Source organism: Leptonychotes weddellii, chromosome 13 (genome assembly GCF_054177405.1).
Source record: "Leptonychotes weddellii isolate Sample4059 chromosome 13, ASM5417740v2, whole genome shotgun sequence".
In the NCBI taxonomy this organism is placed as follows: domain Eukaryota; kingdom Metazoa; phylum Chordata; class Mammalia; order Carnivora; family Phocidae; genus Leptonychotes; species Leptonychotes weddellii.
The window spans coordinates 20,758,141-20,830,229 of NC_138381.1; positions in this window are offsets into that span (position 1 = coordinate 20,758,141).

Below are 72,089 nucleotides of genomic sequence, written 5' to 3' on the forward strand. Positions count from 1 at the left end.
TGTGAACCTCCATCAGGACATCTCTCAGAACAACAGAATAGACAGAAATTATGATTAAATTTTGGCCAGACTGCCAAAAGGTCTAGGATTACAGTAATTCTCAGAATCTCAGAAGTCCCTTGAAGCCATATAGGAGGCCTACAGGGATGGTATAGTCCTGGAAGGAAATGGATCATATCAGACAAGATCAAAACTTCTCTATGCCAAACCATATCTTATTTTTCTTCAAAATACAGTTAGATGAGAGCAGACAGTAAAACGATTATTGAATCAGTTTTCAAATGTGTTCTTCATGTCCATTGTCAGAAATTCTTGAACGAATACTTTATCATCCAGGAAGAGAGTTCTACTCATAAATCTTGGCCAAATGAAGTTTTTTATTCTTTCCCTTTCTGGAAAACATGCCTTTCTTCCTCCACACTAAAAACACAATTTTAACTTTTTTTATGATATTGGATATTGTTATCTTTTTCTGTAATGCTAGTATTGAATTCAGACATGAATCCTGCATATTTAATTTAAAGTTTCAATAAAATATGGCAATTTAAAACATAGCAAGCCAGTCATGGAGGCAACTACTGATATAAGTATATTAAAATAAAGATTACTTCCAAGGACAAAACTGGACTTCCTCTCAAGGAGATCCAGTTTCTGAAATCTGAGTAGGTTAAGAAAGAGTCATTTGGATTTCATTCTTTGTGTTTGAACTCATATTTAGACATGGACACCTGGGTTGGATTTCAACTATTGTGCCTTTTGGAATTTATTTTCTTTATTACTTGGGATAAAGAAACTCAGAGATAGGGTTTCTCTAAAGGAATAAGTGTGGCAAATGGAAGGGCAGATAATCTCAGATTGCCAGAGCCCTATAACGTTCCTTCATCCTTCCAGTAATCAATTTCTACCCCTTTTTTATTAATCTCTATGAGTAGATAGAATGAATTTAATGGCATTTTAAAAAAATTTCTCTATTTTACGTACATATGTATGTGTACAGTTTTAGTTAAATAGTCATATAGAGTTATATCCAACATCGTTCCATTGGTGGCTATCACACTAACTTCAATAACGTTAAGTATTGCTCAAAAATTTTTGTTATTCTTGAGGACGGACTTAAGCATCTACTTGAAAATCACACAATTAGCCCATATAAACCTAGTCCAGTCCAATATATTGCTTTTCAAACATGATTTTGGGCATGTATAATATTTAGTCCATATGCAAATGTCCCCAGTTGTTTCCAAAGTGTCTATTATGGCTATTTTTTCCCCTTTCTTCCTGCCTTTCATGCTATCTATGTTACTAAACCAAGATCCTATCAAGGTTAATACATTCCACTTGCTTTTTGTGGCCCTTTAATCACTTTTAATAGATTAAATAAAAACCCCCATTTTTTTTTTTCTAACACTCAGATTTATGAAGAATCCAGACCAGTTTTGGGGTTTTTTTAAAAAGGTATCTCACATTCTGGATTTGTATTTTTGGTTCTGATTTCTCTTAATTTGTTTCTCTACTGCCTTTCTTTTCTATAAACCCTACATTAGAACTAGAGGCCTGACTGAATTTGGGTTAATCACTGGAAAAATATGTCAGAGCAGATGTTTGCTACCTTACACGGGATAGCAGCATGTCTTAAAAGATCTTAGAAGATCAGCATAGCTTACCATTACTAATGCCAAATTGGATCCCTTGGTTAAAATAACAGTGACCAGATCTCCCTACGCCAAGAAAAATTTCCTCCCTCTGCAAATAGTAATTCATTCATTCATTCTTTGGCGCTACATGTAAATACTGTTTCCCAACTGATTTCACCTAATGGTTTCAACAAACATGTTTATCACCTGCCTGAACCAGTTATTACACTGGAATTTCCTAAATAGTCAAACTTTATAATTTTTATGTATACTGGCTAGCATTTATCTAAAAGAAGGTAGCTTTTGTTCCTCCATCTTTTGAGTATCACTATAGACTCAGAGGTTTTTACTCAAATGATAATTAATTACACTCATGCTTAAATTGCCCCAAATTTGGTAAGTACACGCTTAAGCAAGCTCTTGTGCTCTGCTGACAGATTTATATTCGTCTTTAAGTACTTTCTTAATTTTTGGCATACGCAGAGGTCCCAACTCACACTGTATTTCCCTGGAGATATGTGTGGTGGTTTTACAACATAGCACAAATTCTTCGATGTCTTCCCATCAAAAGATAAATTTGAGCTCCCTTCCCCTTGAATATGAGCTGGCCTTAATGACTCACTTCTAATAGACAGAATGAAACAGAAATCATGCTCCCAAGACTTGGTCATAAAAGAAAATACACAGTTAATTTCTTGGCTTTCTCTTTTTTGAGACCTATTCCTTGGGAGCCTTGAGCTAACACGTAAGAATTCTAGTTATCCTGAAGCCTCCAAGGTGCAGAGATGACATGGAGATCAAGAGATGTACAAGGATCCTCAGCTATTCTATCCCCCAGTTATTTGGGTCTTCCTAGCATCACTAGCCAGACATGTGAGTGAGCCTTCAAGTGATAATAGCATCTAGGCTACAAGCTTCCCGAGCCAACAGAGTGACTCAGAGATAAACTGCCCCTGCTGAGTTCTGCCTAAATTTTAGATTCATGAGCAATATTGATGCTGTTGTTTTGTAAGCCACTAAGTTTTGGGGTGGTTTATTGCACAGAAGTAGATAACTAGAACACCCTGAAATCAGTCAAATTTTCAAAGAGCTCTGTTTTTCTTTTAAGTGGGAACTGGTTTTAGAAGTAAGATTTCCATGCTGGTTCTCTCATTGCTACTGGATGGTTTTTGCTTTTAAGCTTTTTTCAGTGGACAGAGTAAAGGAAAATATATTTGAAAATTATGAGTTTGTATTTTATATTTCTAATTAAATTTACCACTAAAAGGAGTTTTAACTACTTTTATTTCATTATCACGTCTTTTGCCCTAAAAATCTTGGTTCATAATAACACTAGTATATTTATTTATTTGCTTCATCCTACAGTAATATAGCCTACTACTAAAAGTGCTATTAACATTAATAAAATATTACTATTCACATTACTACTACTAATAAACCTACTGAGTGAATTTAAGATTTCTATGCAATTCTTTTTGCTTGTTTTTAGCACATTCCCTCTGAACAATGTACAATCATGGTACGGGGTTCAAAAATCATTTTAACTCATTCTTTTCTCTGAGTGGCTATGTTATCAATTTGATACAACTTTAGGTTCATTAGTTACACTTTGGTTCAATTTTAGGGTTTGTTTTCCTTCTTGTTTAACTTTATTTTTAAATATATAAACTTTGCATGGTTTAAAAGCCAAAACTACATAAAATGGTAAACTCATCACCAGCCCTTCTACTCTATTTTCCATATTCCTTGAAGGTAAACATGCTCCTTTGTTTCTCATCTATCTTTCCTATAAATATGCCCTCTTATTTTTTTCTTTACTATAGAAATAATGATAATCTTGCCTTTTTCACTTAGCAAAATAACTTAGAATTAATTTTAAATCAGCTCCTGGAGCTCTTTACCATTCTTTTAAGGCTGTATGGTATTCAATTATATTTATCTACAGTCATTTAATCAACCAGTCCTTTTGATGGGCATTTAAGTTACCAATCCCATGCTATTACAAAAAACTTCACAATTAATAACTCTGTGCATGTTTTTGTGGTGGCTGTAATTGTTGTTGTTGTCCTGTTTTTGTAGAGATATATCTACAGTCTCAATTTCAAGAACTGGAATCTAGGGATCAGCTAAATACATAAAGCAAATATGAATAGACCTCAACAGAGAAATAGCAATACAGTAACAGTATGGGATTTTAATACCCCCACTTTCACCAATGGATAGACCATCCAGACAGGAAATAATAAAGGAAATAGTGGCCTTAAATGACAAGTTAGACCAGATGGACTTAACAGACATAAACAGAACATTGCATCCAAAAGCAACAGAACATGCATTCTTCTGAAGTGCATGTGGAACATTTTCCAGGGTAAATCATATGTTAGGCCATGAAATAAATCTTAATAAATATAAGAAGACTGAAATCATAGCAAGCATCTTTTCTGACCACACTGGTATGAAGCTAGAAATCAATTACAAGAAGAGAACTGGAAAATTCAGAAATATGTAGAGATTAAAAACAACCTACTGACCAACCAATGGGTCAAAGAAGAAATTAAAATAAAAAATACCATGAGACAAATGCAAATGAAAATACAATGTACTGAAACATAAGATACAGCAAAAGCAATTCTAAGAGGGATGTTCATAGCAATAAATGCCCAACCACATCAGGAAACAGAAAATCTCAAATAAACAACCTAACTTTATACCTCAAGGAACTAAAAATAGAAGAATAAACAAAGTCCAAAGTTAGTAGAATAAAGAAGATCAGAGCAAAGATAAATGAAATAGAGATTAAAAAACAACAGGTTAGAAAAACTAAGAGATGGATTTTTGAAAATTGACAAACTTTTAGCTAGACCCACCCTCCCCCCAAAAAAGAAGACTCAAAATCAGAAATGAAAGAGGGACATTACAACTGATACCACACAAATACAAAGGGTCATAACAGACTACTATGAACAATCATATACCAACAAATTTGAAATCCTAGAAGAAATGAATTCCCAGAAACATAACCTACCAAGTTCTATCTTGAAGAAATAAAAATCCTAAACATACGAATTATTAGTAATGAGATTGAATCAATAATAAAAAACCTCCCAGCAGAGGAGGGAGCTAAGACGACAGCATAACAGGAGGACCCTAGGACCATCTCATCCCTGGAACAGAACTAGATAACTATCATTCTGAATACTGAAGAAATCGACCTGAGGACTGACAGAACAAACTGCACAACTAGAAGGAGAGAAGAGGCCGCCTCAAGGAAGGTAGGAAGTGTGGAGATGTGGTTCGGGAAGAAACGGATTGTAGGTGCTGCAGAGGGGAGGGAGCCATGGTTGTAGAGAAAGCGGGGAGAGAGAGGAATGCACAAGAGATTGCACAAGGAGAACACTTCCCTAAAGCCATTGGCTGGGAAAATGAGAGAGGCTGATTTTCGTGAGTTTTTGCAATCAGTGGAGCTTGAAGGCTGGAGAGTTTTAAGGTCGGAGGGCTTGGCTGGGATACAGCCCTGAGAGTGCTGCCCTACTCCGGAAGAGAAGGCAGGCAAGCAACCTGGGGTGGGGGGCGGTGAGGGGGGGAGGCGGCACAATCTGAGGAACACCTAAGGGCCACAGGGGAGAGAAGGTGTGCTCTTCTTGGGGTGCATCTGTTGAGAGGTGGTGTTGGCAGAGATGCCTCTCCTGGGACAAAGGACCTGGTGGACACCATTTCCCTCCCCTGCCCCTCAGCAGAGACACAGACCCGCCTGCAAAGGGAAGTTTGCCCTGACGCTGGCTGCCTCCCCTGCCTGCTCCAAGTCCTGCGCCTCTGCACTCTTGTGTGACTGTCCTTCTCAGTCAAACCTATCTCAGTCCCAGCATAGTGAGACCCTCCCCCAGAGGACCAGCAAGCCCCTGCCCATCCCTAAAGTTTGTGGTTTTAAAAGACAGCAGACTTGGCTGGGCTAGAGTCCAAAGGGTACTACACTGCTCCAGGCAGGCAAGCAACCTAGACAGAGACAGCATGAAAACAGCAATCTGAAAAACACCTGGGATGCACGAAGGGAGTGCATCCCTGAGAGCAGCAAGCACAGCATGAGACCCCTCTCCAGGGACAAGGGAACTGGCTGGTGCTATTTCCCTCCCCTACCCCTCAGTATAAACCTGCTTCAGTAACCAGCATAGCAGTATTGGCTTCCAGACCTGCTTCCACCGAGTTCTGACCCCCTGCGCTCTGCCAGTACTGTCCTTCTCTGGCAGGTATGCTTCAGACCCAGGGCAGCAGGCCCTTCCTCTCAAGACCAGCAGAAGCCTGTGCACACATCACGTTTCCTGACCAGAGTGTTCTACAAGGCTTCAGTTCTAATGGAAGAATCATCAGGTCTCATTTAACAAGCAGACTATAGCACACCTAGTTAAAACTAGCCACATTCAGGCCAAGGTCCAAACACTGCCCACTGCAGGCAAGGAGAAACTCTGCACAGGACTGAGCTGACAGATAGAGCAGCCATACCAAACACAGCAGCAGAGTGCAGGAGCTCACACCAGACAACATTCCCTGAAGCACCAGGCCCTGGACACTATATGACCTCCTTCATAAAGCCATTACTCTCAGGAGCAGGAAACATAGTAGGCTCTTCTAATACACAGAAGATGACAGAGACTTAGACAAAATGCCAACATAGAGGAATTTATCCCAAATGAAGCAAGAAAAGTCACAGAGATCTAAACAGAGATAAGTAATATGCCTGATAGAGAATTTAAAGCAACAATCAAAAGGATACTCACTGGGCTTCAGAAAAGAACAGAAGACTTCAGAGTGGCCCTTACCAGAGATAAAAGAGTTATAAAAAGTGAAAAATGAAAAATGCAATAACTGAGATTTGAAACAGACTGGAGGCAATGACCACCAGGATGGAAGCAGCAGAGGAATGAATAAGTGATACAGAAGATAAAATAATGGAAAATGATGAAGCTGAACAAAAGAGAGAAAGAAGAATTACAGAATTACAGAACAGAAGAATAGACTTAGGGAACTCAGTGACTCCTTCAAATGTAATAATAATCATATCATAGGAGTCCCAGAAGAGAGTGAGAAAAGGGTCAGGAAATTTTTTTTCAGGAAATAATAGCTGAAAACTTCCCTAATCTGGTGAAGGAAACAGGTATCCAAATCCAGCAGGCACAGAGAACTCCCATCAAAATTGACAAAAGCAGGCCAACACCAAGACATATTATAATTAAATCTGAAAAATACAGTGATAAAAAAAAAAAATCCTAAAAGCAGCAAGACAAAAGAAGTCCCTAACTTACAAGAGAAGACCCATAAGGCTAGCTGCAGATCTCTCAACAAAAACTTGACAAGCCAGAAGAGAGTGTCATGATATATACAACATGCTGAATCTGCAGCCAAGAATCCTCTATCCAGCAAGGCTATCGTTCAGAATATGAGAAATAGAGTTTCCCAGACAAACAAAGTAAAGGAATTTGTGACCAGTAAAACAGCCCTGCAAGAAATTTTAAAAGGGACTCTTTGAATGGAAAGACCAAAAGTGACAAAGACAATCTCCAGAAACAAAACAAGTAATAAAATGTCAATACATACATATCTATCAATAATCACTCTGAATATAAATGGACTAAAAACTCCAATCAAAAGACATAAGGTGTCAAAATGGATAAAAAACAAAAACAAAAAACAAGACCCATCTATATATGCTGCCTACAAGAGACTCATTTTAGCCCTAAAGACACCTGCATATTGAAAATGAGGGAATGGAGAAACATTTATCATGCAAATGGATATCAAAAGAAAGCTATAGTAGCAATACTTCTATCAGACAAACTAGATTTTAAGCCGCAGACTGTAACAAGACATGAAGAAGGGCATCATATCATGATAAAGGGGACTTTCCAACAAGAAGAACTAACCACTGTAAATATTTATGCCAACATGGGAGTGAGCACCCAAATATAAAACAACTAATAACAAACATAAAGAAACTGGTAATAACACAATAATACTGGGTGACTTTAATACCCCACTTAGGACAATGGACAGATCATCTAAGCAGAAAATCAAGGAAACAATGGCTTTGAATGACATACTGGACCAGATGGACTTAATAGATATATTCAGAATATTTTATCCTAAAACAACAGAACACACATTCTTTTCAAGTACACATGGGACATTCTCCAGAACAGATCACATAGCAGTGCACAAAACAGGCCTCAACAAGTACAAAAAGATTAAGATCATACCATGCTTATTTTCTGACCACAACACTATGAAACTTGAAGTCAACCACATAAAAAAAATTTGGAAAGACCACAAATACTTGGAGGTTAAACCACATGCTACTAAAGAATGAATGGGTCAATCACGAAATCAAAGAAGACATAAAAAAATACATGGAAACAAATAAAAATGAAAACACAATGGTCCAAAACCTTTAGGATGTAGCAAAGGCAATCATAAGAGGGAAGTATATAGTACTACAGGCCTACCTCAAGAAGAAAAACTCTCAAATAAACAACCTAACCTTATACCTAAAGGAGCTAAAAAAAAAAAAAAAAGAATAAAGCCTAAAGCTAGCAGAAGAAGGGAAATAATAAAGATTAGAGCAGAAATAAATGATATAGAAACTAGGAAGACAATAGAACAGATCAATGAAACCAGAAGCTGGTTCTTTGAAAGAATTAATAAAATTGATAACCCTCTAGCCAGAATTATCAAAAAGAAAAGAGAAATGACCCAAATAAATAAAATCACAAATGAGGAGAAATAACAACCAACACCACAAAATACAAAGTTATAAGACAATATTATGAAAAATTAAATGCCAACAAATTGGACAATCTCAAGAAACAGATATTCCTAGAAACATAGAAACTACCAAAACTGAAACAGGATTAAATAGAAAACTTGAACAGACTGATAACCAGCAAAGAAACTGAATCAGTAATCAAAAATATCCCAACAAACAGAAGTCCAGGATCAGAAGCCTTCACAGGGGAATTCTACTAAACATTTAGAGAAGAGTTAATATGTATTCTTCTCAACTATTCCAAAAAAAATAGAAATAGAAGGAAAACTTCCCAATTCATTCTATAAGGCCAGCATTACCCTGATACCAAAACCAGACAAAGACTCCACTAAAAAAAGAGAACTACAGACCAATATCCCTGATGGACATGGATGCAAAAATTCTCAATAAATTACTAGCAAATCAAATCTAACAATACATTAAAAGAATCATTCACCACGATGAAGTGGGATTTATTCCTGAGATTCAAAGGTGGTTCAATATTCACAAATCAATCATCATGATATTCCACAATAAAAGAAAGGATAAAAACCATATGATTGGGCGCCTGGGTGGCTCAGTTGGTTAAGCAACTGCCTTCGGCTCAGGTCATGATCCTGGAGTCCCGGGATCGAGTCCCGCATCGGGGGTCCCTGCTCAGCAGGGAGTCTGCTTCTCCCTCTGCCCTCTTCCCTCTCGTGCTCTCTGTCTCTCATTCTCTCTCTCTCAAATAAATAAATAAAATCTTTAAAAAAAAAAAACAAACCATATGATCCTTTTAATAGATACAGACAAAGCATTTGACAAAGTACAACATCCATTCATGATAAAAAACCTCAACAGAGTAGGGTGAGAGGGAACATAACTCATCATCATAAAGGCCATATAGGAAAGACACACAGCTAGTATCACCCTCAATGGGGAAAAACAGAGAGCTTTTCCTCTATGGTCAGGAGCAAGACAAGGATGCCCACTCTCACCATTGTTATGTAACAGTACTAGAAGTCCTACTATCAGCAATCAGACAACAAAAAGAAAAGGTATCCAAATTGGCAAGGAAGAAGTCAAGCTTTCATTATTTGCAGATGATAGAATACTATATATAGAAAACTCAAAATAACCTACCAAAAAATTTCTGGAAGTGATACATGAATTCAGTAAAGTCTGGATACAAAATCCTTCCTCTTTCCTCCTCTTCCCTTACTCCCTCCTCCTCCCTTCTCCCTCCTTGATAGGGATTGCATTAAATGTGTAGATTGTTTGGGTAGTATAGATATTTTAACAATATTTGTTCTTCCAATCCATGGGCATGGAATGTTTTTCCATTTCTTTGTGTCATCTTCAATTTCTTTCATCATTGTTTTGTAGTTTTCAGCATGCAGATCTTTTACCTCTTTGGTCAGGTTTATTCCTTGGTATCTTACAGGTTTTGGTGCAATTGTAAATGGGATTGATTCCTTGATTTCTCTTTCTGCTGCTTCATTTTTGGTATATTGAAACACAACAGATTTCCGTACATTGATTCTTACATGCTTGACTAATCCTGGGTACATGGAGGAATGTGCCTTACTACACCCCTGCTGTAGAAGGTATAGAAGTATGGAAAATAAACCTCAGCACCTCGGGCTGTTTGCTTGGGGTTCCCTGTGCCTCGCTATACCGTCGTCTCTTTTTCTCAGTTCCTTCGCCACCCCAGGTCCCCGACTCTCAGAGGTCAACAGTTTTCTGCTAGTAGTTTTAGGTTTCATTTTTTTTTATGTTGTGATCTCTGATCCATTTGAAATTTGACATATCATGGACAGATCCAGCTTTATGTTTTTTTTTCCTAAATGGCTACCTAGTTGTCCTGGCACCATTTATGCAATGGCCAATATTTTCTCCAATTACATCTAACGCTATATTTATCATATGTCAAATTTCCATATGCACAGATTTCTCCTTCTGGACCCTGTACTCTATTCAATTGATTAATTTTTCTTATCATGGGTAAATTCACTACTTTACTATAGATAGTTTATTGTAATTTTTAATAAGTTTTTAATTTTAATTTCAGTACAGTTAACATGGTGTTATATTAGTTTCAGGTGTACAATATAATGAATCAACAAATTCTATACATCATTACTCAGTGCTCATCATAAGTGTACTTTTAATCCCCTTCACCTATTTCACCCAACCCCCCACCCACCTCCCTTCTGATAGGATTTAAATGAGTACACTCAGTTATTTTTTTTCCAACAAGAACATTTTTTACTTGAAGCATACTTCAGAATACATGGCTCTAAAAGATATATATAAAACATTCTATCCAAGAAAAACAGAAAACACATTTCCTTCAAGTACACACAGAAGAATCCCCTGGTTAAATCATATTAAAAGAGTAACAAATATTAAAAATTTAAGAAGACTAAAATCATTGGAAGTATATTTTCCAACCATGATGGAACAAAACTAAAGATCAACAGTAAAACGAACCTGGAAGATCTACATTGTAAATATTAAATATTTAATATGTAAATACTAAACAATACACTACTGTACAAGCAAAGGGCCAAATAAGGAATCAAACAGCAAATCAAAATATGTCTCAAAACAAAAGAAAAAAATACCCACAATATTCCAAAACCTATGGGATGCACCAAAAGTAGGCATTAGAGTGAAATTTATGCTACAAATTCTTGTATTAAGAAAAAAAGTTCAAATAAACAACATTACACAACAAGGAACTAGAAAAAGAAGAAACTTAGCTGAAATTTAGTAGAGGAAGGAAATAAGAAAATTCAGAAATCAAGACTAAACAACATAAAAAAATTGTCATTATTTTCTATGTTAAAAAATTAAACTGGCTATGCTTTAACTACATTAACTAAGAAAAAAAAGAAGGCTCAAAAACCAAAATGAGAAATGGAAGAGAAAACAATACAACAGAAACCACAGAAATGCAGAGTGTGATAACAGATTACTATAAATAATTGTATACTAACAAATCAGATAACTTGGGAGAAAAAAGAAATAGATAACTCCTAAAAATGCACAAGTTGCCAAGTTTGAATAATGAATCTTGAATCCAAGAAAGTAGGAAATCTTCTTAGACCAGTAACAACAATGGAAGTTGAATTTGGAATCAAACCTCCCAGCACAGAAAAGCCTAAGACCATTGGTTTCATGGTTGCAAACATTAATGCTGGAGTGGTGGGGGGTGGGAGGGTGGGGTGGCTGGGTTATAGACATTGGGGAGGGTATGTGTTATGGTGAGCGCTGTGAATTGTGTAAGACTGTTGAATCACAGACCTGTACTTCTGAAACAAATAATACATTATATGTTAAAAAAAAAAAAAAAGAAGAAGAAGAAGATAGCAGGAAGGGAAAAATGAAGGGGGAGGAAATCGGAGGGGGAAACGAACCATGAGAGACTATGGACTACTGAGAAACAAACTGAAGGTTCTAGAGGGGAGAGGGGTGGGAGGATGGGTTAGCCCGGTGATGGGTAAATGGAGCACTGGGTGTTTTACGCAAACAATGAATCATGGAACACTACATCAAAAACTAATGATGTAATGTATGGTGACTAACATAATAAAATAAAATAAAAAACGACGACAATCTTTTTTTGATAAAAATCTTACAAATAATGAAAATAGAGGGAACACATTCAAAATCATTCCATAAGGCCTGTACTACCCTAATACCCAGGATAAAAACAATACGAGAACAAACAGTCTAGTTTGTCGGATATAAGTATTGTTACTCAGACTTTCTTTTGACAACCATTTGCAGGATGTCTCTCCACCCCGTCACTTTCCATCCACGTGTGTCTTTACGTCTCAGTCTCTTGTAGGCAACATATAAATAGATTTTTTTTTTTTATCCACTCTGACACCCTACTGTATTTCTAACATCTACTGGAACTCATTTTTTCCCCCAGGGTTTTATTCCTAGCTATTGGGCATGTTTATTTTTCCACATGAACTTTAACTTGTCTGGAAAGAAAAAAAAAGTAGTGTTTTACTGAATTCATGCTAAATTTACATATTACCTTAAGGTAAATTTATATTTTTATGATCTTAAATCCTATTCAAGAACAAGAACTAAGTGTCCAAGTCTACTTTTATATGTATTTGAAGACACACAGCAAATATCATGTATATAATAAATAACAATGATAATAATAATAATAATAAGCAGTAAATTTTCAGATGCTTACATTGTGCCAAGCAGTGTCTTAAGTGCTTTACCTGTATTACTTTGTTTAAACCTCACAAAAATACTTCAGGCTTTGTGTTATCACCAGATTTTATCAATAAGAAAACTAATAATTATAGATTAAATAAGATTATGAATAAGGATAGATATGCAAACTGACAATTCATTTTTGAAGCCAAAATACCATTTTCATCAATCATATTGACAAATATAAAAAGTCTAATAATATACAGTATTGCCGAACCTATAAGAACCCTGGTAGTCTCACGTATTTTGGGGGAAGAGAGTATTAACTGTCGTAACCTTCTGTTAAATGCATATATGACTTACAAACTGGGAATTTCTGATAGGATTTTTCATATAGTATCACATGTATACAAATATGAAAGTATTTTTATCATTGTATTTTTCTAGGTGCAAAGGACTAGAACAATATAACTGTCCACAGTTAAATGAAGTAGGTTACATGCAGACAACGAGATACTTGATAGCCATTATTGAATATGAAGTCAATCCCAATGTACTGATTATGGAAAGATTGTTAAGACTTTAAAGGGATAAAGGTGAAGAATTGTGGGAATAGTCTTCTCTCATTTATCCTGTTAAAATAAGACAACGTGCTTGCATACACATGTGAAGTTTCTGGAAAGCAGAACAGAATTTTGTCTCTGAAGAAGGCACTGAAGGTCTGAGGTAAGAGACACATTTACTTTTCATCATGCAGTGATTTTTTTTTTTTTTGCCATATGCAAGTATTACTTTTGAGATTTTAAAAGAAAATATTAGAAACAGAGAGAGGAAAGTGGTAGGATTTAAAGCAAAACCAGCTTCTGGGACAAGCATCTAGCCCAATGTGGCTGTGTTGAAGGGAGAGCCGTGCTGTTTGCAATGTTGAAGTTCTAGGTGTTAAAGTTAGAGGATATACCCTCAGCACCTGAAATCCAGGGACTCTCTACTGCCCTCTGACTCTAGGAACAGTTCCCACCAGAAGTGGGAATCGGTTGAGAGGGTGACAAGCATCGTGTATGTTTGGTTTTAGATAGAGAAATCGGGTGCTGTGAGGCCAGCTTCAGAACTGACGGTGGCGATTAGAGTTGTGAGAGTACTGCTGATAAACTGAAGAAATGCTGGGGAGCTCGGGGCTTCTTTTGCAGACTGGGAAGCTTGCTTAGCAGGTGGGACTCCACCAGCTTTAGGCTCACTTGCAAAAGCTTTCCACCAAATGCAAAATCCACACAATACGCAGTTTTCAAACTACATCCCTAGAGACTAAGCTTGTTAAAATTCTTCTTCCCTAAACAAATATGTATTTGAAAAATGGGAAAATACTTATTTCAGTTATCTTTTTTGTGGCCCTAGGGACAACTCAGAGAGTCTCCTGTTAAACAAGGACCAACCTGAGGCACATATTAGCTGACGCTGGCAGGGGGTCAGTCCTGGGCCCTGTGCTGCTTAATGATGTCTTGTCCTCTGCTAAAGGACAGGCTCATGGGGTACAAATGGCACCAAGCAGTCAGGAAGGAAGCAGCATTTTGGACACAAGAACAGAATTCAAATTATGTTAGTAAACTGAAAAGGCGAAGAAGAAAAACAAACAGAAGGAGGGGGAGAAAAAGAAGTACTTAAGATGGGAAAAGGAGGGGCGCTTGGGTGGCTCAGTCAGTTAAGCATCCAACTCTTCGTTTCTGCTCAGGTCATGATCTCAGGGTCCTGAGATTGAGCCCTGCCTCGGGCTCTGCACTCAGGGCAGAGTCTGCTTGAGTTTTTCTCTCCCTCTCCCTCTGCCCACCCCCACCCACCTCTAAAATAATAAATCTAAAAAAAAAAAAAAGTGTGGAAAAGGATATAGTTGAAATCCAGGTGAAGAACTGCTCACAATTAAACCTGAGGGTCAGAGTAGGAAACAAGCCCTTGGTCAGGGTTTTGCCAGAAAACCCATGCTGTGAGTCACAGACAAAGGAAGAACATCATTCTTTTATATCAAGAGCTAGTCAGGCAACATTTTGAGCTCTCTTTTTATTTCTGGGTTCTAATGTCTGCCTGGAAGGATATTAAATAAATCAGACATGGTGATATGGCTGAGAAATAGGACCTAAATGGAACTATAGGAGCAGCAAATATGTACATAGATTTCTAAGAAGCATTATGTGAGTGGCTTCAGGAAGGGTGCCTTAACCTCATAGTAGCTGAAAAGTCTACAAGGAAGGTTCATGTCAGGGCACCACTATGTTTTAATGGTGATGAATTAAGCCTCCATTCTCATTCAAATACCTCTGGGAGTGAGTTAAGGAGATAACTGCCTTTGTGTTATAGACTGCCACGGAGCTCTATACTTCTTATTCATAATACTTACTGAAATTGTAAATAAATAATTCTTTCTACAAATATTTGAGTACCTACTGAGTGCCAAGCACTATTCTAGGCAGTTAGTATATATAATCCCTTTAAATTCTATTTTCTAGCCAGTTCTTTGTAGTGTTCATCTCTTCCTTAAAGTAATAAATCTTATACAGCTAGTAAAAGCCAGCTGACACTCTCAATTTTGCCTGGAGATATCTTTGTGCAAATCCAAAACATCATTAGTTACATGTTCCATCTTCCAGTTACCACAGGGGACTGCTTTCCCAAGTATATCACAATTATATCCAATGGCTCCAATTTTTCCAGTTTCCTATAGCAATTTCTTTGACATTTTTTCCAGCCTCGGGTCATTTTCAGAGATGAGGCCAATGATGTAGTATAGGTTTTAACACCTCACTCTTGGCATCAATTCCTGTAGAATTTCTCTTTTGTCACCAAAAAGTCATATAACAATCAACTGCAGAGCATAGTTGCTTAAAACAGTAAGTGAATGCTCAGGAACCTGGACAGGTATGCTGGTCATAACTAAGCTCATTTGTGTCTCTGGTCAGCTGCAGGTTGGCTATACAACTTGGCTGATCTACAATGGACTCAGTCTAGGTCATTGGAGTGACCTGACACTCTACCACCCATCTTTTGTTCTTTAGCGACACAACCCAGGTTTGCACTTGAGGCAATCAAAGAGAAGCAACAGAGCAAGTAGAAATGAGCAAGACTTCTCTGCTTGCCTCATATTCATCAAAGCAAATCACGTGGCTGAACTCACAATCAAAGAGAAGGGAACTCTTCTCCACGTCTAGGTGATAGGTGAGAACAGCCATAAAGTCACATGTGAAGGGCACGGATATGGGGGCGGGGGGGGAGATAAATAATTGGGGATATTAACACAGTAAATATACCAAGAGACTATTGCCATAATTCATATAAGAAATTATGTCTTGGTGGCAGTGGGAATGGTAAAAAAAAAAAAAAAATCTGGTTCTTTATGGCGGTTGAGATAGAATAGTCTGACCGACCACATGGACATGCAAGAAAGAGAAAAACTGATGTTGACTAAAGTTTGGCCTGAGTATGTGGGACAATAGACTTGGTATTAATTGAGGTAGAAAGACTGAACAATAAACAGGTGTGAAGGAGGCTATCAGGACCTTCATTTTGGACACTGTCCCAGTTAAAGTAACTGCAAAACACAGCACATCAAAATTGAGTGGCTTATTAACAGCAACCACATTGATATTGCTCACAAATCTGTGGTTTGGGCAGGGCTCAAGAGCAATAACTCATCTCTGACCCATTTGGCAACAACTAGAAAGGCTTGAAGGCAGTAAGCTGGAATCATCTGAAGGCTTGCTCTGTCATGTGTCTGGCAATTGATGCTGGGAAGACTCAAAGAGCTGAGGCCTAGAAGAACTGGGGATCCTCAGGCATCTCTCTTTTTGTGTGATCTCATCACATAGTCTCTATAATATGGTGGCTTCAGGGTAGCCAGATATCTTACATGTCAACTCAGGACTGCCAAGATACGGCTTTTAAGAAGACAGTCAGGCAGAAGCTTAGTAACATTTTTAGTTTTTCTAAACAAGTCTCAGAAGTCATACACACATCACTATATTCATTAGAAGTTAAGTCACTAAGGTCAGTTCACTTTCAAGAAAAGGGAATTTAGATTTCCCCTTAGGGGAAGGAATTGTCAAAGCATTTGTGGACATCTTTTTCAAGCCCCCACAAGCATGATAAGCAACATGTTCATTAGAGCTCATATTTACCAACCTGGATTTGAGAGCAGAGATCCAAGCTGGGAATATAAATTTAAGAGCCAATGAAGAGATCCATATACCAAATCTTAGACACTCCAAAACTTAAAGGCTGGGGAGATGAGGCAGAAGCAGCAAAGAAGGTGAGAATGAATGGTTAAAAAAAATTCTGTGGGGAAAAACAAAAAGTATAATTTTTCTATAATTATTTTCCAGATAAAGTGTAAGCTATATAATGGCAACAACTGTTATCTTTCTCTTTGTGAATTTCCAACACAATGTCTATAGAAACTCAAAAATAAATAGTTTTTGGATAAATAGATGTTGAACTATAGAAAGATTCAGGGCAGGGACTCAGTGGCTGGGAAGATGGGAAGGACATTATGGTGAGGAGTCTAATTCTTGGAATATACATAAAGCAGGTTAGAAATGCATTTCTGGAATCCTGTAGTAAGTCTGAGTCAACTGGTATATCACAGAAATAAATGTGACATATCAGGAGAGGATAAACTCTCCAAAGGAGGAAGGCAACAGAGAAATCAATGACACAGTCTTGAGGAGTACAATTTCTTACACTGCTCCCCTATACCCCAAGCTCCAAAGGATCTCACTGTTGTTTAACTTCCAGCCTCACCTTTTATCTTCCCTCCCTCTTAATTCTTATGCTCTAGTCACAATAAGTACCCTTTCTTTTCCAAAATGACCTTGCTGACCTGCGGCATAACAGGAATTTTTTTTTTTTAATCACTATTTGACATGATTTGCCACATTTCAGGTAGGTTTGGTCAATGGCCTCATCGGTCCTTGCTGTTTGGTCTAGGATCAGGAGCAAAATGACAGCAAGGGAGAATAAAGTTGGAGTCTAGCATATCAAGACCAAATGGTTAAAAGATAGGCAGGATGGGAATAGAAAACAGGAAGAGAACATATATGGAATGTATGTAACATGCACTGTACATGTTACATTATTTAATTCTCACAACAACCATGTGAATTTGCTATTAACTCTATTTTACAGAAAAGATAACAGAAGGTAAATTTTTCCTAGGTCACACAGCTAGTGGTTGGCTCCAATACTCGGAAGCACCGAATATAATAGGTATGGGAACTCAGTCATGGGAAGCTAGTGTTCAAAGTAGAGATTAGTTATCAACATCTAGGTCCAATCCTTGGGCTCTCAGAGGGCAAGCTAGAATCACAAGGGGAAGTAACTGGAAAGTAACAGGTCAGGCACTGTAATTTTGAGCAAATGAAATCATAGTTGACATTTCTAATAGAATTATAGTATCTGCATGAGTCCTTTTGAACAGCATCTAGATACAGCATTTGCATTTCATATGTTTGTGATAATTAGCCATTTTGAAAGGTAGAGTTGGTGGAGATATTTACAGAACTACACATATATTTATAGTTCCCTATACAATCATAGGTGAGCAGAACACTTCACTGTTCAATTAATGACTGTTTAAATAATAGCCTGAATCCCTGGATCAACTCTTGTTGAGATAATATAGCTTTGCAAAATAACAGCAGGAATACAGAGAAATGCTCTTGGAAACCATGCTATAATGTCTAATAGTAGGAAATTTGGTCCACAATAATGTGACCTGAGGTTAATACACATAAGCACAGGAGGTCTTCTCTTTTATTACAATAGAGGGCTTGAGTAATCAAACAAGTATTTGTTGAGAATTATTATGTATGAGGTACCGTGTGGATAGAAAGATGAAATAGCCTTTGTCCTCAAAGAGCTTACCACACGTAACTGGCAGTCCTAGGTAACAAACTCACATGTAAGAGAAGAGTAAAACACATGGTAATTACCCTCCCCAAATGCCCATAAACGAAAGAAATCACTATGGGTAGGGGATAGTTTGGGGAGAAGTCCCACAGACTGGGAAGAAACAAACACCAGAGTAGAGAAGGTGTATAGTGGGTTCAGCGCGTGGTGAGTGGCCAAGTCTAGCTCAAAGAAAGGATTCACACTGCACATCAACAGAACTTGATACTTGAACAGAAAACTGGTCCTAGCTTTAGAGTTTGAACTCAATCCATTGAAGAAATTTATGCAGAGATATGACATAAAAAAACACTTTCAGGAAGTGTTTTTGGTAAAATATTCAAAATGATTTGGTCCTTCTAGTATTTTCTTTCCTCTCCCCCTCCCATCTAGAAAAATAATGTAACTTCAATCTATGTACCAAAGAAATGATCTATTGTCATTTTCTGTATAATAAGATCCTTCCATTTCCTCAGTGACTCTTCAAGATCCAAAAATGATATATTTACTAAGTTAGCCATCTTTACCACATTATGGAATTCTCAACCTCCATATTCAATTCTAATTTTATACCAAATTCATTTGTGTATAATCAAACTGGTCCATCCACTGGTCTCACGTTAAAAATGATATCAATCCAGGGCACCTGGGTGGTGCAGTCGGTTAAGGGTCCGACTCTTGGTTTCAGCTCAGGGTCGTGAGATAGAGCCCCACATTAGGTTCTGGACTCAGTGGGGAGTCTGCTTGAAGATTCTCTTCCTCTGCCCCTTCCCTCACTTTCTCTCTCTCTCATTAAAATAAATATTTTTTAAAAAAATTAAAAATGATATCAATCCTTTGAAAAATTGCTGTGCTGTTATGAATTTTAGAAAACTATATAGGCCAAGTAACTCAAAACAACTTCAAGAACTAATTCCAGCCATCCCCCTATCCTGGCTGAGGATCCATGGATACTGAATTTCTTCTACAGCAGATTCATGTTAAAACTGGATCTAAGGGAATGGGGAGATCAAGTAATAAATGACTAACAAATGATGCATAGAAAATATAGAGCAAATTCCTAGCACATAGCAAAGATTACTGATGCCACCCTGAGCACAAAATTCAGCCTCAAATAGCCAAATGGTTCCAACGGGAGAACCTAGGATGGGTTGGGATAATCATCTCATTCATGAAAAGCTAAGAAATGGCCAGAAGTAAAGGAAATTGGAATTAGCCTACAAAGACACACGCACAGGAAAAGGGAGTAGAAATAGCCGGAGCACTTTTGTAACAATTTGGTCAACAACATGTCACTTTTTGGTGATATGGTCTGCTTCCAGGTTTTGAAAATCTTCTCAAGTATGTGGATCTGAGTCTGAGAAGAAAGTGGAATAACTAGGAGTACCATAAAGTGAAGGTCAAATCAGAATGCAGTAGTAAACATCAGTTTCTTTGGACACAGGATACTGAGACCTAAAGGCCACTTGGGTGTCATGACTATGAATGATGTTATTTGTATTTCTCATATATGAAATTTAAAAAAAAATAGCAGTAGGCATCTGAAGGAAATAAAGGCAAGAGTTATCCAGAAAACACACTTTTTTTTTTTTTAAGCAGTAGACAACTTGACTTTATGATCCTAAATCATGATGATTTGCCTAAATTCTCTGAGTAAAAGAGAGCAGAAACCAAGAAACAGTCATCAGTTGCTAGCTCAGAATTGTTTCAGGCTCCAGACTAACAATTCTATCAGCCTCTACATAAGACCCTTTTGCCTCAGTTCTTTTATAATCCAACCACCACTACATATCTTCCATATGGCAGACATTGAGCAAAGCACTTCATAATACATTAATATTTATATTCCCATAGTATAATGATTATTGTTATGTTCATTTTATAGATGAGGCTTATAGAGGTAAAGTTAGTGATTCTCAAAGGCATATATGGGGACATCCCAAGTGCGTTTCTCAAAGGCAAGGCTGGCTCTTAGAATTACCCAAGGAGTTGAATAAACTAAAGACTCTTGGCTCTACACAGATTCTATATATTAGAGATTATCAACTTTGGTTCAAAAATCTACTGCTTTAAAAAAAAATTGTTTTCCAGAAAATTAAGATGGAAAGGATTCAGAGACTAAGTTACTTGCACAGTTAGTAAGTCATGAAGTGAGAGTTTGCAGGTTTCTCTTGATAGCCCATATTCTATTTTATATAGTTTGTTTTTCCTGCTCTATCTTGTATGTTCTCAAGCCACTCCCATGGACTACTTGGACTTCAGATATATTACCTTGGCTCCACTTTGGGCCTCTCATCTTCGCTTTTATAATCTGACCTCAGGAGAGTAATATTTTCAGTATTCATTGAAGGCATATTTGTAGCCTACTACTGTAGCCTACTATTGATCCAGAGGCCCCAATTCTCAAAGTGACTCTGTAGGACTCCATGTATATGGTCATGTGTGAAGTAAAGCCATGATGTCTCAGTTTGCTCCTTTAAATAACCACCAGTGAAAATATGAGAAGAGAGAATCCCATTGTTGAAACATATTTTAAGAATAAAGAAAAACTCTGAAATGGATATAAGCTTGGGACTCAGGGTGTTCTTGTTTCTGCTAACATTTTGGATAAGGGATGTACTGATAACCAGGGAGAAGCCAGAGCCAGGACAAGAGACTGAAACACACAGGGCAGTCTAGCCACATTGTGTAGGTGACTCTTCTGTACTGGAAAGCTTCTCAAAGATGGGTGCCACGAGGCTCTGTAAACTGAAAGGGCATGATCTTATTCCTTCACAGGAATACACTGCCTGGTCTATATTGCACTTCAGGAGAGAATAATTATTTGTAACCAAAAATATCCAAAGACCACCAGAAAAGTCAATCACATATTCAGGTATATTTTTTAGGAATATGGTTCATCTAGGGACCCATGGTCCTTATTCTATAATTCAGAGATTGAGAAAATAGAATAATTATCTGGGTATCTGCTCTTCTTCCACACTGGGAAATAGAAGAAGCAATTGTATTTGTATTACCAATGACATTCATCAGAGAACTGGGGGAGATATCTTCAAATGTGTCATTGGCAATGACACTGCCTTTGAGCAAAACTTTATAAAGAATATCAACACAGGAGGACATGGTGAAGCCCAAAAGTAGTTTGTCAGTCAGAGAAAGACAAATACCATATGATTTTACTCATATGTGGAATTTAAGAAACAAAACAGATGAACACAGGCGAAGGGAAGGAAAAATAAAATAAGATGAAAACAGAGAGGGAGGCAAACCATAACAGACTCAACTCTAGGAAACAAAGAGGCTTGCTGAAGGGGAGGTCGGGGGATAGGGTAACTGGGTGACGGGCATTAAGGACATGTGATGTAATGAGCACTGGGTGTTACATGCAACTGATGAATCACTAAATTCTACCCCGCAAATAATGATACAGTATATGTTACCTAAATTGAATTAAAATTAATTTTTTTAAAAGTAGTTTGGTTAGAAAGATGGATGTGGAAGTCAGAGGCCTGCCCAGAGGAAATGATATCTGCATGTCTAGGACAACAAGCAGATGGAGCTGAATTGTGAAAAGGACAAGAAGGCTTGAAAGAGCCATGATTCTCTAAGAGCACTGTTACCTTTTTCATCCAACAACCTTAAATCCTTCATCTTTCATTTTCTCTCCCATTGATAGGTCTTTGGCATCCCTTCTTATATTTCCAAAGAACACTGGAGGGTATGTTCTATTGTGAATTTTCATAAATATGTTGTAATGTTAAGTTTTAAAATTGTATAGTGATTAAGAAAAAACTTGTAAAAAAGTTTCTTTTCCTTACTCTTCTACAGTCGATTGTGAGTAGAAATAAACTGTCTATATAGCAAGCCTATTTCTCCAAATGCTGTATGAAATTAGACAGCTAAAAATATATTCCATCTTTTTCAAGCATGTCAAGTAGTTACAATGTGTCAGGTTGTTACTTTGAAAATGATTGTGATATCAAAAATGAAAGATGAGGATTTCAGGTAGGAAAGAGGCAGTGATAGCTAGGGGAGATTTTATCTATGAAAGATACTATCTCCATGTTAATAGCCTCAAGAGAGAAAAGGAAGGGAGCCCATGGGCAAAAAAAAAATTCACTTGATATGGGAAAGATTCTTGTCTGATCTCAAAGGCTTTACAGAGTTTTAGATGTCAAATCAACATCTCTTTAACCCTGAAAAGGTAAAACCAGAGTGTACGGATTAATTCAACCACTTCAAGGGGGCAGACACCCCTAGAAGAGCTTTTCTACTAGGCAAAGAGAAAAGGGAGCCAACATAATGGGGAAAACATAATGGTATATTTTTATAAGAATATAAAAAAGAGAAATGAAAATTAAGGCACAAAACATACTAACAGTCCAAACCACCAAATTCTGCCAGCTTTTTTCCTCTCAAAGGGGAAAAATAAAGAATCATGGTAAACAGAAAGGAGAAATGCTTACAAGTCAGAATATTCTGTCTTTTGAGATTTAAAGGAGACATTCTCCTTGGGGGAAGAGAATTGTTCCCCTTAATATGAACTATAGATTTTCAAGGGAAACAATCCACCAAGCAGTACTCTTCTGTGCCAGATTCTGGCTTATTTGAGGCAAAATATTTAAGCTGTTGCTGTTGTTGTTGTTGTTTATTAATGCTGAGAAACAAAGAAATAAACAGATGTAAAAACTCCAAATGAGCATTTTAGATTCAACCATGTCAGCCAATAGCTTATGCATGAGTCAAGATGGACTACAAAGGGGAAATTTATGAGTTCAAGAATGGACAGCTCTGAAATCCACCATAATCTGTTGTTAATTTCTGTTGCAGGGTGGCCTGAAATTCACAATTCTCGATCCTTATCTCCTAGACTGCAAAAGAATAATTTTCTCAACCCCAACCTTATAACCATATAATAAGACTTAATAAGATAATGGTTCTTAAGGGATTTCAATAACCTGAAAGAGAGAAGCAATAAAACATATCTTATTATCATCAACATATGCATTTTAGAATAATTATTTTAATGGCTCAATTTTCTCTCATAATAATGAGGACTACAATCTTGGCTAATTTAACTGAGGAGTGTCTTTCATGCTTGAGTTACTATATATGAGAATCAAATAAAAGGCTTCCCTCCTTCCTTCCTTTTTCCCCTCCCTCTTTCCTTCCTTCCTTCCATGGTTGCTGCTGCTTTTGTTGTTAGGTATTTCCTCCATGGGGAAAGGGTATTTTCGCCTCCTGAAACTCTCTACTTACTGAAATAACTTTATACTAAACTTTCCCATGTCTTAAGGTCTCATGCAGTCCCTGTGGAGGCACCTCCACTAATTACTCGTACTCCAAAAGGCTGATGTGATGCTACCTCTTTTCTGATCTTGCTTCCATATACTATCTATGCTGAGGAACACACATTCAGAACAGCATCTGTGGAGTGTATTTTTATTTAGCTTGGCTTTGAAGAAAGGAAAGAACACAGTGGTATAGGGCCAGAAGGACTAGCCGTGCCCTTCGAAGAGCCAGTACTTTGAAGGACTGAAAATGATAATGATTTTCAGAAAAGGGTGAAGAAAAGCTCTCTGAAATATTTTGTAATATTCAGGAGACAAAGGATTACCAACATGAAAAGGAAGTTAATACAAACTTTTGGCATTCATTTATTTCCTTGCAATGACAGAGTTGGCACTGACATTATGGAAACAACTAGACCAAAAAGAAATGGGATGATTAGAATCAAGGTGTTTGGTGGTTGGAAAACACTTTGCCCAGGGCTTGAGGAAACTCAAGCATTAGCATACCTGAGTTCCAGTCTCTTCCTTGCTGCTGACTTCCTGGATATTCTTGGACTTTTAGTTCAACAAATATTTATTGAACTTCTCTTACATGCTAGACAATATGCAAAGTTCTAGGAATCTAAAGAACAATAAAACACATTCCTTTTCTGTGCCAGTCACTGTATGTGATTCTGTGTGGAATCCTTTCTAAAGATGGCATGTGTATTAATCCAACAAATGATCACTGGGTGCTTTTATAGAGCAAGGGGCTATGTTGGACAATTTCAGAAATATGAACTTATTTGAATACAAAGCATGCACTCAAATAATTACTGTATACTAGAGTAGAAGGTAAACACTAAGTGGCAGATGAATAATAAATAGCAATAATTATTATTTAATAATAGTCCAGACATGATCATGGGCTCATGGATTACAAAAAGAAATGTTTGGCAATGATTTAGATGGGAATGCATGTAACAGAATTCAGTAATAGCATATGGGCTATTTGGATTGGTATATGGGGTTTATAAAGAGAGCAATGAAAAACTCTGAAAAATAATGATTTTAGATAAGAAATTTTCACTCAATTTAATAGAAAGAAATGGAGCCCCAGATCACAGCTGGGTACTTCTCAACTCTTAGGTCTTTCCTCAGATGTCACCACCTTTGGTCCCATTTATTCTCTATTATTCTCTTCTGTTTTGTATTTCACAGACCCTTCTAAGATAAAATTAGTAACTTTTTTTTTTTTTTACTTTTCATTGCCTGCCTCTTCCTTACACTAAAATTATGAAAATAGAGATATTGCCTTTTTATTTATCATTCCATAACAAGCACATACCACAGTATCTGGAAGCATGTAGGAGACACTTAATAAATATTCCATGAATATTTACTGAAGAACAAAAAAATCCCTGAGTGAAATCTTGCCATTTTCAATAACATGAATGGACCTAGAGAGTATTACACTAAGTGAAATAAGTTGGATAGAGAAAGACAAATACTATATGATATCACTTATACGTGGAATCTAAAAAACAAATGAACAAACAAACAAAACAGAAAAAGACTCATAAATACAGAGAACTAGTGTTGCCAGAGGGGAGCTGGGTTGGGAGATGGGTGAAATAGGTTAAAGGAAGTAAGAGTTATGTACAGTTATAAAATAAATAAGTCACGGAGACATAAGGGACAGCAGGGAAAATGTAGTCCACTGTAATAACTTTGTATGGTGACAGATGGTTACTACACTTACCATTGTGAGCACTGCATAATATATAGAATTGTCGAATCACTATGTTATATACCTGAAATTAATACAACATTGAATGTCAACTCTACTTCAGTTAAAAAAAAAAAATTCCTCCAAAGTGGCATTTTAGGAACCTCTTTATGGCCATCAGATAGACTGGATGAGACCAAAGAGCCTAAGTGCAGGCAAGCATATAAGCTGTGGTCCTACATAGTATCAAGTGATGAGAGCCATAATCAGGAAATGGAAGTGGGAAAGAATCAGACTGATAGATTTGGGAAGGAAAGGGTCAATAAAACTAGATTTGGGCAGCCAAGAAAATGAGAGAATATAAGATGTCTCAAGCTTCAGCTTTCCTCGCTGGGGGAAAATGAGAAAAGCCAGAAAGGGGATTGATGTGGAGGGTAACCCAGTGAGTGTGACTCAAAACACCTTGAGTTTAAGATGTTATGGGAATAGACAAGTGGATGTGCTCAGTAAGCAGCTGGATATTCCAGGCTGGGGTTGTGTAAATGGGCAAGACTTAGAATATAGATTTGCAGTCACCTGACAGAGAGGAGATTTTGTAGCTTAATTAATGACATCTCCAAAAGTAAATGTAAAGAAAATGGAACAGAGGACAACAGACAGCCAGAATCATGAGGAACAGCCAAGTTAAGGAATTTGGAGAAAGAAAAAAAAAAAGGCCAACAAAAGAGATAGAGATCTAATGCTCAATCAATTATAGTACATAAGGCCCTGGATCAAATCATCTACAATTTACAACAACCTGTAATGAGAATAGCTTCTAATATCCCACACCCCTGTGGCCTGTTGCCTGCTCTTGCTCCCACTCACATTTTAGCTGTTTGCAATTGCAAGTTCAAACATGTGTACCAAAGTAGCTGAACCAAAAGGCAGTTCGTGGTCCTTAGCCCCTCCATAATCATCATTGGCCTTCCCAAGCCATTCCCTGACAAGCATACAATCTAAATAGTACCTCATGCTTGTTTGCAAATACAACTTCAAAAAAAAAAAAAAAAATCCCCTGGGTGCCAACCTTCCCACCCAATTGTGGCTCCTGGTCTACTAAATGAAAAATATGCAGCTGTTGCTGGAGCACAATGAGGTGCAGCCTGATCTAAGCAGGCCCAAGGGGCTATATGAAGAACGAACAATCCCTCTCTAGTAATGATCTGTGCATTTTACAGCTGACAGAAGATGGCCTTATTGACCATTTTCCCTCAGAGACTCCTAGGATCAACTTGCCTGAGTATGTACACATCTTTCAATTTAACCCTTATTAGTTAGATAGTCTCTCTTAGACCAGGGTTTAGGAGACAGGTCACTTGTGGTCCATTCTTACTAAATTCCAAGATTGAGTCAGTTCTTCTGTTTGCTCCTTACTTACTTTATTTGGAGAGAATAATGAGCTCTTGTGATGGAGGTCACTTAAAAAATGGCTTGAATTGGAAGGTGGGAGAATTTTCATGGGGGAGTGAAGGTGGTGGCAGAGGGAATTCATCAGGTTGTAGTCCTCTCTGAAGGCAAGCAAAGAAACTATGAAGACTCCTGAAGGTTCCTTCCCGTATGATGGTTTTTCATGAAGGGTGATAAATCCTTAGAAAGCCCTCTTAGTAATTAGTAAGTTAATAAATCAAATTGAGTATTAATCAATATACAAAGCCATAGCATTGACCTCATATTTGAAACAAGGAGAGCTTAAGCAGCAAATCTTTTATGGTATTCTGAAGCTCTCTTCCAAACTACAATAGTTCACAGTCTTGTCAGGCTACAATCAATTAGTTCACAGATTTAACTGGTATGATTCCCAGGATAACACAATGTCAGTCTGTAATCAGGGAGTTTCAATAGCTAATCAGAGGTTAAATTTAAGAAAATCAAGGTAAGCCTACTTTTGACAAGGAATATTTTGCTTTTAAATTTTATATAGGTGATAAAAATAATTTAGAGAAGTTTTAAGCACTTCTTTCAAAAGGAGCTCAAAGCACTTAAGCAAAATCAACATATTATTTCTAAGAATACTTACAGAGGAAGTAGAGGAGAAAGGAATTATTGGGTTGTATAGTTTATAAATTCAACAGAGGAAATGCTATATGCAGAGTTCCTTTTTAAAAAAATATCACATTTTATTCAAGTTCATTCAAGCACTTTGGAAATAATCAGTAAGCTACAAAACCCACACTAGGAATATAAGCATCAAACTAAGGGTCAAGATATTCCAGCTGAGTCCTGACTAGCAATGGTGCCATGCATTAAGTCACTTTATCTTTCTGTACAAGGAGATGACTGTTCTGGAAGGAGTTTCTCAGCCTTGTCATTCATATTTTGAGCTGGGTAATTCTTTGTTGTTGGGGCGCTGCCCTGTGCATTAGAAGATATTCAGTTAGCATCCCTGGCTTCCATCGACTAGATGTTATTAGCAAACCTGCAACCAGTTATAACAACCAAAACTATCTCCAGGTTTCCAGACATTGCCAAATGTCCCCTGGGGGCAGGAGGGTAAGCAATGGCCCTGGTAAAGAACCACTTCTTTAAAGGACCTCAAATTCCCACCTGTTCTACCATCTTATCTTTTCTCTCAGATGGTCTGATTACACAATGGGAGGATGTGATCCTAGGACCAAGCATATGACCTTCAACAGAATTCACTAGAACACCACAAGGCTGTGCTTGGCCAGAGCCAACACAGAGCTACATGGCACCTTTCGCTGCAGGTGATTTAGATCCTCTTGCTCTTGTTACAAAAGTCTGGCTCTCTCTGTTCTTGGCTTTTTTGGTGTGGCCTGATGCAATTCAACAACTGACTTGGCTTCCAGATGTTTGGACCTCTGGTTGGGATGCAGCTTCCAATCATTCTCTGACTCCTCATTCTGGGTCCCTCTGGGCAACTATCTTCCAGAGAGCTTTTGGTCCAAGGAATCTTCTGTCTCATCCCAACAGAAATTTAAAACTTCTGGAAAATTTTAGATCGGAAAAATATAACATTTATATTAAAAATAAAAGGAAGTTTTCAACGTTTTGTGTCCTTCTCATTGGTGGTTCCCTTAAGGGAAAGAGGAAATGTGGGGAGCAATCGGGAATTTGGAAAAAATAGGAATATAGGACTCTAAAAGGTATTATCATTCAGTAAATCATTCCTTTATTTAGTAATTTCTTAACTAAGCATTGTGCTAGGCACTAGTTTAATAACAAAATGCTACCAAAGGAATTAAAATCAGGGACTCAAAAAATATTTGTACATCAATGTTTATAGCAGCATTATTCACAATAGCCAAAAGGTGGAAACAACCCAAATGCCCATGGGCCAAAGAATCAATGAACAAAATGTCATATATCCATACAATGAAACATAATTCAGCCTTAAAAAAATAATCAAATGCTAATGTATGCTACAACTTGGATGAAACTTAAGGACATTATGCTAAGTGAAATAAGCCAGACACAAAGAAACAAATACTGTATGATTCCATATGAGATACCTAAAATAGGCAAATTCATAAAGACAGAAGTAGAACAGAAGTCTCAGGAGATGGGGGAAGGAAAGAATAAGGAATCATTTCCCGATGGGTACAGAATTTCAGTTTGGGACAATAAAGTTGTGGAGATGCATGGTGGTGATGTTCGCATAATACTGTGAATGTACTTAATGCCACAGAATTTTCCACTTAAAAAAATGGTTAAAATGATAAATTTTGTGTCATGCATATTTTACAATAAAAAAAAAATTTGAAAACAAAGATACATAAGACAGTTTTTTCCCTGAAAGTGTGCATAGAGACTGTCACATATACAACTATAAAAGTCTGGAAGATGCATGATAAACTGTTTTGGGGACAGCAAAGGAGAGAGAGAATCTTTTTCATAATAATTTAGGGCTGAGAAGAGATAAAAATCAGAAGATTAAAAAGCTTCACAGCAAAGGAAACCATAAACAAAGGCAACCTACTAAATGGAAGAAAACATGTGCAAATCATCTATCTGACAAGGGGTTAGTATCCAAAATATATGAAGAACTCATACAACTCAATAGCAAAAAAATGGGGAGAGATAATTTTTCCAGAGAAGACATCCAGATGGCCAACAGGCACATGAAGAGATGGTCAACATCACTCATAAGGAACTGCACATCAAAACAACAAAGAGACATCATCTCACACCTGTTAGAATGGATATTATCAAAAAAGACAAGAAATAACAAGTATTGGTGGGGATGTGGAGGAAAGGCAATCCTTCTGCACTGTTGGTGGGAACATAAACTGGTGCAGCCACTATGGGAAACAATATATAGTTTCCTCAAAAATTAAAAATAGAACTACCTACCGTATGATCCAGCAATTCCACTTCTGGGTACAGATCTGAAGAAAATAACAACACTAATTTGAAAGAATATATGCACCCCTGCATTCATTGTGGCATTATTTACAACAGCCAAGATATGGAAATAACCTAAATTTATGGATGAATGGGTAAAGAAGATGCGGTATGTATATACACAATGGAATACTATTCAGCCATAAAAAGGGATGAGAAAGAGAACATGGATGGACCCTGAGTCCATTATGTAAAGTGAAATAAGTCAGAGAGAGAAGACAAATGCCATATGATCTCACCAAATGTGGAATTCAAAAATAGCAACAAAGGGGGAGGCACCTGGGTGGCACTGTTGGTTAAGTGTCCAACTCTTGGTTTCAGCTCAGGTCTTGACCTTAGGTCATGAGACTGAGCCCCACACTGGGCTCCATGCTCAGTGTGCAGTCTGCTTGAGATTCTCTGTTCCTCTCTCTCTACCCCTCCCACTTGCACTCGCTCTCTCTAAAATAAATATATCTTAAAAAAAAAAAAAAAAAACAGCAACGGAAACCAAGCTCAGAGATATTGGTGGTTGCTAGACTGAGGGGGCAAAGGGTGAGAGGAATGAGTAAAAAGAGTCAAAAAGTATAAACTTAGAGTTATAAAATAAGTCACAGGGATGTAATCTATAGTATGGTGATTATAGTTAATAGTATATAGTATATTTGAAATTGCTAAAAGATCTAGAAATCCTTATCACTAGAAACAAACATACAGCTCTGTACGGTGACGGATGTTAACTGGAGTTACCATAATCACTTCACAACATACACAAATATTGAATCATTATGTTGTTCACCTGAAACTAATGTTTGTCAATTAACCTCAATTAAAAAATGTTTCAGATCTGAGACAACTAATACCACATATTATACAATAGCTCCAGAAGAGTTTAGGTTAGAATATCACAGTTAACAGAATATGAATATATATACTATGTGAAATAAAAACCACAGATAAATCGAGACAAGCCAGTTCAATTAAATACACGTATCTATATCTACCTCGCTCTATAGATGTTGGGTGCAATCATTTCCTAATTGGCACACTGGTTTACGTGTGTCCAAGGCTGATCTTGGGAAGTTAAACAGAGAACCTGAACGTACAGAAAGACAGAAGCCCTGAGCTAAGTGTGAAAAACTCAGTACACGCAAGGCAGTGGGAAAGTGGAACATGGGAACAAAAGCATTAAGTCCCATAAAGGCAAGGCCATGTCATCCATTGTCAAGGCTGGCCCACGACAGGCACGCCAGAACGTGCTGAACAAACTCATCCTGCCAAATTCATCCTCCTCACCTAGAGCTTCTATTAACTAGTTGTCTACACACAGTCACCAAAGTGATTCATTTGGTTGTGTTCCTACAGGAGGCACTACTTAATCTTAAAGATAAACTGAAGTTTGCTAAGTGAGGAAAGGCAAAGGGAATGGCATGAGCAAAGTCAGGATGATGAGAAAGTACATAAGGAAGATCAAAAAGCCCACTGCGCCTGGGACTGCGTCAGTGCGCGCGTGTGCAAGCACACTGGGGTTGGAGGTCATGAGGAAACTTGGTTAGGGCCACCTTAGGTGGAGTTGTGACCTTTGCCTCTCACCTCTTGTGGTCACTTCATTTCTTGTGTTCTTAACTATGTATTACCTATAAGTAGATTCACTTCCCTATCAAGTAATAATTATGCACTTGTTACTGAATGTAATTTCAGTGTTTCTAACTTTTGTATTAAACACATTTACTAGACTGTAAGGCATCTCCTACTTGTTAGCCTGTGCTGGATGTTAGAATGCCAGCAAAACTTGAGAACAGAAAAAAACCAAAGTGCATTCCTCAGCTCTAAAATGAGAATACTGGTGCGATGTCCCGGAACTCTGGTGAGGATTTGCTACAACACATGCTAACTACCTTTCCTAGTGCCTGGTATGCAGCTAACGTGCCCTACAAGCTAGTTATTAGTAAGGCTCTTATAAAACAAAATTACAGTGTAGTCTTTTCACCTGTCACAACCAAAACTGGTAGTCAATCAAAGTCCATTAAAGCAGAAAAACACTAAAATGATACATGCAGGCATCTAATATCTTAACTGAAACAGGTAAATGTTGATTTATCTGAAAAACTTTTGATATGAAAATATTTTGAGTGTTAGTCCTCTGATTAGAAGTTTATATCACCTGTCTTGCATAAGCCATACCCTCATTATTTCCAGTTCAGTTTCTTTAAAGTGAGCAAGAATTTAAGATCACTGACAAGGGACACCCGGCTGGCTCAGTCAGCCACTCAGTCCCTACTCTCAGGGTTGTGAGTTCCAATCCAGCTTTGGATGCAGAGATTACTTAAGAGCTTTAAATTCACTCACAAAGTATTCTGAGTGCAAAATCTAGATTTTAAGGATGCCAAGTGACTTACCCACACTTAATCGGACCATTTTCTCCCCTAGAATAATTGGCCTTCAGGATTTTCAAAAAGTTCGTTATTTTTCAGAGTCACATAAGGGGAAAATAAAACACCTTTCTTTTTATAGTGATATTTTATTGGTTTTCAAAATATTTAATGAGATTACAGTAAGTTCCACCTGTTGTAAACAGGTTGACCTGTTTGAAAACTAACACAGCTGACTCTCAACTGGCAAAAGCCACAAGGAGTGGGTCTGTACTAGCTTCAAGCATCCATGGTAGAGCAGCCAGTGGGCAGTATGCCTTTGGGCCTGAGATTGAGACAGACTATGGTTCCCTCACCAACAGAATGGCATCACTAGAGAGCCCCTTAGAAATGCAGAATCTGGGGCCCCATCACAGCCCTACCAAATACTATCTGCATTTTAGCTGAATCCTCAGGTAAGTTTCAGGCATATTACAGTCTGAGAAACTTCTCAAACTTTCACCAGCATGACTTTCCACGGGCCTCAACCGTGCTGCACTTTAAAAGTCCCTTAGAGAGCTCTTAAAATCCTTAGAGGCTTGGTACCAGACCAATTACTTGAAAATTTCTGGGGAGTGGAAATTCTGCATACTTTAAAAAAAATAGAAACCTCACCAGGTGATTTCAATGTGCAGCTGAAGTTCATTTCTCAAAGTTGAAGTGCATCAGAAATCACCTGGAGGACTTGAGCTAAATACAGATTGCTAAGCCCCACCCTCAGAGTTGCTGAGTTTGGTCCAGCTTGGAGCCCAACTGATGCTCCTGCTGTTGATCCTGAGAACTCCCTTTGAGAACTACTTGTCGGGAGGGCAAGAATTCACTTTAATCTGATAAATCTGGATTAACACCAGTGACTGATTTGGTGGGGTTAACTTCAGACAGCTTCAGCTGTTGCTTGCTTTTGAAACTAGGATCCACTCCAGGCAGACACATTTTAGATAGTTTTTGGGTTTTGTTTTTAAAAATATGCAGTGGGAGAGAAAAAGAAGGAAAGATACGTGCTAACATAAACACATTGAAATTTCTGAGTGCGTGAAATAACCACCATCTAATCAGTCTCATTTTCTGAGCTGGCACTCCTAACATTTTCTTTCTCTTTTGAAGCTTAATTGTTATCACAAATTTCTGAAAAGTTAAACTTTGTCCAACTTAAGAAAAGTTCCCTATATTTTTATGCGGTTGGCACATTTCTGAATGCAGAGCTACTTCTTCGCGCTGTATACAGGGTAGAACTCTGAAGGAGGCAAAAGTGGCTGAAGTGCTCAGTTGCACAGTTCAAAGGACTTGCAGCAAATTGCCTGAACAATGTGCTGGATCTCAGGCTGCATTTTTGCATCAACTAAATAAATGATTTTTCAAGCATACTTATGTTTTAATTCTGCCAAACTTAGCCTATGACAAGTCTTGAGAATATTTCTTTGGATCTCGACTCCCAAATTTAAAGTAACATGAATTTCTGGGAAATAAATGTTCTCTCATTTTCAGCAGAGTTTCAAAGAAATGTAGCACGGTTTAAGGACAATCTAATGTATAAAGGATTCCTGTTTACCAGGAACAAATCCAATTTTACACATAAAAAAAACAACTAAGTCATTGCAAAGATTTAATACTGTATTCCACACATACATGTAACATGATAACTCGGAAATTTTGCTTACCAGGTGAGTATGTTTGGAAATGAAATCAGCTCGACTACATTTACTACACAGCAATAAGATACAACCCAGCAAAATGAGAGTAATCGGGCCAAGGAAGAGTTCTTCTTGACTGACGGCTGGAGAGCTGACCATTGGCAGCTGTCGCTCATACACCGGAATCCATACTGGTGGCTCTGCCCATGAGTCCTGGGGTGTGTGTAAGTGCCATGTAGCATGACCAAAGGAATCCAGAGGAAAGAAATGCTTGCCTGGTAACAGCAGCTGCTGTGAGCTGACAAGGCCATGAGTGAGACATGCTGCTAGCATCAGGGAAGAACAGGCTCTCTTTGCAGCCATCTCTACACGTCACTGCTCCGGGCAAAGCAGGTGAGGAGCTGGGAAGTCAGGAGGGAAGTAAAACTATGCTTGGTCAGACACACGAAAATTGCCGGCAGCTTACAGGCTCGGCAGAACCAGAGTCTGAGAGTATGCGAAGCCTGGGTAGGGCATAGGAATCCGGGTGGGGCGAGAACCCCAAGGGACAGTCTGCCACACTGGCATGCTTCTTCGGAACACTAGACGATAGAAACCCTGGATGTGTGGAACAGAATCTGCTCTGGAAGATGAGAGGCAATCCTGAGAATCAGAGCATTGTACCTTCAGAGGCCTTGTGTCCTGGAAAAAGGCCTCTAGAAATCCATTTTCTATGGAGGCTTTTCCTAAACTGTGTGTGTGAGCAAGCACACACATGAGAGAAAAGTAGATTTGAAATACCCATTGGGAAACCGATGGCGAAGGAACAATTATGTCATTATCCCGGGGTTCTAAATTAATTGTCAAGACCTTGCAATCTCTTCCTTCTTCCCATCAAGGACCCAGTTAGCTCCTCTGGGATCTGAGATGGTCCATCCTGTGCTTCGATTCTACATCTGCAAGACATAGCAAGCAGCTTTCTGGGCAATGAGGATATTTGTTCTTAGAATAAAAATATCCCTGCGGTAGGGTCCTCGAGCCTGCCTTCCAGACTCCCAGCAAACCGAAGACTGTTCAAATGGATGCTGTCTGGCTTCAGCGCCTGTGTTTGTGCTTCTGAGATGCCTGCAAGTTGCTCAGCTCACTGCCTCCCTGTCTCCTAAAGTTATAGCTCCCTCCCTGTCTGTCCCCCATGCCTCCCCAACTGATTGGCTAGTACTGTCACCAAATCATCTTTCTTCCAACCTGATTCCTGGCTTTATATGTGATTCTCTGAGAGCAGGGGAAGAGCACTGAATATTGCCTGGACTCTGCAGCCTACTGGCCTGGCTTAAAAACCCAGCTCTGCCACTTCCCTGTTGGCTAACCTCTCTGTCTCAATTTCTTCATCTGTAAAATGGGGCTAATAACTTAGCACAGTGTTCTGATCAAGGTAAGATAACGTCTGTAAAGGATTTACAATGACCACACACAGCAATCAGGATGTAAATGATAAGTCCATGATAGCCCTTTTTGATGTTGATCTCCAACCCTACTGCTAGAGTCCGAATATTTGTGTCCCTCCTCACCCAATTCATATGTTTAAACCTATTCCCCATTGTGTTGGTATCTGGAGGTTAGGGCCTTTGGTAGGTAATTAAGTCTTGAGGGTAGAGCCCTAAGGAATGGGATTAGTGCCTTTATAAATGAGACCTAATAGAGCTCTCTGGCCCCTTCTGCCGTGTGGGGACAGAGAGTGAAGATGGCTAAGAACCAGGAAGCCGGCCCCAACCAGCCACCAAATCTACTGGCACCTTGATCTGAAACTTTCCAGTTTCCAGGAGGATGAGAAATAGATTTCTGTTCGTTATAAGCCATCCAGCCTACGGTATTTTTGTTGTAGCAGACCGAACAAACTAAGACACCAGCCTCTCTTATCCTTGACTTCTGTTCTCATTTTTTCTTCTCCTTTTACAACCTTCTACTGCACATGGAAATACAACTCAAGCCCTTTTTCTGAAGTTTTCATTTCAGGGAATTCTTCAATATACTTAGTCAAGCACTTTTCCCCCGGAATTCTAAGACCTTGTTAAGAGAACATTTTTTCCTAGCACTCTGAGCATAATGCACAAAGCTCTTCAATATAATTCTCTGGGAAAGTTGTTCAGAAACAAGAACCAGAGACAGGCCATTCAAGTCAGCCATTGAGTGTACCAGAAGACTGCATTTGTCCTCCGGTAGCTAAAGTCACTTCCAACCCTAAAACTGCAGGCTCCAAGACTTTTTTTTTTTTCAACCAATGCCATCTAACATTTTAAAAGAAGCTTGACCTGATTAGAAATTCTCAAAGCAGCAGCAAACTCTAACTCATTCAGGGGATGGAGCCAGGTCAGTTGAATGACCCTTCCATATCCCAAAAATAATATAATTTGTACCTAGTAAAAAGAACCAGGCATTGGATGGCTCAGTAGGTTTGAATTACAGAGACCTTCATCTCAAGGTCATTAGTGTGAAGTCAGCCCACTCTAAGGGGAAGCCTGTAAATCTAGGCCTCCTTGTGAGCCAAAAATGTATTTTTGGCAATTAGTATTTATGTGAGTCTAAAGGATAATGAAAATATATCTGTTCATTTACTCACTGAACACAAAGCTAATACAAATTACCCTGAGTGTCCATGTTCATCTATGCCACAAATAGAGCTTCTGTGAGAAGGAAGGAAAAAAGACAGCAAAAGAAAAGAGAAGGCAAAACTAGAGACAATAAAAAAGACCAGAGGTTGGGAGTGAGGGATGAATAGCCAGAGCACAGGGGAATTTTAGGACAGTAAAAATACTTTGTATGATATCATGAAGGTAGATACTTGTCATTATACATTTGTCCAAACAGAGAATGCACAGCACCAAGGGCAAACTCTAACGGAAACTATGAACTTTGGGTGACAATGACATGTTAACATAAGTTCATCCATTATAACAAATGCACCACTCTGGTGAGGGAGGTTGATAATGGGGAAGACTGTGCATGTGTGGGGATAGGGAACATATGGGAAATTTCTGCACACCTTCCCCTCGATTTTGCTGAAAACCTAAAACTGCTTTAAAAAATAAAGTCTATTTACAAAATAATAAATGTATAAAGGGAAAAAAAGAAAAATAAAAGGCATTGTCCCAAAAGGGAAGGGAGTACACTTTGTTTACATTCTGCTCCACCCACAACATGAACAGATGCCTCTCCTCTATGAAGCTGAATGGCACAATGGTGATGGAGAAAGACGAAGGAGACCCCAGGAGTTAGGACTCAGGGAAGCCAAGGGACCTGATCTGGTAGACCACACCCTTGGCTCTGGGACAGAGGCCAAGGCACTCATCTCCACATCGGTACAAAACGGGACTATGCCAAAGAATCCCTCCCAGTTTTGAAAAACTATGAGGCTCTGCAGTAACCTAAATGAAAAATGGAAGAGATGTTGCCAGTATTACAAGTAGATGCCTATCACTAAGTAAAATGGAAAGTTGCCAACAGTTAAATCAGCCTTGCCATATTATGAGCGCTTATCAGTATGCAGGAAGCATGTATGTGGACCCATTATATTTGAAGCACTTTCAACATCTGAACTTTGGTTCTATCATGTAAGGTAGGGTCCTCACATGTACTCAGGATCCCTTCCCTAAATACTGACAAGCATTATCTCTATCATAACTTCATACTTATGGTATATTGCTCTGGATTGATTTATGTGTTGTTACCTTTTACGTGAAGTTGTCTTGTCTATCTTATTAAACTACAGACTGTTGATAGATTTAGCTGAGTAAGCAAATCTTAAATTCTGCCAATGAGCTGTCACTTCTCCTTGCCTAGCAAAATCATCAAAGCAAAGTTTTCAAATTCAGAATGACTCATGAATATATCCTAATGGGTTTTTTGTTTTGTCTACTTAGAGAACATCACAAGTAACCTTGACTTGTGTATTATGAATATCACCTTTCAAAAATGATTTAGAATAGTCCAAAGAACTTCCCACCTTAGTCAGGGACTTATTATTCCTTCAGGCTTTCTAATAGATAGATTTCTACAGTATTTATCATGCAAATAAAGAGATCAGCCATGCAATTAAACACTCAGCCGACTTAAGGTATAGCAGTAGACAATCAGATGGTCTTTTCTTCTGGTTGCTTGGAAGGCACCCATCAATTCTCTCTGCTCTCAGAGAAGAATTAAGCTGGAGAGAGTCATGCATAGTGGCAGTGGGTAAAAACAGGAATTAAATCAAACAGAACCTGATAGATGGAAACTTGGGTGGGCTGGTGAAAATCCAGTCAAATTGCTAGATATGTATGTCCAGCTGCAAAGGTTAATAGTCAAACACATTTGTTATATTATCACAAGAAATCATGCCTTGACAGTGAAACCTCAAAGGACCAACACTGAAAAATTCAAACAGCAGCTGTTATTGCCTAAATGACTAAATGTCCTTAATATAAATATCAGATAATCCAAACCCAATTAATTCAGAGCTCATTTTTCTGGTCCCTTGCATTTCAAATTAACAAAGTTTTTACTCTACCTGACTGGTAAATGTTTCCTATCACATTCTATTTGCATCTAATTATTTCTCAAGGCACCAGATTTAAGTGGTCTATGGAGCATGGGTTATTACATACTTTCTCTACAGGTGAAGATATCAACACTGTCAGACCTCACCCACATTCGTGGTCCATAGGATTAGTGTCACATGGTTATCGCATTTCACTACAAAAGACAGATAAGTGCATTCTACTAAGATACAATAAGCTTGTGCCATGTGAATAGACCACCATATGTGTCTGGAACACCAACTAATTCCATTTGCATTGAGTATTTCCAAGGCCCTGCAGGCTAAGCTATGTTGTGTAGAAAGGCCATGATGTTCCCTGCCCTCAAGATCGCAGGACACGTGTGTATGTGTGTGTTCATGTTGAGACAGATCACAACATCACATGCACGCACTACCAGAAACTGCATAAGAAAATTCTACTGCATAGTTATTGAAGGCAGAGGTTTGCTTGTTCTTCATTATCTGCCCTGATATCTGTAGCAATTCCCTAAACACAATAGCAAACTGTAAACATTTGTTAAGGAAATAAAATCATGAATGAAATTTTAAAATGCTAATTAAAGGATAAACATTAAAAAGCCTATAAGGATTTACAAAACAGATACACTGCTGCAGGTGGCAATATTCATGAAAGCTCCATGAAGGAGGCAAAACTTGAATTGGTTCTTGAGGCATAAATAGATCCTGAGGAATTCAGCTCTAATTCACATAATTCAGAATTATGTTTCCACTACCTATTAGATAAGCTGTGTTAAACACTTCTGAAAATGAAAATATGATTTATCCCAGGCTCCTATGCCCTGTGACCTTATAATTTAGTAAAGGGCAAACGACATAAATAATAAAACATGTGAGAGGGTGCTGTGATACAGATAACATACAGTGTAATGGGATGTTGGAAAGCAGCTTCCTAAAGGTTGTGTTGGAGGAAGCCATTCGGTTGAATTTTAGCAGATTAATGGTAACCAAAGTTTCAATGAAGACAGATGGGAAAAAATGTTATTCTAGGTGAAAAGAGAAGAGCTGCTTCTCGCTAAAAGTGAGAAATTCCAAATTTTAAAGCATTGAGTAATAGGTCTACGAGGCTGAATTTTAAGTGCGTTTAGCAGCAGGATCTTATCATTCACTTCTTCCAATGTGTGTTTATTTAACACTTATTATATGCCAGGTACTACTGCAGGAATCAGGTATGTAGCAACCAGTGAGACCAGACTAGGCTCCTGAGGAAAGACAGATCATACAGAATACAATTTCAAATAGTCAGAAGTCTTTAAAGAAGATGAAATAGGGTGAATCATCCTCTACTTCCATACCTGTACCTTGCCCCTGAAGCCATGGGAAAACTCCTGGACGTGAGTCTCAAGTTCGGAAAAAGGAATCTTGAGACATAAGGTTTGAAGGGATGTATCCTGAACATCCCCCTAAAGTTCCTCAATGCCACATTAAGGATTTTGCTTGGCTCATGAAGACTCACTCACGAGAAAGAGGATGAAGATAAAGCTGTACTTTATTATAGTGCTACTCAGTCCCTGGAGTCCAGGGACTGGCTCTGGCCATGAACTATGCGACGGGACCACAATGTGACACTACCTGACAACCAAATACCCAAGCAATGGATTCATCTCATTGACCAAGTTACAGACCAGTTTGCATACTCCCGAACTCAAGTGTTGAGTTGCATGTTGCACAAGCTTCATATAAGCCATGCTCAGTAGGGCCACATATAGACTCATGATGTATCTGAAATTAAATGAACAACAACAACAAACTGGTCTATTACCACAGAAAGTTTGAGGGTCATTGCTTTATAATAATGGCTGTTATTATTGGTCATTTCTTATATGTCAAGAATCACTGTCCATGCTTACATGGATTATCTCATTCCACCGTCACTGCAAACGTATGAAGTAGGGACTCTTATTATCCCTATTTTGCAGGCATGGAACACTCAGATTACCAGTCATTTGGCTTGAAAGGGTCAGAGCCAGGATTGGAATCCAGTCCCTCTGACTATACTCTTTACCATTACCCACCTCATCCCTGTGTCTCTATCTCACTCAAGCCTGAGTCCCATGAGGTGAAGATCCATTATTTTTTCATCTTTGTTCACTTTGTTCATCTGATACATAATACAGATTTAACAAACATGGGCTGAATGAATCAGAAAGCCTAATAGTTAAGAAATGTGTAGGATGGAATGGAAGGGAAATGCTAGAGGAGAGGAAAACATACTTTAAAAATCAGTGGTGCTGTCAAGAAATGGGATAAATACCAAGCAGTGATAATGGAAATGGACAGGAAAGAGACATGAAAAACAGTACCAAGGAAGAACCCACAGGACTTGGTGACAAATTGGATATGAAAATCAAGGAGAGGAATCAATGATAATACCAATGTTAGGTGCTGGGCAACTAGGAAGAGTGAACTAGGAGGAGAGCAGCTGCTAAGAGAGGTCTATGAGACATCTAGGAGGTGGTGTCCAGATAGAAGATAGCCAGCTGGAAGTATTAAAATGCCCAAAGAACAGTGCTTTATTTCATGTGCACAGAATTGTATAAAGACCTTTTGTAATGATACCAGAATTCCCTCAGGGTCTTGGCAATATGGAATCAAGGGGAGAAGTAGGGAAATAGTCCTGAGGCTGTGCTTCACAAAATTGAGAAAATGTCATCAATCAGCCCTATCGCAGAATGGGGCACCGTGGAAGAGACGGATATTATAAGGGTGGGCTGAACCTTCCCAATTTGTTGTTTGACTCCACCAACGTACTTGAGGGTGGGCTACTTTGTACAGCCTGATACACTCCAGCATCCAGGAGCTTTTGTTTTTAAATGGAAAAAATCTCTTTCCTTTCCAAAGCCCATGTTTTTTCTCAGAGTTAGGGCTGGCGTGAATATTCTTGGCTCTTTTTAGGTAAGAATGAGTCTGTGTCAGGATGAGAATGGATGATTTCCCAGTACACAGTGTCTATGTCAGAGACATATTCCTATCTATAAAATGAACAGTCATTTAATTATGTCATGACTTATAAAAGAACTACGTGGGATTTATCCAGCCTTCTACTCTGTTGTACCTGTAATTAAGATGACTTCTGTATTTTCTAAAATCAATTATCCTACTCCATAGTATTTAACCGGCTGATCTTTTTATTCATATAAAGTGTCCTTAAATTTTGCAGAATCTCATTTTCTTTCACAGGATAGTTGACGTGGCTCTTTTTCTCTTTACTGTATCATAAATCTTGGCAAGGACACTCAAATGAAAAGGAACAGTCTGTGGAGGGAACCCTGGCTCAGAGACCCTAGGGAAGGTGAAACAAGCTGACGGTTAGCCTGGCCCGTGTCTCCAGGGAAATTTAACTTAACCCTCCAAGGCTTAGGGAGGCTAAGAAAAATACTGCCTGAGCTAACAGAACCCTTAATTCATAGGGAGAACCTTCTCTACGAGGATAAGAAAAATTTTTAAAGCTGGAAGGGTCAGAGTAAGAAAAACTAGAGTGGCCACTGTATATTCAGACTAGCACAGAGATTCTTTGTATTCTAGGAGCTGGGGCAGGGCAAGAGAGCACTGGACAGGCAATTCCTGCAGGTCACACCCTTCCGGGGGCAATACTGAATTGCCGTCTATGCTTGCTATTCCACTGGGAATCAAGGAACCCAAATTCTGGCTCCTCTGCTAACTTCTTTTGTGAGCCTCAGAGGTTCACTTCACCCTTGGCCCCGGTTTGGTAATCTGTAAATCAAGAGATTCTTACTACATGAAACTGCAGGATTCCTTTCATTTGTAATGCTCCTTAATCACCCTCGGCTCCCACCACCTAGACCACAACTGCAGGGTAGTTTCCGGAGGGGGGGGGGGTCTGCGAAGAATGATGGGGAGATGGATGGAGGTGGTAAGCCACAGGAGGGGTAGGAAGGAAAGCTGGGTGGGAAGCATGAAGAAAAAGAAAAGAAACAGTCTTCATTCCAGGACACTGGTATCTACTGTTACCTTCCTTTCTACTTCTAACATCTGAGATAATCCGAACTATGTCATGTTTTGAAGATGCTTTTCAGAGGCCAAACAATGGATAACATATTTGGGGGTGGAGAGGAAAATGAAAGAGATAGCCTGAGGGTGCATTTCCTTTAAAAGTAAAAACAAAATGATAAACAAGACCTTAAAAAAAGGAAGAGAAATCAATTTGAAATTCATACAAGAGAATGGTTTCTGGAGGGTACCTAAAAACGTAATTTTCTCTGAAATCTTACCCAAACATGTACATATTCAAGATTCAAGATATATTTATTGAGCACCTATAATGTGACGGGCACAATTCTAGACATTAATACATGGTTTCATATATATGTTCATAGATCCCACATAACACAAACATCTGATTTTGTGTTATTCACTTACAAAAACATTTTCTTACATTTCATGCACTTTGATATGAATGTCCTTCGTATGCAACACCTACTGAATTTAGGATAAATGTAATATCTGATGGGTTTCTGATATAAAGTATGGGACAAGAAAGTATGGGACACTTGCACTTATCAAAAAGTTTTTATTATTATGAACTTGATCAAGAATTCATCCAACTTACAGAGTCAGTCCAAGTATCCGTCTGCCACAGCCTCCTCACACTATAAGAATCAAGCTGCAGAGAAAAGTAACATGAAAGGTACTCCTCTTCAATTCAGTCCAGCAAATATTTTTAAACACCTTTTCTGTTTTAGGGGTTTGGGAGCGATTCAAAGATGAAAGAGACCGCAAAAAATTTACAGATTAGGAGGAGAAAGCAAACTCACAAATAATTAACTACTTGGCAAAATATGCTAAATTCTTTTAGAGACACCCACATAAAGTGCTATGAGAGAAAAATCCTTTCTGATCAGGGATGAGCAAAACTTCATGAAGTAGCGTCTGCACTGAGTTTTGAAGAATATTTAGAATTTCAAGGGGCAAAAAAAATAGTGATGTTGAGAAGCAAAAGAAGGGTTGACAGTAGGTAGGACATTTATTGAGCACTTTAATAACAAACTGTACAGGATTTTCTTTAAATCTTACAAGATCCTTGTAAAACAAATATATCAACTCTACACCAATCAGGATCTAGCCCGGAAAACAAATTGTTTCCAATATTTATAACTAAGGCCATGTAAAGCAGGAAACTGAGGCAGCACAAATACTGGCTAATGCAGGAGTACAAGAGGGACAAAGGGGGAAAGGGGAGATGGTAGGAGCTTGGAGCACTCAGAATCACAAAGAGATCAGCTACTCTAGAAACAGTACTTGGGGGATAGGCAAAGTAGCCTCCCTGCTGCTCTCCTCTACACCCACTCTATCTCCAGCCAGTGCCTCCTGTAGCCAAACTCAACCAGAAGCCAGCTAAGCAGACCTCTTGGAAACCTGCCACCTATGGGGTGAACCCTCCCAATATACAGCAGAGCAGGGGAGGGTCAGAAATATGTCTGTGGACAAAAGGACACAGGCCAGGGCTGACAAAAACTCATTCTGCTGATGAGAAATACAAGTGCAGATAGATGGAGGTGACCTGACCCATGTCATTCAGTATATGGCAGAGCTGATATGTGGACCTGGCGCTGACTCCAGGTCTAATCTTTTCTGAATGTCACAGTTGCCAATTTCATGAATGCCCAGAGTATTCATCTGTGGCAGACAGAGTTGCTTTGGTGAAGGAATCAGAGCCCATTCCAAGGAATCAGAATTCACTTGTATTTCTTGGAAGCTTCATGGAGGAATGGAAGCTATGACTTGAAGGAAAAGAAAATAATTAGCCTTGAAATCTACTAGTACATGTGAGGGAAGAGGAAAAGAAACTTCATTCCTCTCCTTTGCTCTCTACATCTTTCCATATACTGATCTGCTTTTACTCACTGACAAGAAAACAGGGAATCTAGGTTAAAAGGTTCAAAAAAGAGGTAGTCAAGGCCCCTGGCAGGAGTCAGTAGGAAATGTCAGTGGGAAGAATGTAGCATCCATCATCTCTACATCCAGATACCATTAAGACTAGGCTACTTGATGCTGTTATAGGTTGGCTAAATCTCCAAGGCCTTCTTCCTCTCCTGGGCAAATAACAACAACAATATTTCATACTCTCACAATACTTTGCTTGCTAACACTTATAGACAACGTGAGCTTGGTGTGTAGTTCCTCCAAATATCATCCACACAGGGCAGGAGGAAGAGAGAGTGAGCCTAATTTGCAGGAAGACCACCAAGCACTGAGAGGTTAAATAACTTGCCCAGGGATCCCACAGAGCCAAAGCAAGGAGGAAGGTAAAGGGAAGGCTCCCAATTTCTCCAGCTCAGGGCTCTATCCTGCCACTTCGGAAATCTCATATGGGATAACAGCACTCCTATGGAGAAGCTGGACTCTGGCAGCCCCTCAGAACAGCCTAGAGATCAATACTTATTAGCACTTCTCCTCAAGCACCTGCCCAATATGATGCAGGCAGGCTGGAGAAATTCCCTGTTTCTTATTAACTCTTTCCACTGGGTTTCATTCCACTTTCCCCAAAAATCATAGTACTTAGAGTAAGAAAAATACCTTAAGTATCAAACTTCCTACAGATATGAAAAAACGAAGACCAGCAAGGTAATTGCAAGAAATCACATAACTAATTAGTGGATTATTGTTTATGTTCCATGCCAGCAAATGTTTAACAAGTAGCTCTGGGTGGGATGGAGGGCAAAAATCCTGAATTGCAGTGTTTGCTGATTTCCTTGGCAAACTCCCACAATAAGGATTTCAACCAAGCATTGCTCAGCCCACTTGCAAAATTCCTGAACATTTAACAATTGGCTCTCAGGAGCCAGTAAGAGCTAGCTCTAACACACCATGAACTACTATACCCTAAAACCCCAGATCCTATTTGCTTTATGTCCAAACTCAGCTTCTCTCAAGATCCAGCCTAAATGCCAAGCACAGAGCCTGCATATGGTTGTCACCCACCATCTTTTCAAGAAATCAAATGTATAGAATGCCAGCTATACAAAGGAGCCCTTCCCAGTCTGTACCATTCTCCCTGACAGCTAGAATTAAGTTTTGCCTTTTATGACCTTAAGTAGCATTTCTTTTTATGTCTCTTTTATGGAATTTTTGTGTTGTGTTTTGTTTTTGTTTTTTTTTTACCTTTTTCAATCCACACTATTCAACATTTATTCAACATTTACATATCTGGTACATATTTCATCTCTTGAGCTAGATGCTAAACTCCTTGAAGGTAGGAATAATGTCTTGTTCATCTTTGTATCCCTGAAGGATCCTTGCCTGTGCCTTTCACAAATCAGCACTCAACAAAAACTGAATGAATGAATTCTCATGAATCAAGCTTTGCCCTGGGCTGCTTATGGATTGAAAATAGCTCAGTGCTGCTCTGTGTAAAACAGGAAACTTTGAAATGTTAATGACTTAAGCTCTGATGTGCCTACAGGAAAAATGAACACAAGTTGCCTGTCTTGATGAAATTGTACTCCTTACCACAGCAAGGTAGCAGAAAGAGCTTTTCTTTAATCAGGGAAAAGCAGCCCAGGGGGTTACTGTATAATGAGAGGGAACCATGTGGCTGCCCCACTCCCCGCTGTGTTGTCTCTTATCAGTGTTTTCTAGCTTTATCTTTTATGTGGGTCCTTCCCTTGACTACTACCCATTTCTGAGTCTGCTAAGATAGCAGGACAGCAAAATCGGGCAGGGGTTTGAAGCAGGTGTTGCCCACAACACTGGTTTTCCAATGCTTCTGGCTGGAGAATGTGGACCAGGGTTCTAGTTAGAACAGACTGGTGAAAATTTGAAGTTTTCCAAACCAATAGCAAGTATATTATAAGAATGCTTCTGTGCTAACATTTTCAGAATTACTGTGCTCAATGTTGAGTATTTTTGTTAGTATTTTGGACATTATTCTTTAGATAAAGAGATGTAAAGAAATTATGAAGTTTATGGGGCACTTGGGTAGCTCAGTTGTTTAAGCGTCCGACTCTTGATTTAAGCTCAGGTCATGATCTCAGGGTTATGGGACTGGACTCTGCGCTCAACAGGGAGTCTGCCTGAGATTCTCTTTCCCTCTCCCTCTGCTCCTCCCCCCACTCACACTCTCCATCTCTAAAATAAACAAAATCTTTAAAAAAAATGTTGAAGCTTTATTATAAAAAGGGTTTCAAATACTCAGTGATTAAGAGTCAAATGTTTGTAGATAGGCAAACAAATGCAGTATGATTTGACATCAAAAGATTTCTGCTGGTATAGTTTATGACATTCAAGTAAATTATTTTAATTTTCACAGAACTTATTGGTTAAAATTATATTCTTATTTTAATCTAAACTAGATACATTTTTTCTTTAGCAAATCTCTTCTTTGGAAATGATAGCACATACAGTACTTCAACATTTTCTGTCTTCATATCACAAAATACAATATAAAGCCTCCATGAAATCTCTGAAGTTAGTCTTATTTCAAATTCTGTGGAAGAAGTACTTCACGGTGGTATAAATATTCTGCCATAGAATTCCTTCTGTCTACATACTTTCTCAACTAAGAATGTGATATCAAACTGCACTTGTTGTGTTTTTAACAGCAGGTGTCCCATTTTTATCCACCACCCTATACTTTATGGAGTCCTATCAATCCTGAATGCAAGTCTGATATGGAACCGGAAGGTGTTTGCACTTCTGAAACCTTTGGTAGGACTAATAGTAGTGCTGGCATAAAAGGCTGAACAAGCAAAACAAAACAGAGAGCACATGCAGAGACTTGGGGGCACAGAAGACATTTTTTTTTTAGCTTGTCCAGATTGCTCTCTCTCAAACCCACAGCTTTGGTGAGAGAGTTTGTAAAGAGCAACAATGCCAAGTCATGTATGGATGTTCCTTGCATTTGAGGGGCACATCCACATTTGTGAAGACAGTTTTATTTCTGGGTAACTAAATCAATTCAATGTGTCAAATGAAATGATGCTTATGTTACCCTCTTGTCAATGCTGTCAATGTTGCCTAGATTATTGTCTTGGTTTTGATACATAAATGGCATCTGTGAATTGGTGCTAATGGAGGATTATGATTGAGAATACTGGCTGAGTGAATCCTGGCTTTGATGCAGAGTTCACCAGTGAGCTTAGCATGTGTCATCAAAGGAAGAAGGAGTTCTAATGAGTCTAACACCCACAAGAATGCTGTTTGTGGTAGTTCTGAGTTCTGGAATTAGATGCTTTTTATATGGTTGTTAATGTTAAAAATTCCAAAATAAAAACATTTTTTAAAGAAGGAAACCAACTAGTCTCATTTCATTTTAGATTAGAAGCTGAGATTCAGAGAGATTAGGTAATTTGTTCAAACGTCCAACAACTGGTTGGTAACAGAGCCAGGACTCTCAGGTCTCTCAGTGACTTAAAATTAACAATTCCCTGAACCCTTTCCTCCCCATACTACATATACAGGGCATGTGTTATACTTTTCTGCTGCTCCATTTGTAGTCTCCCCAACTTTTTTTGCAGCTACCCCTTCGTGGTGCCTACTGTTGGGTCTATCAATTAAGTAGTTTTGTTTGAAAGGTCTCAGCTGAGGCACATGGCACACCTTACTACCTTGGACACAGAAACTGGACCTCAAATGGGCATATGGCTCTATGACACCAATCAGTTCTTTTTAAGTGACTGGTATTAAAGAAGGCAGAGAGAAAGGTATCTTTTCTCATGAAAGTAGGACCTGTAAATCACCTGAAACTTCCAGATGCCATTTTTCTACTCTGGAGAGATCTTGCCAAGAATGAAGCCAATACAAAGAGAAGCAGAACAAAAGTATCAAGAAGAGAACAGTATCAAAAGAACCTCTGGATCCATCTATACCTGAAGTTAAGTGAAGTCCTAAACTGTTGGATTGTCAAAGATAAAAATGTTCCTGTATTACTCAAGCTAATTTGCCATTTTCTGCCAAGTTGTGATTTTTACTTCACCTCTGCATTGGACTCCTCTTGTGCTGTCTCACATCATCCATGCTAAGCCCTTCATGTTGCTTCAGGCCAGCCTGCAGTTCCATGCAGGTAAAAACTCAAAGTATCTGGAAAGCATTGCTTCCCCTACACTATGAATCTCTCATCTCTGAGAGGAAGGTTCTGGGAACCACTATGTGCAAACTTGAAAATACAAGGGCCTTCCCATCCTTTGGCAGGAAACCCTGAGTAGTGGAGGGCTGGAGCTAGTAGGTTACCGCTCCCCCTTTCCATCCTCAGGCAGTCAATTCAAGGTCCAGCCTCATTTGTCCAGTGAGGGTGAGCTAGACAGCTCATCTGATACTGGCTTCCCTCCTTCCTTGGCATTCCTTCCCAAGGTACCTGAGTGGCTAGCTCGGGGTTCAGGACCCCCTTTTAAAAGCTGTTATAGTGATAACAACTTGGTGGCATTTAATAGACCCCATCATTCCTTTCTTGGAACTCTTGCCTCCCTTAACTTCTGAGATGCTGTAATTTTTTTTTTTTTTTAGTTTTGCTTTTTTTCTTCCAACCCCTCCTTTAACATGTCCTTTGTGGGCTTCTCTTCCTCCATTTGCCCCTTAAATGCCAGTGTTGCCCAGCATGCTGCACCCCATCATCTCCTGTCCTGTATTCCAGAGCTCTTCCACACCAATAGTTTCACAAACTACTTACAACCACTCTTGCACTTCAAACACAGACGACATGACAACCAAATTCTCAGAGGAAAAAGATCAGACAATGCCCTGTTTATGGTTTGTTTTGATTTTTGGACTAATTTGATGCCTAGCACTGAGCTAGTAACAGCAACATGATGTCCAATTAGATGAGTGCCTTTCACTCTTTGTTTGCTTGATGGGACTTTGTAGTTCATAATTGCACACATTTCCCAAGAGATGTTAGAGTCCATTCTCCTCTCTTCTATGAACACAATTTTAAGAGATTTTTAGAAAGTTGTTAATTAAATTTTATCCTGCCCTTTAGGAAATGTAAAAAGGCAAAACTTTTTTTTTTAAGACTTTATTTGAGAGAGAGAGAGAAAGAGAGCATAGGTGGGAAAAAGAGGGAAAGGGAGAAGACAACTCCCCACTCAACAGGGAACCTGACACAGGGCTTAATCTCAGGACCCTGAGATCATGACCTGAGCTGAAGGCAGATGCTTTACTGACTGAGCCACCCAGGCACCCAGCAAGACTTTTTTTTCCCCAAAGATTTTACTTATTTATTTGATAGAGTGAGAGAGAGCACACGAGCAGGGTGAGGGGCAAAGGGAGAAGCAGACTCCCCACTGAGCAGGGAGCCCAATGTGGTGCTCGATCCCAAGACTCTGGGATCATGCCCTGAGCTGAAGGCCAACACTTAACCGACTGAGCCACCCAAGTGCCCCAAAACTTTTTTTTTAAGACTTATTTATTTAAGAGAGAGGCAGGAGGGGCAGAGGGAGAGAATCCCCAGGTAGACTCCCCACTGAGTGCAGAGCCAGATGCAGGGATCTCAGGACCCATGAGATCATGACCTGAGCCAAAACCTAGAGTCAGATGCTTAACCGACCTAGCCACCCACGCTCCCTAAGGCAAAACTCTCTTTAATCATTCTCAGTGTTGTGCTTATTTCCTTGATGAGGGCAGCTGGAAGCTTGGTGGAGGGACAGAACATGTGTTGAAATTTGTGCTACTGTACCTCTTGGCCCCGGCCACTTCTAAGCCCTGCTGCCTCCCTGAGTCACTGGGCAGGTGTAGCTTTTGGTTCTTCATTTATTTGCAAAGCCCCTGGACACTGGGACTCTGGAATCCCTGTAAATTCTATACAACATAATAGATCTTAAGTCCAAGTGTCTGAACACCTAGAATTTTAAGTGACTAGGAGAGCTTAATTGAGCTCACAACTTAGTTCTGTTCTGTAATCTATAAATATAGAGCCCTACTCACCAACTCTCTTCTCTATTATCTTGGCATACCTCCAGCCCCTCAGGATCTATACCGCAGGAGAGAGAACTGGAGGCCAACTGAGCTGCCAGCCACTCAGACACTGGAAAGGTGTGTGTTTCTGCATCTTGCCAATGACTTTTTTTCCCTGCTCCCAAGGTGCTAGCTCCTGAACTCGATCACATTATAATCAATTGCTGTCTGCATAATGTAAATTCAAACCATGTTCTCTAATTAATCTATTGTGTTCAACCCAATTTGCATTATAAGTTGTAGGAACAATGCCAGTAATTGCCTTTTTCCATGGTTAGGCTTATTAGAGACCTGTTTTAGAGAGGTGCTCTGAGTGAGGAGATGCTGTGATGCACTTCTAGTACAGCAACCTTGTCCTTTGGACAGCCTCCCCTCTGGCTTCTCAGGGGTTAATGGATCCTGAGTCTTAAGTTAAATTCTCTCTAGGTAATGGCTTGTCATCACAGTTCTGAGCAACTAGGTGCAGAGTAGTGGAAAACTGAGAGGAGCTAACTATACCAGGATGCTCCAACTTCCCTTCCTAAGATCCAGGGTTGAATGTAGAGAAAGAATTTGGTCCTATCTCATAAGAAAGGATGCATCTGACTCAAAATCCTTTCCCCTGGATAGCATGATGACAGTGTGTGTTGGGGCAGGTCGGCGGGGAGGGTGGGAGGCAGGAGTTTCTCACTCATGCTACTCTATGCTCAGCCTCCAGCTATTCTCAAAACTGCTATTTAAGTGTGCCTAGGGGCTTTGGCTCCAGGTAACTGGATCTCAAATCTGATTCTCTAGATTCACCTGTTCACTAGATTTCAGGGTAACAGTGTGTCCTGAGATCTCAGTTCTCCAGTGAGTTCAAGAAAAGTCACTGAATTTTCAGATTGACCCGTTTTTGTTTTTTTTTCTTGTTGTAAGGATGGAAATGACAACTTCCAAGCTCTTATATGTCACTGCTGAAAACAGAAGTATTTATATACATTTTGATATTTTTGTCATCTTCTATGTTAATATCTTAGCCTTATTTGCCAAGTGAAACAAATGTCATGCTATTTGGCTTAATGTAAAGAACACTGTGCCAGTAGACTTACACTCTAGACCTTTCCTATGCCAGTGCCGCCAGGTCTCCATTTTCTTTCTTTCTTTTTTTTTTAAGATTTTATTTATTTGTCAGAGAGAGAGGGGGAGAGAGCACAAACAGGGGGAGCGGCAGGCAGAGGGAGAAGCAGGCTCCCCCCTGAGCAGGGATCCCGATACAGGACTCAATCTCAGGACCCTGGGATCATGACCTGAGCCAAAGGCAGACGCTTAACTGAGCCACCCGGGTGTCCCTACATCTCCATTTTCAAAATGTGAATCATTGGGGCACCTGGGTGGCTCAGTCGTTAAGCGTCTGCCTTCGGCTCAGGTCATGATCCCAGGGTCCTGGGATTGAGCCCCGCATCGGGCTCCCTGCTCCTCGGGAAGCCTGCTTCTCCCTCTCCCACTCCCCCTGCTTGTATTCCCTCTCTCACTATGTCTCTCTCTGTCAAATAAATAAATAAAATCTTTAAAAAAAATGTGAATCATCACCCAGAAAAATGGCTTTATAATACAGAAAATATCAAGCTTGGCCAGGACATGGGTGAGTCAAAAGTTTCATCATATACTGCTAGTGGGAGTATATAAATAGGGTTTGCCACATCTGTAAACTGTTTGGTAGCTTATTCTAAATCTGAAAACATGCATAGGCCCTATTACAACCCAGTGATTTTACTCATAGGTATATAACCAGAAAAATAAAAAAGTAAAATATGTTCCCAATAACACCGTTTATATTAGGTATGAACTAGAAACAACTCAAATGTCATTAGAATGGATAAATGAATTGTAGAGTATATATTGGAATACTATACAGTGATAAGAATTAAGGAAAATCTCACAAATACAACACTGAATGAAAGAAGCCAAACAAAGTACATACTATATAATTTCACTTAGTTGTAGTTTAAGAGTGAGCAAAAGTAAGCTTTAGTATTAGAGATCAGGACTGTGATTACCTGTTATGTTGAGGGTATTAGTGATTAAATGAGCACAAGGGAGAACATGATGCTGGCAATGACCTGTTCCTTGAGCTATTTACATGGAGTGTTCAATACATGAAGATCCAAGGAGCTATAGACTTATGATCCTGTGCATTTCTTCCATATACATTATACTTCACTGCAAAGTTTATAGAAACATGGATAATGGAGTACAGCAATCTTGTTTGGTTCATGTTAGATTCTAGAGCAATGTATGTGAAAATGCTTTGAAAAATCCCAATGCAATAATGATGTAATAAATTATTATCATCCTCCTCATCATCTATTTTACATACTATTTATGCAGTATAACCCCGAGTAGTTGCCACCTTTCTAAATCAGAGATGATTCTAGCCTATTTAAATTTATCTTAGAAGAAATGAGAAATATGATATCAATTTGAACTGTCTCAGTATTCAGACTCCTGAATTTTCACTTTTTACTGCAACATTTTATGGAACTGAAGGGTAACCTAAAGCCAATGTAAAAAAAAAAAAATAACCATCAGAATTACTAAGCACAAGTGATTAGACAAGGGCTCACTGGATAAGAAATATAGTCCTTCTCTACTCTACACATGTGGCTTATTATTGTCACTTGTGCTAGAAAGTATGTTTTCGCCATATCCTCTCCAGTCTCCCTCTCTGGTTTACAATATGGAGGCTATTTGGATAACTCCTGGTGTTCAAGCCAATTTTGAAAAAACCTCTTATCCTTTGTGCAGTATTTACCTTGTACCCCTACTTTCATGGTCCATGTAACTCTTCTTAAAATAGTTCAATCTGCAGACCAAAACCCAAGCCCTTTAAAAGAAGGGAAAATGTGTTAGATCAAAGCTATAAACAGCAAGAGGCACTTGGAATGGATTAGAAAATGAGCTAACTGGATGCAAAAGTAAATGATTTAGGTGGTAATTTTTAGCAGTAACATAATATTTTAATGGTTGATTAAGGTCTTTCTCCCACCATACATTGTAAGTGCCATCAATGCAGGAACAAGACTCCATACTGATCATTGCCTCCCTGGTGATTAAGCCCAGTACCTAGTAGGTGCTCAAATGAGTGAATATGATAGCTGACGGAAAGGAGGACATTTTTTGGTTAAAACTATCATGATGACAACTTATTAGGCCAATCATAGAGGCAAATATCAGTAAGTAAAGGGGGGGAAGCCCAATAAAATGTGATGATTTAAAACAATCCGCAGAATGGGGGAAAAAATTGCAAATCATGTATCTGATAGGGGATTTGTATCTAGAAAATCTTTTTTTTTTTTTTTTTAATTTTTTTTTTATTCTTGTATCTAGAAAATCTAAAGAATGATTACAACTCATTTATAAAAAGACAAATAATCTAATTTTTAAATGAACAGATTTGAACATTTCTCCAAAAAAGATAACACAAATGGCTAATGTGTGGTGAAAAGACACTCACCATCATCAGCCATCAGAGAAATGCAAATCAAAACTACAATGAGATACCAACTTTACACTCACTAGGAAGGCTATAATCCAAGAGACAGATAATAACAAGTGTTGGTGACAATGTGAAGAAATTGAAACCCTCACACGTTTCTGGGAGGAAGTAAAATGATGTAGCTGTTTTGGAAAACAGTCTGGCATTTCATTAAAAAGTTAAAGAAACATACCATGTGGCCTAGTAATTCTACTCCTACATATATGCCCAAGAGAAATGAAAACAAATGTCCTCACAAAAACTTGAACAGAAATGTTCATAGCAGATTTATAACAGCCAAAAAGTACGAAAAACTCCAAATGTCAACTAATGAATGAATAAAATGTGGTATATCCATGTAGTGAAATATATTTGGCAATTTTTAAAATGAAGCACTGTTTCACACCATAATATGGATGAACCCTGAGAACACGAGCTAAATGAAAGCAGACAGACCCAAAGGACCACCTATTGTAGGATTCCTACAATAGGACCACCTATGTAGGATTCCATTCTTTTCTTTATAAAAGAAAGAAGATCAGTGGTTTCCTAGTGCTGGGAGTCGAGCGCAAGTAAATAACAGCTACGGGATATGGGCTTATTTTGGGGGTAATGGCAATGTTCTAAACTATGGTGACAAATGAACAATTCTATGAATATAGTAAAAGTCACTGAATTGTACACTTTAAATGAGTCAGTTTCATGGTTTGTGAATTATATCTCAATAAAGCTCTTCAAAATAAATTAAAAGTGTGATGATTGAGATGAGAGAATAGGCACTTCCGAGAATGGCAATAGTAATAGAGGGTAGTAAAAAAAAAAAAAAAAAAAATCAATGAAAAAACTTCATGTATGTAATTAGCTATTTTGCCTACAAAGGGCCTCAAATTAATCCTTGACTCTAGGGTAAGACTAATTCCTCCTAAAATTTGGGGATTTATTTTTCCTGTATATATGCAACTGTAAATGGACAAAGAAAATATGAATAAATCAGGACACGTAAAAATAAGTTACGATAAACCCTTTAGTACAGATTCTAATTTAATCATGCAAAACCAGGACCTGTAAGTCAGAAAAATTAACTTCTCAGGAAAGAAGCATCTCCTGGCTGGTCCATGGAAATCACAACATCTCTTTTGCCAGAATGTATTTTCCTTCTCCAGGTAAATCTCTCAAATAGCCCTCAAATATTCCATTAAAACAGCATTTCCCTTTATGCATTCCCTTGTAGTTCAGTCATTGTTGCTGATACAATACTAACAGACCTTTTCTTCAAGTCAGACTTCCACTTATTATGAAAGCGTGAGACAAAGAACAACATGTCCACAAGTCTGACAATGTCTAGTTATTTCTTCCAGACATGTCTGCCATTGTTAGTTTTGTTTCTTTCACAAATAAAATGTCTGTGGAGTTATGACAAAGCATAATGTTTCCTGTCTCCTAGCTTGAAGAATATAAAACTCCTAGCATTTTCTAGACACCTCCAAAAGTTCATCTGATATTCAGTAAAATTTTGAACACTTTCCATAGAGATCTATGGAGTTTCTCTGCTTTTATAATAAAAACTCTTGTGTTCTTACTGGGAAAACCTATGAAATTTAGAGACAAAGGACCATAAACTTAGATTGGTGTCCAATAAGAGAGACTATTTGGGTCTCTCTTATTCTCAGTTTGCTCTGCTCTTCTGACCAGGCTGGTACATAAATCTATCTTGACTCCTTAAAATGTACCCTATATCTCATGTATAGACACATACAAATTCCATGTGATGAGAAAAAAGCTGGCAAATTGACACATTGTGCTATTTACTAATACTGTCCAGATATGACCTGAAGGTTGGAAAGGATCTAAAACATCATATAGTCCAACCATACACTGATGACATTTGAGTACCTTCCACCAAACTTATAATCCAATTCTTCAAAGAGAAATAGTCAATTCCATTTCTATATAGCTCCCACTGACTTAAAGTACTTTAGAATTATTCTAGATCACTCATCTTAAATATATAAAAGCAGCTTATATATTATTTTATCATACTTAATATTATCTCACTGAATCCCCACAAAAGTATAATATCTCCATTTAATAGCAGTTGAAAGTGAGACTCAAGCAGCTTCATTTTTCCAGGCCCAAGCTGCCCAGAGAATGACCGAGCCAAGATTCCAAAGATGGGGTTTACCCAAAAGTTCTTGCTTTTCCATTTTGTTTCTTGAGACCTCCAAATCTCTTTACTTCAAAGGCTACTAATCCTCCCTTCTTTCAAACATTCTGCACCTAAGATTTTTAGAATTTGGGGTCTATTTCTCTCTTAATGTGTGACCTTCAGAATTCCTGGAGTGGTCTTATCAGGACAGAGTAGAACAAAATCACTTCTCCCTTTCCACAATTGTATCCATGAAACATCAACGGCATTTACGGATTTCTACTGATGGTAGGAGTTCGGGTTGCCTTGTTATTTTACCAGTATTATTTCAACCTATATTTTGGGAATATTCAAAGTGCCTTTCAAAAGCTCACAACATTCACTCCCATTCCCTTGATTTGCAAATCAACCACGTAAGGCAGGTGAGGACAGTTATCAACTCTTTTATAGAGAAGAGAACCACAGCTGAGAGAAACTGTCATAAAAACACTGTAGAGGTAGAAGTGTGACTTGATTCTCCTGACTCCAACTCATGTTCTATTAGCCACACAACACCGAGAACCAAAACTGAGTAACCTACACCCTGTCAAGCCCGGCCTCCTTTTCACATATATTATTGTAACTTCTTTGTGAGCAACTGTTTTTAAAATTCAACTATACATCCCATGCGTCACACTGTTCAACTTCACCTTTTTAGTACAATTATCAGGATCTGAGAAATTGGCTTCTATGTGCTCCAACAAAAAATCTGATAAATGGCAGTGAATGCAAAGCAGGTTTTAAAAGTCTCAGAGCTGGGATGACAGTTTTCTTTTCTCAACATTTTAAAGATGTTGCTCTGTTGACGTCTATCCTCCATTATTTTTTTTCCAAGTCTGCTGACATTCTTACTATTGCACCCCTAAATAAGCATTTCTTCTTTCCTAGATTAGGGGTTAGCAAACTTTTACTGAAAATCACCAGATAGTAACTAATTTGCATTTTTTTATTCAGATAGTAAATAATTTATACTTCTGTGGTTCTGCTTCTGGATTATAGGTCATATTTTCCTGCATGTTTCCTGGTTATTTTATTTTTTTTTTGTAAACCAAACATTGGTTATTTAAAAAAAAAAAAAACAAACAGTAGCGGAGACTGAATAAATAATGTTTATCCCCTTTATAAGGTCACACAACTTCCTTTCTCACATCATCATTTTGGTGAAGTGGACTCTAAAATCTATCATTGGGCTGGGTTTGGGCTCTGTTGTAGTTTTAGAAAGATTGTCTTCCACTGTCTTCAAATGTTTTTATGGTGGTAGCACAACTTTCCTTTAGTAGAGGTTAGGATCTGAACACCACCAAGACTCCAGAGATTGTTCCATGTTTTACAGTCACCAGCCTTCTGAGCTACAGCAGCGGTAGGTCTGACCCCTCAGATATACAGCTCAATAATCACCTTTTTGGGGTCACTGGAGAGTCTCACCTTCCACCCCTGCATCTGGTTTTCTATGCTTCAGAAAATCTCTCTACCTTGCTGCCCCACCCCCAAACTTTTAGTGAAGACCCAGTATATCTCAGAGGATTCTCTCTCAGTACTTCTCTGCCTTATCACCGTCCTAATTAGGTGATTACCATTTCTTTGGTAAGGTCTCCTGCCTCTTGGGGAAGGAGTTGAGATCTCTCCTAGCTCTCCTGCCTTGTTCTCACCCTTTGGGAGTGGCACTTTCTTTTGGTCATTAAAACCCCATGCTCCTCTGAATGGAGATGGGGATCTTGCTCAGTTCTTCTGCCCTGTTTTGGCTAACTGCTGACCTGCATTCAGTGAAGAAGCATTTTGCCTCAGGGATGTCCTCTCTCAGCTCTGCCTCTTCTTCCCTTCAGGGATGTCCTCTTCTCTGCTCCTAACTTTTGGTATTCTAACCCTGTGCATTCACTTAAGGCACCATGGGAAATATGCAAAGAATTTATGCGTATTTGCTTTACAACCATGGATCCTTGGGATTTCCACTTATTGTGCCTGTCCACATTTAAGCATTAAAAGATAGTCAGAAATCAGGTTGATTTCTCCTTAGCCACATTATAGGGGGTTTAATTCTTTCTGTCCTGTCTCTAAGGATGACAAGAGCCATGAGACTCTTCTTTCCTAGAAAGAGCCTATTCCTTTCTAAAATTTAGTTGATTTGTATTTCACATGTTTTAAGTTATTTTTTTTTAACTTATCTAGTTTGTTCTTAAGATATAAGTGATGCTCTCTTTCTCCTACAAACTTCCTCTATTCTAACCTGGGTTAAAATTCTGCCCCGCCATTCCTTCATTATATTAACTTTATTTAAGTTATATAAACTCCATCATCTCAGTTTTCTCCTCCATAAAATGGGGATGGTAGTAGGTCTCATTTTTTAATAAAAATGACAAGAGAAAATACGTGCACAAGCCTCTGGTGCCTAATAATGGTGAGTAATCATTAAAAAGTATATGAGGAATTATACTAAACATTTTCCTAATTACATGCTTCTTTAAAACACAGAGAGAAGTGTTATTGATACCTTATATATGAGGAAACTAAACCTCAGTGAGATAAGTATCTTGCTGCTACACAAAGGCAGTGACGCTTATTAGGGAACTGAACCCCAATTTTTCTTATTCCTATGTACTTTTTACTACATCACTCTGTCTTATCATCAATAAATGGGCCAACTAGGCCATCTAAAATATAAGTGTCCAAAAGACACAGCAAGCTTAAAAATGTGGGCAATTTTTTGATGTCCGAAGTTCTAATTTAGTAGCAGCACTCAGTCACAACTAAATCATAACTTGATTTGAGAATGAATTAGGCAATGGGAGATTTGATCAAAAGTAGTAGGATGACAGGTAAGACGCCCTACCCAGCTTCTCCCCATGCCTTTTATAGCCCAGTCTCCTACTAAGATGAAGATCAGACGATGAATCCTTTTGAGAAAATCCCCTTACCAAGAAATTTTAAGGCCAAGACCTATATAAATCACCTATTGCCACAATAATGCTGCCTAACAAACCCAAAACTCAGTGTCTTAAAACAATAAGCATTTATTTTCATACTAACAAGTCTACAGGTTGGCCACCATGGCTCTGTTTCTTTTTAGGTTTGGTCTGCTGGTCTCATTCTTAGGCCGGGGCTGGAGAAGCGGTAGCAACCTGAGGAATGTCGCTCTCATGGAGGAAGTCAAAAGCCCCCAGAAAGTTGAGCAGAAACATGTGAAGATTCTTAAAGCTTTGGCTCAAAACCGTCACTGTTGCCTGTGGTCAAACCCCACATCAGTGGGGTAAGTACAGACTTCCCACACAGGTTGAGTGAAGGAAGTAAATACTTGCTGGGGATAATTTAATTTGCCATGCCCAAAGACCAGTATTGGCTGTCAGAGTGATGCTTCAGCATATCAGGAATGATGCCATCTCTACATCTACCAATAATTGAGGGAAAAGAACCTGGCTCATGAAAACATGGCTAATTTGAAATAATAATCCACAACAGAAGAAAAGTCCTTTATGGCCGTTATAATCACCATTTAGTTCTTTTGACTTTTTTTTTTAAGTTTTTTTTTTTTTTACTTGACAGAGAGATAGCAGGAAGCCAGGAACACAAGCAGGGGGAGTGGGAGAGGGAGAAGCAGGCCTCCCGATGAGCAGGGAGCCTGATGTGGGGCTCGATCCCAGGACCCAGGGATCATGACCCAAGCCGAAGGCAGACGCTTAATGACTGAGCCACCCAGGCGCCTCTCTTTTCAAAAGGTATATATTCCAATGCTTGTAGGATTTTGGTTAGGAGGTATCTGAGGAGTGATACCGTCCTGTGTGGTCTGATGACATCCTATTTGGTATTTTTTTCCTGCGACCTTACTTTAGAAAATATTTCTACATTATTTAAACTACAGATTATAAGGGCATACGTAAGGGATGTTCAAAGTCATAGATCATAGCAGTTTGGGTTTTTTTTTTTAAGATTTTATTTATTTATTTGACAGAGAGACAGCAAGAGAGGGAACACAAGCAGGGGGAGCAGGAGAGGGAGAAGCAGGCTCCCCGCTGAGCAGGGAGCCCGATGCTGGGCTCGATCCCAGGACCCTGGGATCACGACCTGAGCCGAAGGCAGACGCTTAACAACTGAGCCACCCAGGTGCCCCTCATGGAAGTTCATTTCTCTAGAGAATTGCTATAAAGGTAGTTTAGCTCATTCGTAACTGCCCAGATATCCCTGGGGCATTGTAGTTGAGTATTAGAACACAAATGCTTCCCATAAGTTGGAATGAATTATTTCCAATATTTAAAGGCAACTCCTTACTATGGATGCTTTATAGCATAATGAGACCTTAACTCTACCTGATTAAATGTACTGGTAAATCAACATTACTGAAAAATACTAGAGTGACATGAATCATTTTCCAAATTGCCACAATGGCAAGAATATCTATTTGTCTACAGAGGAAAGGAAAAAAACAAAAAACAAAAAACAAACAAACAAAAAAAAACAGAACAAAACAGGGCAAATGATAGGTCACACCAAGATCTACCATAGGATTGCACTGTCTTGAGAGCTACTGACAAATCCACAAGGTGATGGGTAAAATCCACCAGGATGCAACATCATCATGCATAAATGCAGAAAATGGTGAGTATTTTCATTTATCTTTGACTTTTAGAGATGGATGAAACAATGCTGAGAAGCACATGATACCGAAAAGTAAGACCCTGGAACATGGTTTACACCATACAATCTTCATTTTTTTTATTTCTGTTTGTCTTGAGTTCACAACTATATGTCAAGCACATTAAGGGCCATGCCATTGGTAATTATAACCTTTACACTACCCGTTATCTTACACTGGGCAGTGCCCTACCTGCTTTATGTAAATCAAGTCAGTTGATTTTCATGATTGCCTCATATAGTAGCTTTCTTTATTTTCTCATTTTACTAGATTAGCAAACCAAGAAGCAAGACATAAAACTTGCCCAAGATCACACACAATGAAGGAGCAGAGCTGGAATCTGGACCTAGACCTTCTGACTCTGGAGCCCATGATCCTAACTACTCTACTAGGCTGTTTTCTGCTCTCCTAGATCCCCTAAAGCTGCCAGCTATATGCCAGCCAAAGAGGATCTCTTGAATATATGTTCCTCTTGAATGAGATTCTTGCTAAAAAAAAGTAAATAAATAAACCAAAATTCACATTTTCTCTCATGTTCTTATAATTCCCTACATCTCTATCTCAAAGTCTTCTACTGGACTCAGATACTTGTACCTCCCTCTACTCATCTTTGTCAGAAATGCCAATTATGTTTCACATATTATGCCTGGAAAGTTCTGCTCAAAAGGATCCTGTGGCTGCATTCTGGCTCAGCAAAAAATAGTCCTTTAACCAGTTAGCAGTATCTGCCATGGTATAATAGTACACATACCAGTAGTAAAATACTGTCTGACTCTCTTTCAGAATGCTGAAATCATCCTCCTAATCCTAATGTTTGTACTTGTTCTATCTATAACATGCCACTGTAAATACTACAGAAAATTGCTGTGCAGTTTAGCAGAATGAACACAGAATTTAAAATTACTAGATGTAGGATTCAATTCATCTTTAGGGGTGTGTGTGTGTATATATATATATTTGTGTGTTTGTGTACATATATATGTGTATATATATATATATATATATATATATATATATATATGAAACCCCTCAGCTTCTCTAAATAACATGGTATGTATTTTAGGCTTTGTGGGCCATAGTCAGCTGACAACTGAAATAAAGGAAGTGAAAGCATATCCTACCTAAGCAGTCAAGACTGTTCATTTCTCTTCAATGCTTAGAGATTCATTTTTTTATTATGAGATATTGAAATAGTTTAATTATTTCATTTAAAATGCAAACATAAAATCAAGAACACAAGAAACAAGTGTTGGCAAGGATGTGGAGAGAAAGGTACTCCTGTGTACTGTTGGTGGGAATGCAAACTGGTGCAGCAACGATTTTAACTTTGATAAAGTTAAAAATAGAACTACCCTGTGATCCAGTAATCACACTACTGGGTATCTACCCAAAAAATACAAAAACACTAATTCAAAAGGTACATGCACCCCTGTGTTTATTGTAGCGTTATTTACTATAGCCAAATTAAGGAAGCAGCCCAAGTGTCCATCAATAGATGAATAAAGAGGATGTGGTACATATATATATATACAATGCAATAGTACTCAGCCTTAGAAAAAGAATGAAATTTTGCCATCTGCATCAACATGGATGGAGTTAGAGAGTATAATGCTAGGTGAAATAAGTCAGTCAGAAAAAGACAAATCTATGATTTCACTCATATGTGGAACTTAAACAAAACAAAGGAGAGAAGGAAAAAAAGGGACAAACCAAGAATCAGACTCTTGACTATAGAGAACAAACAGATGGTTACCAAGGGAAGGTGGATAGGGGGATGGGTGAGCTAGGTGACAGGGATTAAAGCATACACCTGTCATGATGAGCACTAAGTAATGTACAGAATTGTTGAACCACTATATTGTACACCTGAAACTAATATAACACTATGTTAATAACTATACTAGAATTGAAATAAAAAGCTTAAAAAATAAACATCTTAAAAATGAAATTAAAAAATGCAAACATAGATTGGTGATCAATAATAAATTGTTGTTAATTAATGCCTTAATATGAATATGTCAATCATACTTAAGAACAAATCTCACTGAAGATAGGTCAAATTTTTTTGATTGTGTAGTTCCTCAGTAATTTTTTCTTACATCTCAAAAGTATAGATATATATTTATGTTATATGCATTACAACTCCATCATATTTTGTACCTTATAAACATACACAAAATATAAATTATTTAAGAATAAAGATTGAAAGAAGCTCTAATGTCGCCTTGCCATGTTCTTTGGATGATTGGAGACCACTATCCTACAGAATGGGGAAGAGAATGAGCACTTCCTATTGTCAGCTGGGTGGGAGTTTTAGGTACACAGTCCTCTCAACCAGCCAGTATGAAAGGTATTACTAAATTACCCTATTTTGCTACGGAGAACCCCAAAGAGTAAATAACTTCCAAGACTACAGCTAGTAAGTGGCTATCTGAATACAGCTCTGTATGAATCCCAAAGTGTTGTGCTTCTTTTACAAGGTAATAAAGGGGATAAAAACTGAAGCATCTCCTAGAGAGACCATGTCTGAAGGGAACATCAAAGGAATGACCTTGCAGGAGCAGGTTCCATACACAGGGGATATCTGAATACTATAAAGCTCAGGTTGGAAATAACTTGGGTGGGGCAGGTCAGGTCTCTGGAAATCTGAGGCAGTACTGATCCTTCTCTCAAATCTCAGATTTCCATGTAGACAGAAGAGCCATTAACCTGGATGGTCTCTGAACCCTTATGAAAATATCCTGTGCCCCTCAGTCCTCTGACAGCAGGGTGAGGAATCCCAAAACAGTGCAAAGACACAGAGAGCCATCCCTGCCCTCCCTACCCTTTGGCTTTATTGCCCTCTCCCCCATCACATTCCACTGTCTGTGCAAAACAGGAGGCTCTGAAGCCCAGCTTGCCCTGGGCTTGAATTCCAGCTCCACCCCCCTTGCTATTAGCCCTATGACCTTGGGTAAGTTACTTTGTTCCCTGTCAGTCCAACCTCTCATCTATGAAATGTGGTAATACTTCACTGGTGATTGTGAGAACCAAGTGAGATGAGAAATGTCAGCACTCACCTCTAGGCCTGGCCCGCAGGAAGGACTCAACAAATGCAAGCCACCTCCCTCAGATAAATCTCCAGAGGGGTAGATTCACCAGCTCCAGCCTCAGAGTCAGAGAAAGTTGTTATAGAGGAGCGTGGGCAGGAAACCATTCAGCTTAATTTCCTTTTAAACGACTGGCAAATAAGTGTTTTCTAACTCCATTATTAATATCGTTATTGAAATAAAATGTGTGGCATTAATGTGTTCCATTGTACAAAGACAGAACTGCTGCCCTCAAGGCGGAAAAAGGAGAAGTTAACAACAGATGATAAAGAGGAACATAAGGATGATGTTTAGTAGTTTTTCTCCCCTTTGCCAATAAATAAAAGCTGTTTTATGTGCTTCCTCAATTCTAATCTTATATTTCTTGCCATTCTCATTTGAGTTCCCAGAGGGGAGTCATCCTATTGTTGACATTTAATAATGCCAAACAATAATCGAGGGCTCATTAGGCCAGAGGAGGCTCGAGGAAGTGTTCAGTGTCAGCTGCTTCTGCGTAGAGTCCCATTTAAACCATCTTAGAGAGAGGCTCTATGCCATTTTTAAAGCAGTCGTGAGAAAGAAAAGCCACAGCCAATGCTCCAATTGTGAATAAAAGATGATGAGGACAGTGGTAATATTGCTTTGTGTATGGGCTAGGAAGGCTGAGGACAGGTGGAACTCAGAACTTCAGCTTGGGACCCTGAAGGAAGAATAAGATTTGCAGAAGCTGAGAGCAGTTTTGGATGTATTTGACATTGGTCCAGAGTGAGGAAAATGTCCATCTTGCTCAGGGCACAAAAGGACTACACAAGTTACTACTTCAGTTTCCTTTTCCCAGGTTAAAATATTTCTTTTGGTACAGAGGACAAATGTTGAAATAGGACTTTTCCCATTTGCAAACATGAAGACTTATATTACCCAAGGAAGTCCTTTGTCTTCCCTCCATTCACAGTTTTACCATGCCCTAACCTGCACACTGAGTAATTCCCCTCTATAACCTCCCCGGCTCCAGAAAAGCTGGGGCACTGCCAGCAAATAGCTAGCTATTATCCATGCATCTTCCATCTCTAATGGCAACAAATAGCACTGGGCCAAAACACAGAGAATTGGGGGCCTATGTTGGTTTTTAGGAAGGAGAGTTTCTGACAACCTGAATTTTCAGCTCAGGGTTAAGAAGCTGAACACTCGACCCTGAAAATCTTTCAGGTAATGATTAAGTCTTTCTATCTGAATGGACAGGTTAGTGAAGGGAATGGAACCCTTTCTTGGTCATCTGGGAAGCCAGAGATCCTTAAATTAATCATTTGAGTATCAAGTATCGTTGCCTCACACGGGACAGACTGAAAGGTGAGTCCATGACAAATCTCAAGAAATCAAGAGGTACTATTGCTTTTCCTCTTTCCTTTTAAAAAATACATTTATGATACCAATTTGTTTCCACGGGACATGTCTCCTTCCCGAGAAAGGCAATAAAAGAAAAAATAATTAATTACGATTTTTAGAAGCTAGAGTATGGTTAATCAAGGCTTTACTATATTTTACAATCTCCTCAAAAGTCAAGACCTTAATTTACTTTCTATGTAACCACCCTCAACATATGGCATGCACTGTAGCTGGGAAGAGATGTTACTTATTATAGTAATACTTCATTTATCTGAATATAGAAGTTATTCTTTGTTTTTGTTTAAATTTTGTTAGTTAATATACAGTGTAATATTGGTTTCTGAAGTAGAATTCGGTGATCACTTACACACAACACCCAGGGCTCATCACAAAAAGTGTCCTCTTTAATACCGATCACCCAGCTAGCCCATCCCCCACCCACCTCCCTCTATCAACCCTGTTTGTTCTCTATCATTAGGAATCACTTATGGCTTGTTTCCCTCTCCGCTGCCCCTGCTTGTGCTCTCTTGCGCGCGCTCTAATAAATAAAATAAAAATTCTAAATTTTTAGATTTACCTGAGGCTTTGATTCACCCTCCCAAACAGATCAGTTAACTAAAACTTTGGAACGGACGATGGGCTACCACAAGGATCCAAAGGACAGAGTAGTAGCTGAAGCAAATGTAATAGCAGTGTTAGAGCTTACAGAAAATATTCGGGGGCAGGTAGCAGTCACCAGAAATTTACTTTTCATTCTTAGGGGGTGCAAACTGTCTTATCAGGCAACCAACATCAAAGTCTTAGAGAGGTCAGGAAGTTGAGTGTTTCAAGCCTCATTTAAGTCTGCGACAATTATAGGAAGAGAGAGATATGTACTGAAAATAGGCCAGGACACTTAGCCCCAGACACAAATGACTATGTAGTTATCTCAACCGGTTAAAAAATAATTACCATCCGGGGAAAAGACAGTCATGGAAAGACTTCGTGGACCTAGTGGATGCAGCCAATTTTTGCAGAGAGGGCAGGATGAAGAGGAAGCTTGAGAAGGGGTCTCAATTAAGCATCAGTATTCACTCTGCTAAGGGCTCCCTGCACAGACCTAGGGTCTGATTATCCTCTCTCCTGAGAGGGAATCTTGCCAGGCCCTCCCTCAGCAGCTCATCCTCTGCTATGCTGCCTCAGGCAGCTCTGAACTCAGTTACAGCCAGATGCCACAAGAGCCCCAAGATTAAGAGACAACGGAGATCTCCGACTGATACCACCGAAATGCAGCCTAGGCTCAATTGCCTGACTGGTCACTTTCAATTGATTCCCCCAAATTTTTGCTGGAAAAAGATGCTCGACTACACAGCTTTCAATCCCTCTGGTTGCCAACTAAAGGAGTTCCTGTGCTTGTCCCAACACACTAAGGAAATGGTGACAAGATGAGGAGTCTGATGGGCACGATAGAGACAGGTTCTGAGAATCAGAACCTTTGTGACTCCCTTTTCAACCCAAATTCTGGAGCTGATGTGGCTGCTTCTGCCACCATTGCTCATAGCTCCAGTTAGTTTATGTTTCTCTTCATATGCACATGGACTACGTATGGAGAAATCCCCTTTCCCTCTGTTCAGTTTAGATAGGCCAGGGGATTTCAAAAGAAATCTTTTCTACGAAATGAATAAAATAAACCTAAAAGAATAAAAACCCACAAAAGCAGAGAAGGAAGTAAGTTCTATAGAACACCAGTCCCAATCATACTGCCCATCAGAATAACCAGGAGAACTTAAATACATATTCCTGAACCACCACACCCAATCTATAAATTAAATTTTCAAGGGGCAAGACCTATGAATCAGTATTTTTATTAAAATACTCAGATGTTTATTCATCAGCCAACACTATCTTTGGACCAAGCTTGGGAACCCCTGCTCTAATTTCCTGATCTTATCCAACTTAGTCTAGCCAAATCATCACTGATACAATTTTGTTTTATGGCAGCTGGAAGCATCCATACCGTCATCACAAAGAGATGCACAAAATTATAGAGAAGTTATTACAAGTCAAGGCCCTTTCTGGGTAAATAATAAAACATATCCTATCCCAAAACACATGTACTGATATTCTGATCATTACTGATGTAAAACGATAATAGAATCTTAACCCTGGGAGGATTTTACGGACCAAAATTTTATGTGGTGAAGAAATTCATCATAGAGAATTTCTGATTCTTGGGCTTCTGGCCTCAGCATGACTACTTCAGCTATTCGTAAGCTTGCAATTTTAAAGGTTATCTTTATCCACTTATGAAGAGCTCAAACTGATAAAATAGTTTGTAATAGTGAGTCCATGTACCTCTTTTAATTTTTTTCAAATTGGCCCTGTTTCTGCCCTCTACAGTAACCCAGAACAAGCTGATCCCTCTATGATGACTTCGCAAATATTTGAAGACCACAGGTATGTTGTAATTTATCTTCTTTAATCATCCCCCCTCCCATAACCTTTTATATGAGCTACTATCAAGCCATCCCTTACTCATTCTGAGTAACTTTGGCCTGCATACCCAATTTCACATGTGTTTTGAGCTTTAGGGATCATCTGCAATATTAATTATTTTATTTATGTGTGTTAGGACAGTCTAGCCTACAGAAACTACACAACCCTAAAATCTCAGTGACTTAATACAATAATGTCTATATCTTGCTCACATTTATCCAACATGGCTAGCAAGGAGCTCTACTCTGCACAGTCATTCAGGGATCCAAGCTGGACCATGTAAAATCTCAAGCCTCCACAATCACTGTGGTAGTATACAAGAGAACTAGAGAGTCTCACACCACCTCATAAACATATTGCTCACAGTCCATTGGCTGAAAACTGTTGCATGGCCAGTTAATAGCAAGTGGTCTGAGTGATGTGGAGTAAACATGTAGGAGTAAGTGAATATATAATGTTGGTGATCCTCATTTTTTATTTGAAGTATAATAAGCATATCTTCTACATAAATTTATAAGACATTGATAAAAATTTAGAGCAGGACAAGTCATGGATAAAATAAGAGTGCACTACTCCAGAGGCTCCTTTACCTTGACTTAGCATCTTTTGGCTGAAGATGTTCTGTGTTGATAATATACAAAGAAATCAAGCCTAGGCCCAGGAGAAAATAATCCAGAACTTGCAGATTTCCCTTTCTCCACCTTATCCTCCCTAAATTCAGAGTCCATACAAAGTCATATCACAAAGAGAAATTCATATGGCCTCCTGGGGGGAAGCAACCATGCATGGATGCCAAAACTAACCAAACATACATTTACTAGCCCTGTTGAGCAGAAAACACTGAGTATTTTTGAAATCGGAGGTGTGATGGCCATCTAGTCACTGCTGCCCACAGACCACTGGGATGACTCCACTCTCCAGGCAGAATTGTTAACCATTAACTATTACATGAACCATTATCATGGTCACCATCAATTCTATGAGATCCTGAACAGATCTTAGTTCATGTACTATTGCTCCTAGAAGTGACAGCTAGAAGAAACCTTAGAGATGAAATGGCTGAACTCCTTAATTCCAAACCCCAATACATGTACACATGCATATGCATACACATGCAAACAGTTCATCCATATAAGTCCTGGGGAACAGGAATTACATAGTTAGCTAATGGCACAATAGGGCAAGCATCCAAGTCTCCTCGACTTTGTCTCCATCTTCCTTGTTCTTCCCAGGTAAGGGTGGTGATCATACCATGTAATTGTAAGTCAGAGTAATGTCACACTCTAACTTCAGTCATGCTGCTTCTGCTGTCTAGAAACCTTCCCCTACACCTTTCTCTGTAAGGTGAGAGTCCACTCACCCCTAAAGATTAACTGCTATCTGGCCAATATCATTTATTCATTTTATTATCCCTATATCCCTTAGCACATAAGGACTTGAAACTGTATGAAATCAAAGGGAAAAAGTTCTGCAAGAGTCTGAGTAGACAGATCTATTAGTTTTCGACCACAGCTCACAAGCTAATTCTTCAGGGCTATTTTCACTGCCAATTTGATCGGCATTGTGAACCATAGGGAATGTCTCCAATACTCTCAGGACTGGACAGTGCAACAGCAGTGGTCTCGTCAATTCCTCTTCTGCCAACAAGGAGAAACACATCCTGAGTATACCCAAGATCTAATAAGTGTATCTCACTAAGGAAATTTTACTGATTACAATGGCTTTTGAAGTGCTATTACTATAAAACATTCTAGAAAGTAGACTGTAAACACTCTAAATTCTTTCTAATGTTAAGTATTTGGAGGTTACATTTATACTGCCCCTATTCTCAACCAGAAATTCCTAGAAAGTGAGTTTTTCTACAAATATCCTTTGGTCAGTTTTCATTTAAAGAACTCAACTGTAAGTATCAATAAGAACTACTACCAGACTGTGTTCAACTATTAATCATGTTCATATTATGTACTCTCTGAACCAAATCAGACATATTCCCTTATAAGGTAAAATTTATAAAAATAACTTAATCCCTCTTCATAGCACCCCATAGTGCTCCCACAATTAGTAAAGTATGAGTGATAGTTTCACCAAACTGGTCTTCCAGCCATCTTATCACTTCCAAAATAAGGACATTTAGACTTACTATATCAGCTACCCAGGTATCCCTATGCTTTTTATTGTTTTTGTTTTAATTTTTTATTTAAATTCAATATAGGGGTACCTGGGTGGCTCAGTCAGTTAAGCGTCCAACTCTTGATTTTGATCTCAGGGTCCTGGGATCAAGCCCCACATCAGGCTCCGTGCTCAGCCAGAGCCTGCTTCTCTCACTCCCTTCCTCTCTCCATCTGCCCCTACCCCTGCTCATGCATTCTCGCTCTCTCAAATAGATAAATATCTCTTTAAAATAAATAAATTCAATTTAGTTAACATATAGTGTATTATCAGTTTCAGGGATAGAAGTTAGTGATTGATCAGTCTTATATAATACCCAGTGCTCATTACATCAGGCACCCTCCTTAATGCCCATTACCCACTTACTCCATTCCTCTACCTACCTCCCCTCCAGCAACCCTCAGATTGTTTCCTATAGTTAAGAGTCTCTTTTGGTTTGCCTCCTCTGTTTTTATTTTTCCTTCTCTTCCTGTATATTCATCTGTTTTGTTTCTTAAATTCCACATAGGAGTGAAATCATATGGTATTTGTCTTTCTCTGACTTATTTCACTTAGAATACCCTCCAGTTCCATTCACATCTTTTGATAGCTGAGTAATATTCTATTATGTGTGTGTATACACACACACATACACACACATATACCACATCTTCTTTATTGATTCATCTGTCGATGGACATCTGGGCTCTTTCCATAGTTTGGCTATTGTGGACATTGCTGCTATAAACACTTGGTTGTTTATCTGCCCCTTCAGATCACTACATTTGTATCTCTGGGGTCAATACCCAGTAGTGCAATTGCTGGGTTGTAGGGTAGCTCTATTTTTAACTTTTTGAAGATCTTCCATACTGTTTTCCAGAGTGGCTGCACCAGTTTGCATTCCCACCAACAATGTACCAGGGTTCCCCTTCCTCCGCATTCTATCCAACACCTCTTATTTCCTGTCTTGTTAATTTTAGCCATTCTGACCAGTATGAAGTGGTATCTCATTGTGGGTTGGCTTTGTATTTCCCTGACAACAAGTGATGTTGGGCATCTTTTCATGTATCTGTTAGCCATTTGTATGTCTTCTTTGGAGAAATATCTGTTCATGTCTTTATGTTATTTTTTAAAAGGCAGAAATGTATACTCAAGACTATTTTAAGAGGAAGAGTCTGTGTGTGTCCACTCTTTTTGCCATCTGAGTTTATAGTATTTATGACATGTATAAATACCAATGGTTTTAATTTGTATTTACCTATCTTATTGTTTTCTATTGTATACATTTAAGACACAAGAGAGATCAAAATTTCTAAGCATAAAAATTTCTAAGCATAAAAAATTTATATCAGAATTTTAAGGGATAATTAATGTATGATATTCTAATTAGTTTTATTAATTTTCTGGCATCTAGGTTATAGAAAACTACTAAGACTTCTGCGATCAGATTTTTGGGTTTTTTTTTTGTTTTTTTTAAAGATTTTATTTATTTATTTGAGAGAGAGAGACTGAGAGAGAGAGAGCATGAGAGGGGGGAGGGTCGGGAGGGTCAGAGGGAGAAGCAGACTCCCTGCCAAGCAGGGAGCCCGATGCGGGACTCGATCCAGGGACTCCAGGATCATGACCTGAGCCAAAGGCAGTCGCTTAACCAACTGAGCCACCCAGGCGCCCCTGCGATCAGATATTTTTAAACAAATTTACAGCAGTGGAAACATTTAGGGAGTGGGGCATGACATTCAGAGACACACCTTTCCAAATACAGTTTACCTTACTTCCACTAACTAGTTTATGACTCAAAACAGAGAAATCAAGGAAATGGATGATGGCAATAAAAATTAAACTGTTATACAGAGTCTCTATACTTTCTAGAGGTTTCAAAAGCCAGGAACTATTAACTGGTCTCCATGCTCTTTTCTTGACAGGCTTAAAATCTACTAGGCAAGGGAAGATACATTCAAAAATTTGTGTAAATGGAGAAGTACACAGAAAGGAAATGAGGGCATTGAGCACTTAGGCATTTTAGGGAGCAGTTAGCACTTCAATGTGGGTGGGCCACAGGGTGAAGAGGAGAACAGGGGAAGAGATGAAAGTGGAGACTCTGACAAGGATTCATCAGCTGTCATATGAAAGCAACTGGACTTCATCTTAAAAATAAGAAACCCACTGAAGAGTTTTAAGGGATAGAGGAGATAATATGATGAATTAGTATTGTTGATTTTAGTTTTGTTTTTTTTTTTAAGATTTTATTTATTTATTTGAGAGAGAGAGAGAGCACATGAGAGGG